We start from the raw sequence: 72089 nt of genomic DNA, 5'->3' as shown, positions 1-72089 counted from the left end.
TTCTTTTTTGATTTTGCCTGGCCATTTTTTGTAGTATTTTGTTTGTAGTCTCAAGTTTTCAATTCCTTCCTTTTTGTAATGTAATTATTTATATTCATTATCTAATAACTTAAATATCTGAAGGCTTTAGGTATACAATCTTCTGTTTTTCCTGCTCTTTTTCATGGTGGCTTGTTTCCTATATGAGTTCAGCAACTTTGCATTTTGAACTCATGACTGGCTAAACTTAATCTGTGGGCATCTGTAAGGAACTCTGATTAGAGCTGCCAGTTTAGGGGGAAAAAACAAGATACCTAGTTAAGTTTGATTTTCAGATAAACAACTAATACTTTTGTGTGTATTTCTCAGATATGTCATGCTGCATACTGAAACATTTTTTCATTGTTTATCTGAAATTCAAATTTAACTTTGTGACATGCATCTTATCTGGCAGCCCTACCTATGCTGAACATAGAAGTCTCCAGAGGAGAGTCGTTCTTCTTTCTGAGAGATTTCCTGGGATACACACAACTGGGACCACTTTAGTTTTTCACTTTGGTATTTTCTGGGCTATGTACAAAGTTAATTTGGAGCTGTAACACACTTATGAGGATAGGGTCATGTTTACCATTTCTCTGATAACCCTTCCCCATCTGTTACTGAAGCTAAAACAAAGAACAATCTTTTGCCAGAGGAGTTTTTTGTTTTCCTAGCCTACACTTTCCCTGAGCTTATAAGTGTCCATTCTTTAAGTGTCCCTGTAAATGTCCTTTCTTTGCAAATGGTTCTCAGTTCATACAACCTACCTTCCAAAAGCTCAAGTCTTTGTCCCCCACATGACCATTAAAATTCAAGAGTCTAGATTTATGCAACCTGTTCATATAATGTAATTCTTTAGACCTCTTGTTGGCCTTTAATTCTGGATAACAACTCTGGACTCCGTCTGTTTTGTGTTTGACTTCCTAGACCCTTCCTTACTTTCTTATGGGATCGGCTATGCACTTTGAAGGATGTTTGTTGAATTTTAGCCTTCATTTTTAGATGTTTGCTAAAAAGAAAGTTTTTCAAATTTTCTTGTAGCCCTTATCACTTCAAAAATGTTTCCTTTTTATTTCCTTTAACAAATGTGAGAAAGATGCCAAAAAATGAAATTGATCTGAGAGTCAGGAAACATGAATTTTAGTCCTGCATTTGCTAATGATGTTTAACAAAGCTTTGCCTTTGTTTTTGAGACAGAGACAGAGCACAAGCAGGGGAGGGGCAGAAATAGAGAGAATGAGACTCAGAATCCAAACCAGGCTCCAGCCTCTGAGCTGTCAGCACAGGCTCTGAGCTGTCAGCACAGAGCCTGATGCAGGACTTGAACTCACAAGCTGTGAGATCATGACCTGAGCCACAGTTGGACGCTTAACTGACTGAGCCACCCAGGCACCACAAGCCTTGCCTTCTTTGGAGCTCAGTTTCCTTAAATGTAAAAGGAAGGTTAGGATTGATTTCCATCAGTGTTTTTCAAATGGTGATTCACATTTCACATCCTATTATTGAGTCATGGTATCAACTTAGTGGGTGGTAACTAGCATATAGGAGGGATATGTATCATTTCATGAAACTTTAGCTTCAGGTGTGTGTGTGTGTGTGTGTGTGTGCACGCGTGTGTGTGCACACACACACACGCATGTGTGAGTTCTAGGCCACGATACTCCATACTGTGGGTTACTCAGGATACCATCATAGGCATTGATTCCCTGTATTGATTAGAATCTCCACTGCAGTGAATACTCTCTAGTGCACATTTATGTGAAGCACAAAGTTTTCTCCTCAGGTCCATCCACCTCCTTTTTAGACCTAGACCTTTTTAGACCTAGACCTTTTTACCTTAGGTATTTCAATCTTGCCTTTTCCAAGCCCTTGACCAGCAAGCTAAGCTATTCACCAATGCCCATAAGGCCTTACTTAACACTATCTATTTCTCCATACAAAGGAGATGACCAAGTGTACTATTCAAAGCTCTGCCCACAGGGTTATTTCCCCTCCTTGTCACGTCAAGGCCAGCCCTGAGCAGGTCTGTATTGCAGCCTAAGTCCATCTTCAGGGCCCTCTGTGGAATGAGGACTGAGGGTTTTTCCTCTGTCATCATCTGGCATAGGGCTTCTTATTAAGTCAATATATAAGTTGAGAGAGCAGTTTTGTTGCAACAGAGGTAAGTGACATAAAGACACAAGTAACCTGTTCATGTTACTTAGACTTGTTTGAGCTCAATCCTGAAGTTTCATCAGAAGATGGAGTGTTTCTGGTCTGCTAAACCATGTGAATTGGTAGGTTATGATAGGCAGTTCTTGTCTCACAGTTACTTGGTGTCCAAGGCTAGGTGCTCACTCTCTACTAGGACTCCATAGCACAGCAGGAATTATTTTACAAATTCTCTGCTGCAAGAGGCAAATTGCTTCAGATCCATAACAGTCTACAATTCTGTTCTGGCTTGACAGAGACTCCCTACAATGTCCATATCTACCGTAGTAACATGAGCACACACAGATACTAGACTGGGGTGGGGAACTTATAGTGGAGAAGTATTAGAATACATACAATCCCCTGAACTCTCATTACTTTAGGCTGGACACAGTAAATAGTATGGTTAGTGTTCCAGGAGAGAGGAGTTCCATGACCATAATTATCTACATTTTTACAGAATGGGGGAAAGCAAGGAACATCTCTGGGATTATGTAACATTGGAAGCTTCATGGGTTGAAAAGTGACCTTGTTTGAAAAGAGGAGTTTTAGGAGTTTAGTAACCCAGTAAAGAGTTAGCTTCTTCCTCATTGAGCTAACTCAGACCTACTAACCCAGGTCTCTGTTGAGCTCCCAAAAACAGGAAGAAAATGAGCCTTCAGGGCCATTCAAAATTGGATCCAGGGCCATTGGATCTATTGGCCATATGACCAAAGTGACAGGTCAGTTTGTACTGCATCTTGAACTCAATGCAATATCTTCCCTTGCTTTGAGCCCCACAATAAACTGAAAACCTTCTGAGGCACTGATAAATGGGTTGGATCATTATTTTCAACTATATTATATGCTGTCTACAAAGTCTAAGGAGGACCCACCAACTGCTGGTGATAGGAGCAGTTATAGGAGGTGTACAGTGCAATAGGTTGTCCCTTCTCTTAGAGTGGATTCCCCAAGGATGTCCAGATCATTGGACCCCTAAAAGCTTTACCAATGTATCAGGCCACTGAATCTTTATCTTTCATACTCTGGAGTGATATGTCTCATCTGGGCATTCAAAGTGCTTTCCACTTCCTATTTCCCAGGTCTGATAAGCAAGATGACATCAATATAGTAGGTTAATGTGATACTTTATTTGTGACAGAGAGCAAGACAATTAACATGGTCTTGGGCCAAGACAGTGGATGTGAGCTACTATACTTCTGGACCTGGAGTCAATGCAAACCAATTTTAATCTTCCTTCTTAGAGTAAATGGCAAAGAAGGCATTTTCCAGATCAATAACTGCATACCATGTGCAATGTAATAACGATGCCACATGAGGCATAACAGCTCAATTGGGGCTGCCAATTGATAAAATGTATGACAGTACATCATTGTCTGCCATGATTCATCTGGATTTCTGCAGAGACCATATCTGTGAACTGAAAGGCACTGATATTGGCAATTCCACCTAGGATGCAGTACTACTTCTGGTTAACTACCGTAGTGGACATTGTGATGTGATGCTCAAATTCCCCCTTCAGGAAGCTCTTTGACTTATTTCCTCGACTCTCAAGTCTCTTTGGGAATTGCTGTGGCTGAACAGAGCCTCTTCACCCAAGGTCATGATTATTTTCCAAAGGAAGCCCACATTGAATGACTGATCAATGCAGGGCATATAAAATTCCAGCTTCCTCACCTGGAAAACTGTGGAAGGTGATCCCAGCTTCAGAGGACCTCATAGGGTTGCTGAAGCCTTCACTGAAATTGTATCACAGCCCAAGTTTTCCTTTATCTGTTCCTGCTTCCTTCCTTCTGCTGGTGTTTATCTTGAATGCACTCCCTAATAAATCTCTTGCATAGTCTCATAGTCTATGTCCTAGGGAGCCCAAACTATGGCAACTTGATCTTGATCTTGATCTTGATCTTGATCAATAGGGGCATTATCAGGTTTTTTTAAAACTATAAATAAAGGTTCCAGAGAATGAATAGAAGGATTCTGCTGGCTATTAAGTATAACCACCTTTGTTTGCACCCTGAAACCAGAAAAATGAATCTATTGGTTGGGGTCCATAAATCTGTTATACCCACTTTGACTCAGACTTGGCCAGGACTATAACAGGGAGGCCATAATGACATTTTGGGTCCCTAGTAACAGTATCATCGCCGATGACTTATCCAACAGGCTTTGAAAGATCTGAGTATTCTTCTTTCCCCCAGAGTATTCACTTTCCCCCTGGTAAGTGAAAAAGGTATTGACACAGGAAGGGATGAAGGACAGGGCCAATAATTCAGTCTGACACAATAAGCATGAGAGTGTATAAAAGAACTAAGGGTAGGAGGGAAATTATTTTATACTGAGTGGGCAGGGAGGTTCCCTCTGAAGAAGTGATGTTTGAAATGAGACCTGGCTAATAAGTAGGAGTTAGCATAGGGAAGACTGGTGTAAAGAATGCTTCAGGCAAAGGACAAGCTTGTGGAAAGGCTCTGGAGGAGAAAAAGAACATAGCCCATTAAAAGAATGAAAAGATCAGTGTGGTCAAGCCTGGTAAACGAAATGGAGACAGCAGTGGAGATATGGGATTTGTGGGCTACACCAGGAATATTCAGAGTTACTGTCAAAAAGTTTGAGTTAAGAAAAGGTTTAGGATATCATAAGCCTTTGAGAAATGTGTATAAAATAAAACATTTGGGCAAATGTCTGTTATCCAATTTAAATAAAGCTCCATTACTTCAACTTAAGAGCTCCCCTATTTAATGACATAATAAAGTATGAATAAGCCTCTCTTAGAGAAGCTACAGCTTCTACAAAACCCTAATATTTCCTTTTGGGTCATCTTCTTACATATCATCCCCTAAATAATGTCCATTTTCATATTCCACCTATCCTGAAAGCAACACATACTTCAGGAAAGTCTCTCTCCTTCCTGGCCTTTAATACATGATACCCGTGCCTCTCTTAGTATACAGAAGACTTCATACTACAAAATGATTTATTCATATACACATAGCACAACCATTCTTTTTTTTTTCCAATATATGAAATTTATTGTCAAATTGGTTTCCATACAACACCCAGTGCTCATCCCAAAAGGTGCCCTCCTCAATACCCATCACCCACCCACCCCTCCCTCCCACCCCCCATCAACCCTCAGTTTGTTCTCAGTTTTTAAGAGTCTCTTATGCTTTGGCTCTCTTCCACTCTAACCTCTTTTTTTTTTTTCCTTCCCCTCTCCCATGGGTTTCTGTTAAGTTTCTCAGGATCCACATAAGAGGGAAAACATATGGTATCTGCCTTTCTCTGTATGGCTTATTTCACTTAGCATCACACTCTCCAGTTCCATCCACGTTGCTACAAAGGGCCATATTTCGTTCTTTCTCATTGCCATGTAGTACTCCATTGTGTATATAAACCACAATTTCTTTATCCATTCATCAGTTGATGGACATTTAGGCTCTTTCCACAATTTGGCTATTGTTGAGAGGTAGCACAACCATTCTTACATGAGATTTAGAACTGTCTACTTATCTCCCATTACAAAAGAAGATTTAAAGTTACCCAGGAGTAAACCCTGAGCACAGCCTGAAGTTCTTTCCAGAAAATATCCCCACCCTCATCCCATCAAATGCCATAGATGTAAAGTAAAGTTTTTCCAGAAAGTACCTTCACCCCCATCCTATCAATGATGAGGGTGGGCATAGATGAGGAAAGACTGAAGCAAAGAAGCTAAGAAGAAAGTATGTTCATCCCTATATTTTGACTCCATTAAAGCAATAAACTGTTCTCAAATATCAGCTACTGTGAGTACTGCTAAATGATAGCTCATGATTTTGTATTTTTTCTCTTTAAAAGATAACTATTTAAACAGAATTAGAAACCATTCTGTCTCTCTCTCTCTCTCCCTCCCTCTCTGGTTTATAACATAAATAAGCAAATTGTATGACAACAATAGAATAGGGGTTAAAGGTGAGGGGAAGAAGTGTACTATTATAAGGATTTTTATACTAAATATGAATTGTTATATTATATAACAGTAGTCTGCCATAAGTTAAAGATGGATACTGTAAGCCAGGGTAGCAAATTTTTCTTTAAAGAACAGATAGTAAATAGTTTAGACTTGTGGGCCATATAGTATTTATCACAAATGCCCCACTTTCACTGTTTTAGCTTGAAAGGAGCCATATGCAATGTAAATGAATGGGTGTGGATGCCTTCCAGTAATAGTTGATTTACAGAAACAGACCCACAGGCCATAGTATGCCAACTCCTACTATAAACATTAATTCAGTCACTAAAATAAAATAAAAAAAAAAAGAGTTCTAGCTAGTGATCAAAGAAAGATAATACAAAGGGATCATAATAAATACTTAATTAACTCAAAAGAAGCATTTTAAAAAGGACAAAGAAAGGAAAAACAAATTGTGCAAATAGAAAACACATAGCAAGGTGCTAGACTTAAACCAATCATACCATTATTCACATTAAATATAAATGGTTTAAATACATCAATTAAAATGTAAATGTGGCCAAATTTGGGTAAAACAATGACACCCAACTATATCCTGTTTACAATTAAGTCACTTCAAATATAAAGACAGAAATTGATTAAAAGTAAAAGAATGGGAAAAGTTATACCATTCTAAAACTAGTCAAAATACAGATAGAGTGGCTATATTACTATTAGAGAAAGTAGATTTTAGAGCAAAAAATTTAGCCAGAGTAAAAGTTATTTCATAATTAAAAAGTGACCAATTAAGAGGGAATAACAGTCATAAACCCTGTGCAGCTAACAACTTTAAGAGACCCAAAACAAAAACTGATAGAATTGCAAGAATAAATAGAAAATTTTAGTCACAGATTGCAATACTCCTGTCTCAATAATTGGTAAAATAAGTAGACAGAAGAAAAATTTCTATATGAAAGGCATTAACTATATGATCAACCGACTTGGTCAGTTGGCCAGTGACAAAATACATTTTCCCCCCAATCACCCCAGAGCATTTGTCAACATAGACTATATCCTGGATCATAAAAATAGTATCAATGGATTTTAAATAATTGAAGTTATACAAAATGTATGTGCTATGACCACAGTGGAATTAAATTAGAAATCAATAACACAATAATATCTGGAAAATAGCCCAATAGAAACCACATAACACATACCTACATAAATCACAAGTCAAAGAAGAAACCAAAAGGAAAAACAGACTGCATTTTGAACTGACTGAAAATGAAACTACAACATATTAAAATTTGGGGAAACATGCTAAAACATTATTTAGGGGAAACCTATAGTACTAAATCTCTATATTAGAGAGTAACAAAAGTCTCAAACCAGTGAACTCAGCTTCCAATTTATAAAATTAGAAAAAAGCAATTGAAAATCCATGTAAGTAAAAACTAGGAAACAATAAATATAATATCAAAAATGAAATAGAAAAATAGTAGAGAAAATCAGTAAACCAAAGCCTGATTCTCTGAGATCAATAAAATTGATATACCTATAGTCAGACTATCAGGAAAAAAGAGAGAGAGACAGATGGCACAAATCACCAACATCTTATGTTAAAAGGACACATGTTAAAAGGAAGATAAAGGTCATACAGATATTTAAAAGATAACATTATGAAAACACTTTATGCCAAGAAATTTGACAACTTAGATGGAAATAGACAAATTCTTTGAAAAATACAAATTACCAAACTGCCAAAACTCACTCAAGAATAAATACATAATCTTAATAGCTCTATATCTATTAAAGAAATGAAATTTGTACTTAAAACCCTTACAACAAAGAAACTGCCAAGTCCAGATGACCCCACTGGTAAATTCTACAGAACATTTATGGAAGAAATAATACCAATTCAATACAAACTCTACTAGAAAGTTGAAAAGGGGGGATTATTTCCCAACTCGTTCTATATGAGGGTCAGCACTACCCTGGTATCAAAATTAGACATTTACAAGAAAAGTTCAGATCAATATCCCTCACCAGCATAGATGTAAAAATCTTAAGCAAGATTTTAGCTAATTGAATCCAACAATATATAAAAAGGAAAATAAACACAGTCAATTGGAGTTTAGCCTAGGAATGCAAAGTTAGTTTAACATTCAAATTCAACCTTTGAAACTACACAACTCTGATTAAAGAAACAAAAGAAATCAAAGAAACATAAAATATATAAAATGGAGAGATATCCCCTGTATGTGGATAGCAAGATTCAATAGTGTCAAAATTTCAGTTCTTCCCAACTTAATCTATAGATTCAACACAATTCAAATCAAAATCCAAGGAAGTTCTTTTGTAAATATTGACAATCTGTTTCTAAAATTTAATTGGAAAGGCAATACACAAAGTTGAAAAATGGAGACTACTGGACTTAAGACTTACTGCAAAGCTACAGTAATCAGCACAGTGTAGTATTGACAGAAGAGTAGACAAATAGACCAATGGAACAGAAATAGATCTGTGCAAATACAGTCAACTGGTATTGAAAAAGGAGCAAACAATTTAATGGAGAAAAGGGAGTCTTTTCAACAAATGTTGCTGGAAACACTGGACATTCAAAAAATACAAAAATATCAAAAATACCAAAAAACTGAATCTAGACACAGACTTTATGCCTCTCACAAAAATTATCTCAAAATGGATCATAAGCATCAATGTAAAATGCAAAATTTTAACATTCCTAGAAGATAAAATATGAGAAATCCTAGGTGACCTTGGGTTCAGTGATTACATTTAAGGTACACCAAAAGCATGATCTGTGAGAAAAAACATTGATTAAAATGGACTTGAGTAAGATTAAAAACTAATGCAAAAGACACTGTTAAGAGAATGAAACAACTCACAGCCTGGGGGAGGGGAAGTAGACATCTTTGCAAAACAAACATCCGATAAAAGACAGATAGCCAGAATATACAAAGAACACTTAAAACTCAACAATAATAGGAGGAGCCAAGATGGCGGAACAGCTTGGAAGTTTTTTGTGTGTCTTCTGTACATTAAATAGAGCCAGACAAACATTAAACCATCCTGCATACCTAGAACACTGATTGGAGGATTACACAACAATCTGCACAACCTGAACCACAGAATTCAGCAGGTACGTGGCGCAGAGAGGTGAACTTGGGGAGAGAGAAGCCGGGGCAGGCAAGGAGCCACTTTTGTGGGCGGAGAGGAGGGAGACCAGGGGAAGAATACAGAAAAAGCACCCCTACCCAAAAGCAGCTGGAGAGAAAGTAGAAAATTCAAAACAGTCGCAGGGACTAAACTAAAAAGGGAGAAAGGAGAAAGAGAGGGTTGAAATTCCATTAAGATTATAAACAAGGGGAGCACAAAGGCTGCAACTACGCAGCTCAAAACCTGGCGGTGCTCTGGTGGGAAGGGTGAATCCCCAGGAACAGAGTGGGGCCTGGGAGGTTCTCGGGCCACACAGGGAAAAGAGGTTCCACTGCTGGAAGGACGTTTGGTAGAGACTGTTGAAGCTACCTGGTCCCAGCAGACCCCAGAGAACATCCAGACTGGTGCTGGAACAAAGTCATTAAGGGTGAAGCCTGGTGTCAGATGTGTGCTGTGATTTCCCATAATCCCTGAAACGCTGCTTCTACACTGTCTCGTGAACTTCTTCTGGGGCAGGCTGGCACCTGGCCACAGTCTCAGGGCACTTGCAGCAGCAGGGTCCTGCAAGCATTCCTGGGTGCAGCCGACACTTGGCCATTGTTCATTAGGCCATTGATCGGTGAGACCCTCCCACAGAGGGGTAGAACAGGTCAAAGCCACAGTCCTTTGGAAGTAAGGGGACAGGGAAAGCAGCCGCATATGAGACAAAACTCGGGAGAGAAGTATTGCCTGGGGCTTGGTCATGGAGAGTGAAAAAGGGGGGAGTGGACAAGAGCTAAAGACAGAGGACAGGTACGCGATTGCTACCCAGAACAGACTGGGTACCTGGATGACGTCATTTTCACCACTCCTGCGCATGCGCATACGCACTTGTGAGCCTCACAACAATACACCCCAGTAGGCTAGCAGTGCCATCTAGTAAAGAACAGAGCCGTTTCACTGAGCCCCGCCCAACTGGGCCAACCTCGCTCTTCATGAAGACAAGTCTCACCGCCTACTTAGTTTATGGATTATAAAGCACTTCATAGTCTGACTTCAAGGGGAAAACGAAGGAATTTCAGTCCTATTTCAATCTGTTAGCAGGTCCATCTATTCGATTTTCTTTTTTTTTTTCTCTTTTTCACTTCTTTTCTTTTTCTTGAATACACAGGAGAAAAAATTCATTTTTATTTTCAATTTTTATTACAAATATTTTTCTTTATTTTTTTACTGTATTTTTTACTTTTGTGTAAATTTTTTCAAATTCTATTTTACATCCATCATTTTATTTTAGTCTACTGCAGTATATTCACTTTTTCAAATTTTCAAACGATTTCCTTTTTTCTTTTTTCTTTTTCTTTTTTTCTCTTTTTAGTTTCTTTTCTTTTTCTTGAATATAGAAAAAGAAAAATTCATTTTTATTTTCAATTTCTATTGAAAATATTTTTCTTTAATTTTTTGATACTATATTCTTTACTTTTGTGTAAATTTTTTCAAATTCTATTTTATTCCCATCATCTCATTTTAGTATACTTCAGTGTACATTGTTTTCAAAGTCTCAAACGATTTCCTTTTTTTTCATTCCCTCCCTTTTTTTCTCTAATCTGTCAAGCCACATTCAACACCCACACCAAAACACACCTAGGATCTAGCATCATTTATTCAATTTGTGTGTGTGCATGTTTAATTTTTTAATTTTAATATTTTTTTATTTTAAATTTTTTTATTTTAATTTTTCTACCTCATTAATTCCTTTTCTCTGTTCAAAATGACAAAACGAAGGAATTCACCCCAAAAGAAAGAGCATGAAGAAACGACAGCCAGAGATTTAACCAACATAGATACAAGCAAGATGTCTGAACCAGAATTTAGAATCACAAGAATAAGACTACTAGCTGGAGACGAAAATAGATTAGAATCCCTTTCTGCAGAGATAAAAGAAGTAAAAAATAGCCAGAATGAAATTAAAAATGCTATAACTGAGATGCAAACACGGATGGATGCTGCGGTGGCAAGGATGGCTGAGGCAGAACAGAGAATCAGCCATAGAGAGGACAAACTTATAGAGAATAACAAAGCAGAAAAAAAGAGGGAGATTAAGGCAAAAGAGCACAATTTAAGAATTAGAGAAATCAGTTCCTCATTAAAAAGGAACAACATCAGAATCATAGGGGTCCCAGAAGAGGAAGAGACAGAAATAGGCGTAGAAGGGTTATGTGAGCAAATCATAGCAGGAAACGTTCCTAACCTGGGGAAAGACACAAACATCAAAATCCAGGAAGCACAGAGGACCACCATTAGATTGAACAAAACAAGGCATATCATAGTCAAATTCACAAAATACTCAGGCAATGAAAGAATCATGAAAGCAACAAGGGAAAAAAAGTTCCTAACCTACAAGGGAAGACAGATCAGGTTTGCAGCAGACCTATCCACAGAAACTTGGCAGGCCAGAAAGGAGTGGCAGGATATATTCGGTGTGCTGAATCAGAAAAATATGCAGCCAAGAATTCTTTATCCAGCAAGGATGTCATTCAAAATAGAAGGAGAGATAAAAAGTTTCCCAGATGAACAAAAATTAAAGGAGTTTGTGACCACTAAACCATCCCTACAAGAAATTTTAAGGGGGACTCTCTGAGGGGAGAAAAGATTGAAAATTATATATATATAAGCAACAAGTATTAGAAAGGACCAGAGAACACCACCAAAAACTCCAACTCTACAAGCATCATAATGGCAATAAGTTCGTACCTTTCAGTACTCACTCTAAACATCAGTGGACTCATTGCTCCACTCAAAAGACATAGGGTAACACAATGGACAAGAAACAAGACCCATCTATATGCTGTTTACAAGACACCCACTTTAGACCTAAAGACATTTTCAGATCAAAAATAAGGGGATGGAAAACCATCTACCATGCTAATGGTCAACAAAAGAAAAACAAAAGAGTAGCCATCCTTATATCAGACAATCTAGATTTTAAAATAATGACTGTATCAAGAGAAGCAGAAAGGCATTATATGATAATCAAGGGGTATAGCCACCAAGAAGACATAACAATTGTAAACATTTATGCACCAAATGTGAAAGCACCCAAATATATAATAAATCAACTAATAACAAACATAAAGAAACTCATCAATATTAATACCATAATAGTAGGAGACTTCAACACCCCACTCACAGCAATGGACAGATCATCTAATCAAAAAATCAACAAGGAAACAATGGCTTGGAATGACACACTGGACCAGATGGACTTACAGATATATTCAGAATATTTCATCCTAAAGCAGCAGAATATACATTCTTCTCCAGTGCACATGGAATGTTCTCCAGAATAGACCATATACTGGGACACAAAACAGCCCTAAGTAAATACAAGAAGATCAAGATTATACCATGCATATTTTCAGACCACAACACTATGAAACTTGAAATCAACTACAAGAAAAAATTCGGAGAGGTAAAAAATACTTGGAGACTAAAGAACATCCTATTAAAGAATGAATGGGGTAACCAAGCAGTTAAAGAGGAAATTAAAAAGTATATGGAAACCAATGAAAATGATAACACAGCCAAAACCTCTGGGACACAGCAAAGGCGGTCATAAGAGGAAAGTATATAGCAATCTAGGCCTTCCTAAAGAAGGAAGAAAGATCTCAGATACACAACCTAACCTTATGCCTTAAAGAGGTAGAAAAAGAACAGCAAATAAAACCCAAACCAGGAGAAGACAGGAAACAATAAAGATTAGAGCAGAAATTAATGCTATTGAAACAAACAAACAAACAAAAATGTAGACCAGATCAATGAAACCAGAAGCTGGTTCTTTGAAAGAATTAACAAAGTTGATAAACCACTAGCCAGTTTGATCAAAAAGAAAAAGCAAAGGACCAAAATAAATAAAATCAAGAATGAAAGAGGAAAGATCACAACCAACACAGCAGAAATAAAAACAATAATAAGAGAATGTTATGAGCAATTATATGCCAGTAAAATGGGCAATCCAGAAGAAATGGAAAAATTCCTAGATACATATACATTACCAAAACTGAAACAGGAAGAAATAGAAAATTTGAACAGACCCATAACCAGTAAGGAAATTGAATTCATAATCAAAAATCTGCCAAAAAACAAGAGTCCAGGGCCAGATGGCTTTCCAGGGGAATTCTACCTAACATTTAAGGAAGAGGTAACACCTATTCTCTTGAAGCTGTTCCAAAAAATAGACATGGAAGGAAAACTTCCAAACTCTTTCTATGATTCCAAAACCAGGCAGAGATCACACTACAAAGGAGAACTATAGACCAATTTCCTTAATGAACATGGATGCAAAAATCCTCAACAAGATATTAGCCAACCAGATCCAACAATACATTAAAAAAATTATTCACCACGACCAAGCAGGATTTATACCTGGGATGCAGGGCTGGTTCAATAGCTGCAAAACAATTAACGTGATTCATCACATCACTAATAGAAAGGACAAGAACCATATGATCCTCTCCAAATATGCAGAGAAAGCATTTGACAAAATACAGCATTGTTTCTTGATAAAAACCCTCAAGAAAGTAGGGGTAGAAGGAGCATACCTCAAGATCGAAAAGCCATATACGAACGACCCAACACTAATATCATCCTCAATGGGGAAAAACTGAGAGCTTTCCCAAGGTCAGGAACAAGACAGGGATGTCTACCCTCACAACTGTTATTCAACATAGTATTGGAAGTTGTAGCTTCTGCAACAAGACAACACAAAGAAATAAAAGGCATCCAAATTGGCCAGGAGGAGGTCAAACTTTCACTCTTCGCAGATGACATGATACTCTAAAGATGCCACCAAAAAACTGCTAGAATTGATTCATGAATTCAGCAAAGTTGCAGGATATAAAATTAAGGCACAGAAATCGGTTGCATTCCTATATACCAACAATGAAGTGACAGAAAGAGAAATCAAGGAATCGATCCCAGTTACAGTTGCACAAAAAAATCATAAAATACCTAGGAATAAGTCTAACCAAAGAGGTGAAAAATCTATACAGTGAAAACTATAGAAAGCTTATGAAAGAAACTGAAGAAGACACAAAAAAATGGAAGAAGATTCCATGCTCCTGGATAGGAAGAACAAATATTGTTAAAATGTTGATACTACCCAAAGCAATCTATGTATTCAATGTCATCTCTATCAAAATAACACCAACATTCTTCACAGAGCTAGAACAAATAATCTTAAAATTGGTATGGAACCAGAAAAGACCCCAAATAACCAAAGCAATCTTGAAAAAGAAAACCAAAGCAGGAGGCATCACAATCCCAGACATCAAGCTATACTACAAAGCTGTAATCATCAAGACAGTATGGTACTGGCACAAGAACAGACACTCAGATCAATGGAACAGAATAGAAAACCCAGAAATGGACCCACAAACGTATGGACAACTAATCTTTGACAAAGCAGGAAAGAATATCCAATGGAATAAAGACAGTCTCTTCAGCAAGTGGTGCTGGGGAAACTGGACAGCAACACGCAGAAGAATGAACCTGGACCATTTTCTTACACCATACACAAAAATAAACTCAAAATGGATGAAAGACCTCAATGTAAGACAGGAAGCCATCAAAATCCTCGAGGAGAAAGCAGGCAAAAACCTCTTTGATCTTGCCCTCAGCAACTTCTTACTCAACACGTCTCCAGAAGCAAGGGAAACAAAAGCAAAAATGAACTACTGGGACCTCACCAAAATAAAAAGCTTCTGCACAGCGAAGGAAACAATCAGCAAAACTAAAAGGCAACTGACAGAATGGGAGAAGATATTTGCAAACGACATATCAGATAACAGGTCTGTATCCAAAATCTATAAAGATCTTATCAAACTCAACACCCAAAAAACAAATAATCCAGTGAAGAAATGGACAAAAGACATGAATAGACACTTCTCCAAGGAAGACATCCAGATGGCCAACCAACACATGAAAAAATGTTCAACATCACTCATCATCAGGGAAATACAAATCAAAACCACCATGAGATACCACCTTACACCTGTCAGAATGGCTAACATTAAGAACTCAAGCAGCAACAGATGTTGGGGAGGATGCGGAGAAAGAGGATCTCTTTTGCATTGTTGGTGGGAATGCAAGGTGGTGCAGCCAGTCTGGAAAACAGTATGGAGGTTCCTCAAAAAACTAAAAATAGAACTACCCTACCACCAGCAATTGCACTCCTAGGCATTTATCCCCGGGATACAGGTGTGCTGTTTTGAAGGGGCACATGCACCCCCATGTTTATAGCAGCACTATCAACAATAGCCAAAGTATGGAAAGAGCCCAAATGTCCATCGATGGATGAATGAATAAAGAAGATGTGATATATATATACAATGGAGTATTACTTGGCAATCAAAAAGAATGAAATCTTGCCATTTGCAACTATGTGGATGGAACTGGAGGGTATTATGCTAAGTGAAATTAGTCAGAGAAAGACAAATATCATCTGACTTCATTCATATGAGGACTTTAAGAGACAAAGCAGATGAACATAAGGGAAGGGAAACAAAAATAGTATAAAAATAGGGAGGGGGCAAAACAGAAGAGACTCATAAATATGGAGAACAAACTGAGGGTTACAGGAGGGGTTGTAGGAGGGGGATGAGCTAAATGGGTAAGGGGCACTAAGGAATCTACTCCTGAAATCATTGTTGCTCTATATGCTAACTAATTTGGATGTAAATTTTAAAAAATTAAAAATAAAATAAAATAAATGTTTTTGCATAATTGAGGTGCCTGGGTGGCTCAATAAGTTGAGCGTCTGACTCTTGATTTCTGCTCAGGTCATAGTCCCAGGATCATGGGATTGAGCCCTGTGTTGGGCTCTGCACTGAGCATGGAGCCTGCTTGCTTAAGATTCTCTCTCTCTCTCTCTCCCTCCCTCCCTCCCTCTCTCTGTCTCTCTCTTTCTATCTCTCTTCCCCTCTCCCCTCCCCACGCATACTCTCTCTCTAAAATAAAAAATAATAAAAAAAATAAAATAAAAACAAAAATTTTAAAAGAATGACTCAGAGACCTTCTTAATGAATATGCCTTGAACCTTACCCCTAGAGCTCCTAATTTTGTAAACCTGAGATAAAGTCCAGGAATCTGCATTTTTACCAGACATCCAGGTTAATTCTAGTGGGTATCTGAAACACTGTCCTAATATATAAGCAGCAAAATTAAGAGTAACCTCATAGATGCAAACCCCAAAGACCTTCCAGGGAAAGCATAATAGCCTGAGAAGACTAGAAACAGAACAGGGAAGTATCTCTCAATGGCATGACAGAGAAGATCTCACAAGTCCCTCCATCTGTAGGATAAAGGGCATCAATAAGTGTGGTGTTTTAGTATTATAAGGGCATTTCAGATTCCTTCTTTTTTATCATTTAATATTTGGTGTGAGTTACATTTTGTTGAACTCCAAAGAGAACTAGCCTATATTATGTTTTTCTCAGCAGCTCTAAGAGATGACACTTTATCAATGTGATGATTTCGTCTGTCAACTTGGGTACCTTATAATACCTAGTTGTTTGATAAAGCACAAGTCTAGATGTTGATGTGGAGGTTTTGGTTTTTTTTAAGATATGATTAACATTGAAATCAGTAGACTTTGAGTAAAACAGATTACCTTACATAATGTGGATGGGACTCATCTAATCAGTTAAGAGAAAATACTTAGGTCCCCTGAGGAGAAAGGAATTATTCCTCCAGACTTTCCTCAGACTCCTGACTGCAGCATCAATCTTTCCCTGGGCCTCCAGTCTTCTGGTCTCCCATACAGAGTTCAGACTTACCAGACCCCATAATTGCATGTGCCAATTTATTCTATTCTATTCTATTCTATTCTATTCTATTCTATTCTATTCTATTCACTTATTTGAGAGAGAGAGAGAGCAGGGGAGAGGGGCAGGGGAGGAGGAAGAGAGGAGAGAGTCAGAGAGAGAGAGAGAGAGAGAGAGACAGAGAGAGACAGAGTGAGATAGAGAGAGAATCTTAAGTAGGCTCCACATGTAGCACAGAGCCTGATGTGGGCTCAATCCCACTACACTGGGATACTGACCTGAGCTATAATCAAGGGATGGGTGCCCAACCAACTGAGCCAAAAAGGTGTCCCCCAATATCTTTCTTTTTTTTTAAATGTTTATTTATTTTTTAGAGAAAGAGAGACAGAGTGTGAGGGGGAAGGGGCAGAGAGAGAGGGAGACACAGAATCTGAAGCAGGCTCCAGGCTCTGTGCTGACAGAGCCTGAAGCGGGGCTTGAACTCACAAGTGGTACCCAGGGCTTGAACTCACATGCCTGCGATCATGACCTGAGCTGAAGCCACATGCTTAACCAACTGAGCCACCCAGGCGCTCTCCCACCACCCAATTTCTTAAATAAAACTCTAGCTTTCTCCCTCCCCTGCCCTACACACAATTTTTTTCTATTTTTCTGGAGAACTCTTAGTAAAATAATAATATCCCATGAAACTAATCACTATGAGACCCTCTAAAATATTCATAAATTTGGATGTGGCCATATGATTGTGACTCATACACATTTGAACACATGAACTTTACATCTTTTACATCCTTATATCTTTCCAGAGCCTGATACACGTTCAGTATTCACAAGGTATCTGAATGAACTAATGTGTTTCTCTTTATGGACTCCAGTGGGACTGCCTGTGGTTGATTGTCTTCTTTGCATCTGCTAATTCTGATCATGTCTATGCCAGGTAGACTTAACCAAGGAAGGACCTAGAAAAGACCCTATTACTCGTCCCTGATTTCACTTTATAGCCCTGATCTTTAAACATTGTCTCACAATTTTCTAAAAACAAATTCTTATACTTTGTATTATAATCTGGCCACACAAGCTATTCTGTTTCCTCTGACTTTCTTGCCTTGAATTTTTGTCCTTTCTCATTTTATGAGTAATGACTTTGGCTACTCAAGAGTGGCCCTTATTCAGTTATCCATGTCTATGGAAAGGGAGGATTTTGCTGATTCCTCCAAGCCACTTCATTATGCTAACTTTTTATTTGGATATATTAAGGGGAGGGAAAGAAAGGTGTGGTCTTTAAGTCCCAAGTCATAATCATCCCACTTTCAACTCCAAACAGGACAAGAAACCCCTGATCATAACTCTACCATAGACCTTCCTTCATAAATGGCCCAGTATATGAAAGCATTTGTACCTCAGATGGGGAGCTCTCTGTGTTGGGGGGGGGTCTATGTAAAGCACTGAGCTGACAGAATTAAAGCTGGTCATTAGCTAGGTTATATTGTGTTCCATAAGAGAAGTAAAAGAAGTTATTTAACAACACAAAATGTTGGGGTGATAAAAAACCTCTTTTTAGTGTTGTATTTGGTCTTTCTTCATTAGATTTGTGATATTTGGGAAAAGTGAATCCATGTCTAACTTCCAGGGTCTAGCATAGAAGCTAACTCATAGTCTATGCTCCATTGATGCTTGTGTAAAGATGGGAGGGAAGAAAGGAGGAGGAGAAGTGAGGGTGGGTCTAAAGCTTAGTGATTTGATTTATCACCAGTAAATATGGTCACAAGCAACATTTGAGAACCCAAACCCAACAGTAAGGGATACTGTGGAACATGAGGCAGGGAGCTTCTCCAGGCTCCTGAGATGGTGTAGGCTTTTCTCTCCTTTTCTGTCTCTTCCTGTATCCATGGAATAAATTGAGCCACAGACACAAACATACCAGGCCTCCCCCTGAAGCCAGATCTTATGCCCCAACTGAAGACACCCACTTGGAAGAGCCTCTGGGTTCCATGGATAGTACAGACCATAGGTGCCCCACTGTCTCCCTGAGAATGAGAGAATGAAGAAGGTACAGTCTGCAAGGAATCAACAGTAGCTCTAGCAAGAGGGCAGGATAAGAGGGTCCTAGTGGCATGGGTTAGGGGCTTCACTCCTGGGCTTTCTCCTGAGAACCTAGAAAGTGGAGGGGCATATGGAGGATGGGGCTGAGGCAGGGGCCAAGTACCTGGCAATTGCCTTTGGTGCCTGGTTCCTTCCAAGCACAAACCATGTTCCTGGAGAGCTGATCTACCCTCTTGCTGCATTCTCTCCAGCTAATCTGCAGCACTCTCATCTTCTGCAGGTACATGTTTAAGTTGTCATGTTGGTCTGGGAAATGAGGAAGCTAGTGTGAGAATGAGTGCCAAATCAACCACTGAAGGTGACAAGCCTATGAATGATCAGGGTTGAAGTCATGGAATGATGCAAACACTTAGCAAATCACAATGTAGGAAGGCCTTAAAGGTGACCTAATGGAATGCTCCACTCAATCCAATAAGTGAATTCTTCATTTATGCTTATATTTATTCCTTTTGGGAAACTCATTTCCTCTGGAACAGCCTACTAACCCCCCTAGCACCAGCTCCTGCCATAAAAACATAGGATGAGTTTTCTCCATGCCCCCCCATCTCCCCACAGCCATTCTTGGTCCTTGTGCAGAGACTCAGAATAGCCCAGTTTCTTAGTGTTGTCCAATGTCTCTGCCAGGCCAGTGGAGGAACCAGGAAAATGACACACCTGTAAGAGCCAACTTGTGGAAGGTAAACAATTCTAGAGGAACTTCTGGTCTTCTCCCCATCCTACTCCCACCCTCCCAGAGTTTCTCCCTGTTTGGTCAGCCTTGTGACCTGGGAAAGGAGTGGAGTCATTGATGACAAAGATTGGTTGGGGAATCACTGGCGCAGTTAGCTCAGGATGATGGTCAACATGGACTTCATCAAATGATAAACATATGGGGAAGTGCACATTGTAAAATAGTCCATGGAGGAAGAATCCAAACTGGCTTTCTAAAGGCCTCTGGGCTCCAAAAAATGATCACTCTCGTGTTTTGAGATTCTTCTATATTCCAGGTTTTCATTAGGGACCTTACAAGTACAATTGCGTCTAATTTAATCCACATAATGGATTTGAGGGTGACATTGCTGTCATTATACAGATGAGAAAAGGTAAAGGTGAGTAAGGTGAAGGAGCTAGCTAGCTCAAGATTGCAAAGTTAGAGTAGTGAGGCCAAAATCTTCCAGAGCAACATGCTTTCTAGCCCAGGGAAGCCTAAATGTAAGCTTTCTATGGACTTTTAAGGGAAGGCGCATACCATATTCATAAGCTGTCACCCACTCTGCCATCCAACATCTGTCCCAGATCCTTTCCTTCTTCTGCAGGCAGATGGGCATTTTGAAGTTAGTGAATTTTACTGGTGTGGCAAGCAGGAGCAGGGAGAGATCACTGTCAAGGTGGGATGGTTTATAATCTTTGTGAATAATTATCTTCTGCACTTGCTTTCTCTCCAAGCGGACGTCGCTGAATATTCTGGTTCCCATGACCACAGTAACATTTCCCAATGCCATTTCTAACCTAAAAAATGAATATAATAACTCCAAACTATAATAATACTTACACTGTATTTCACACGTGTAGACAAATTTATCAACAGTACAATTTACAACTGAATACTGAAAAATCCAAAGCAGTGGATGTGCAGTGGCCTAGCGAGTGGCTAGAGACAAGAGTGGCAGAAGTCAGCAGCCCAGACTCTGAGCTAGTGAATAATCAGCCCAGGGAAATTTCCTGACTCAAGGAAATGGAATGAATCCATCCAAGATAATAGAATGTGAATTCCTTGACAACAAAGAGTTTGACTGTCTTGTTTACCACTATATCACCAGCACTTGGAATAGCACAATGGTAGGTGTTCATGAGTGTGTGTACAATGAACAAATACAGTGTATTGTCTACACATGTGGCAGACAGAAGGGAAGACTTGTACTTATGTTCCATTACTGGGTTCATAGGTACAACTAGAAGTCAACCTTTGGATATGGCTCACTTAGAAGGAGAAAGTGGGTGTAGAGGAGATACTTTCTGGTACAAAGCCAATGGGAACAAACTGGGTTCATAAGCCTTGTGCACTAACCCGTTAAGCTACCCGGCCCAGACAAAAGGTAGAGAAGATTTGATGTAAATTAAGACAACGCTTCAGAAACTTACAGGGTTCTTGGGAAGCAATGTGCGGCTGTCAAAACCCACCACTGATGTATGATTGAGCCTCCACAGAGGTGTTTCCGTGAGATCTGGATACTCACTTGCCATGGGAACTCACCTTCCTGGACTTCAAACAATTCATGGAATCGTAACAATGATGAGTTTGAAAAGGCAGGTCGGTGGCCACATTGAACTTTGTCTGAAAGAGAAATGGAAGAGCCATTTGTACATAATGAGCACCGAGAAATCCTTTCTATCTAATATTCCCAGCATCTTCCTAGCTTAGACTAGTGCTAAAGTTGAGTGAAATAAGTGAGCAGGCACAGAGGGGACAGGTCTCAGAAAACACTAACAAAACACACCTCCAATGTCTGTCCTTCACATTCAAAAAGAGCCGTGAGACCTGGAGAAGTCAGGGTGGAGATTCATTAGAGCTGTTAAGGGGTTGAGGTGACAATATTAAATGGCTAAAGATATGCAGGATCCATTCAGGAAATTGCAACCATGCAGAATTGGAAAAGGAAGAGTTAATATCAAGAATTTAAAACTATAACAGAGGAATAACTACAAAGGGCCAAGAGGACTCCAAGAATACCATAAAGTTAGGGGAGAGTGAAAGGAGTCAACTTGGCAGGGGAGCTCCTCCCCAAGGTTGGGGTTCAGAAATCACTAGAGAATGTGTGTTTGCAGCCCAAGGGAAAATAGAAGTTTTTAAGTCCCTATTGCTATTAAAGCAGGAAACACCCCTCTGAAGTACAGCTGGAGTGAGGCTGGAACGTCCCTTCTAGTAACAAGTAGACAAGAGCAGGTGGGAACTTAGGTGTCAAGAGACTGTTCATCAGCCAGGGGTGTCAATGTCTATGTTGGAATTGCTGCTGTGAGGGGGTGTAGGAGACTGGAAGGATTGGGGGAGCTGATCAAAGAAAAATATATGACCACAAGGTGGCAGTAGCACACACATGCTTTATTTGAACAGGTCTGCATGCAGTAGAAGCCCATTAACAACCTGAGACCATCCAGGAGCTAAGGTATGAGAGCTACCATCCAGAAGGGGAGGAGAACAAGGGAACTCCCAGGTGAAAGAGATCAGAGAAGGAGCTTAACATCTAGGTAATATTGCTCAGCGGCACAAATGGGAGTCTCTGAGTCAGAGAGCAATGAAGGGCAGCAGTGGTGTGGGGTGTTTTTAATCACAGGCTTTATCATATCTATGACTAGCAGATATTGGATGCAGTTTCATAGGGTATGCAAGACAGGCAGGCTCTGAACATCTAAACTGCTTAGTTATGTTGAAAATAAATGGATGTGTAAAAAATTAAGTTTGGGACCAGCAGGCTTTGAGCTAATGGGTATCAGCTTGATATGAAGAGATAAACAATCTATGGTCTAGTAGACAAAAGCCATTTTGGGGGCCATTGATATAACAGCAGATCACTAAACAGGGGACAGGGCTCAAGCTTATAGAGGGACCCATGGCAGGAGCCAAGCACTATTGGATGTCCTCTCCCTCCAACAGTCATATTGTAGGAGCAAGGAAAAGCAAACAGAAGCATGCCAGACAGAAACAGGAAAAATTGCCTTCCTTCTGCAGTATCTTTCTAGTACTTTCTACTGAGGATAATTTTTGTCTTACAGGTTAATTAAGATATAACTGACATATAACAGTGTGTAAGTTTAAGATGAACAGTGTGCTGATTTGATACATTTATATATTGCAAAATGATTACCACCATAGCGTTAACATCTCCACCACGTCCCATTATTACCATTTCTTTTTTGTAGTGAGAACATTTAAGAACTCCCCTCTCAGCAACTTCCAAGTATATAATACAGTATTATTAACTATAATTACCATGTTATACATTATGTCCCCAGAATTTATTCATCTTCTAACTGGAAATATGTATCCTTTGACCAACCTTTCCCCATTTCTCTCACCCTAGGCCACTGGTAACTACAATTCTACTCTGTTTCTATGAGCTTGTTTTTTCCAGATTCCATATATAAGTGAGATCATAAAGTATTTGTCCTCCTCTATCTGAATTATTTCACTCAGCATAATGCCTCAGGGTCCATTCATATTGTTACAAATGGCAGTATTTCTTTATTTCTCGTGGCTGAATAATTATCCATTCATCCATTGAAAGACACTTAAGTTGTTTCCATAATTTAGATATTGTGAATAATGCTGAAATGAACATCAAAATACAAACATCTCTTTGAGATCCTGTTTTCATTTCCTTTGGATATATACCCAGAAGTGGGATTGCTGGATCATACAGCACCTCTATTTGCAATTTTTAAAGAAAACTCCATTCTGTTTTCCATAGTGGCTGCATTAATTTACATTCCTCCCAACAGTGCACAAGGGTTCCCTTTTTTCTACATCCTTGCGAATACTTGTTATCTCTTGTCTTTTTGACAAAAGCTATTCTAGCAGGTGTGAGGTGATATCTAATTGTAGTTTTGATTTGTATTCTCCTGATGATTAGTAATGTCAATGTATCTATTCATGTTTCATGTGTCTAGTTGACCATTTGTATGTCTTCTTTGGGAAAATGTTCAGTCCCTTTCTCCATTTTTTAATCGAAAAAATTTGGCTATTAAATTATATATTTATATTCTTTATATATTTTGGATATTAAGCCCTTACTGGATATTTGATTTGCAAACATTTTCTCCCATTCAGTAGGCTGTCTTTTAGTTTGTTGACTTTTGCTTTTGCTGAAGCATTTTAGTTTGCTGTGTAGTTCCTCTTATTAATGTTTCCTTTTATTGCTTGTGTTTTGGGGGTTACAACCAAAAAATTTTTGTGAAGACCAATGTCACAGAACTTTTCCCCTTTGTTTTCTTATAGGAGTTTTATTGATGTTTAAGTCTTTAATCCATTTCAAGGGAATTCTGGTGTGTGGTATAAGGTATTCATTCATGTAATCATCTAGTTTTCCCAAAACCATTTATTTAAGAGACTGTTTTTCCCCACTGAGTGTTCTTGGCTCCGTGTCAAATATTAGTTGACTATGTATGTGAGAGTTTATTTTTGGGCTGTCAATTTTTTCCCACTGGTCTTTGTGTCTGATTTTATTCACTATAGCTTTGTGTGATGTCTCCAACTTTATTCTTTCTCAGAATTGCTTTAGCTGTTCAGGGTCTTTGGTGATTCCGTACAAATTTTAGGATTTTTCCTATTTCTGAGAAAAATGTTGTTGGAATTTGATAGAGATTACATTGCTTCCATAGATGATTTTGAGTAGTATGGACATTTTAACAATATTAATTCTGATCCATAAAAATGGGCTATTTTTCCATTTGTTTGTGTCTTCAATTTTTTTCATCAAAGCCATAGTTTTCAGTGTAGAGATATTTCACCTTTTTGGTTAAATTTATTCCTATTTTTTGACGCTACTGTGAATGGGATTATTTTATTTCATTCTCAGATATATTGTTGTTTGTCTATGGAAATGCAACTGATTTCTGTGTGTTGATCTTGTATCCTGAAAGTTTACTGAATTCAGTGATTGGTTTTTTGGTGGAATATATGTATTTTCTATATATAAGACTACATCATCTGCAAACAAGACAATTTTACTTTTTCCTTTTTAGTTTGCAAGCCTTTTATTTTATTTTATTTTATTTTGTTGCCTGATTTTTCTGGCTAGAACTTCCAGTGCCTTGTTGAGTAAGTGAGAATGGGTACCTTTGTCTTGTTCCTGGTCTTAAGAGGAAAAGCTTTCAATTTTTCTCCATACTCCATTGAATATAATATTAGCAGTGGGTTTGTCATATATGGCCTTTATCATGTTGAGGAATGTTCCTTCCATACCCAATATGTTGAGCATTTGTATAATGAAATGATCATATGTTTTGTCAAATGCTATTTCTGCATCTATTGAGATTTTTATCTTTCATTCAATTAATGTGGTGCATCACATGTATTGATTTGTGAACCTTCCTTTCATCCCAGGGATAAATACCACTTGATCATGGTGTATCCTTTTAATGTGGTATTGATTTTGGTTTGCTAATATTTTGTTGAAAATTTGTACATCTAAATTCATCAGGGATATTGGTCAGAAGTTTTTTTTTTTCTCTTATATCATCCTTATCTGGCTTTGGTATTAGAGTACGCTGGCCTTGTGAAATCAGTTTGGGAATATAGTGAAATAATACAACTAGAGTTTTAAATAATTTTTTTCAGATGAAATTTAATTGAGGTAAAAATGGCCCTCATAAATTAAATAAAAAGTATTATGTCCCTGTGTCTAAACTTTGTCAGTGTTTCAAGTCTTAAAAAATAGTTTATCTGATTTAGGACAGTTTGGGATCTTGATACGTGAGTTCAGCTGATGTAACTTAAGCAAAGTCATGTCCCATACTTGAGGACCTTGTTGGGTGCTTATTCCCCATTAAGTACCTCTGAAAGTCACTTCTTGTTTTTCATGTTAGTTGTAGAGGCCACCAAATACATGACCTAAATATGTGTGTAAAATTCATACTTAAATTTATAATTTTATGCTAAAACTTTATATTATTAAGATTCTAGATTCTATTGTGTGTTAATAACCACTGGGAATGGATTAAAATTATCTAAAAATTCCTTACAAAGTTGTTGAAGCATCTAAATGTGATTCAATCTAAAATTCAAACTAAAGTATTTTCATCAAAACATGTCAGTATGCTTTATAAGTTCTTATTGAAATCCAGAAAATATTTTAAAAATAGAAACCTATTACTCTCATATTAAAGTTTTTTTTAATTTTATTTTTTATTTCATATGGAAGTTTTAACAGTCAACTGTTTTAAGATGTGTGTTCTGTTAATTCCAAATATTATTTATGTTACGTTTTATGGTATTCTTAATTGGCTTTTAATATTAGCTTACTAAGGGTGCTTGGGTGGCTCAGTTGGTTAAATGTCTGACTCTTGATTTTAACCCAGGTCATGATCCCAGGGTCATGGGATTGAGCCCTACATCAGGCTGTGCACTGAACGTGGAGTCTGCTTAAGATTCTCTCTCTCTCTCTCTCTCTCTCTCTCTCTCTCTCCCTCCTTCGAGAGGGAGACACAGAATCTGAAGCAGTCTCCAAGACCTGAGCTGTCAGCACAGATTCTAACATGGGGCTCAAACTCAGGAGCCACAAGATCATGACCTGAGCCAAAGATCATGACTGAGCCACCCAGGTGCCCTGATACATTGCATTTCCATTTTTATTTGTTTTGAGATTTTAAATTTTCTCTTTCGATTTCTTCTTTAACCCATTGGTTGTTCAGAAATGCACTGTTATTTTCCACATATTTGTAGATTTTCCATCTTTCCTCTTCTTCATTTCTAACTTCATTCCGTTGTGGTCAGAAAAGGTAGTTGATATTATTTCAATGTTCTTAAAACTTCTAAGATTTTTTTTGTGTTTTATCATATAATCTATGCTACAGAAGGTCCCCTGTGCATTCCGGAAAAATATGTGTTCTGTTGATGTTTGATAAAACATTCTATATATGTCTATTAAGTTTATTTGTTCTGGACTATGATTCAATCCAATGTTTTCTTTTGATTTTGTCTGGGTGTCCTATCCATTGTTGACAGTGGGATGTTAAATTCTCCTATTGTTAATTACATGTCTATTTCTCTCTTTATATCCATTATCATTTGTTTAATATATTCCAGTGCTGCAATGGTGGGTGCATATATATTTACTATTGTTATATCTTCTTGATGTATTGACTTTTTATTTTTATTTATTTTTATTTCTTTATTCTTCTTTTTTCCTAATTAAATATAATTTATTGTCAAATTGGTTTCCATACAGCACCCAGTGCTCATCCCAACAAGTGCCCTCCTTAATGCCCATCACACACTTTCCCCTCTCCCCCACTCCCATCAACCCTCAGTTTGTTCTCAGTATTTAAGAGTCTCTTATGGTTTGCCTCCCTCCCTCTCTGTAACTTTTTCCCCCCTTCCCCTCCCCCATGGTCTTCTGTTAAGTTTCTCAAGATTCACATATTAGTGAAGACATATGGTATCTGTCTTTCTCTGCCTGACTTATACTTTTTAATCATTATATAATACCCTTCTTTATCTCTTGTTATCTCTTTTGGCCTAAGGTATATTTTGTCTAATGCAAGTATGGCTACCTTCACTTTCCTTTTGTTTTCCACTTGCATGAAATCTCTTTTTCCATCCCTTTACTTTGAGTCTAGGTGTGTCTTTAAAGATAAAATGAGTTTCCTGTAGGCAGCATATAGTTGAGTCTTCTTTTTTTTTTTAATCCATCCAGACATTATGTGCCTTTCCATTAATTAATTTAATTCATTTCATATTTAGAGTGACTATTGGCATATAAAGACGTACTACTACCATCATATCATTTGCCTTTTTGGTTGTTTTGTATCTCCATTGTATCTTTTCCCCTGTTTCTGTCTATCTTTGTAAAGTGGTGGTTTTCCCTGGGGATTTGGTCAGTCTCCCCTTTTTTTATGTTTTGTGGCTCTACTCTAGGTTTTTAGTTTGTGGTTACTATGTGGCTTACATAAAACACTTCATATAAAAAATGTTGATAGCACTTAATCTTCATTTGGCTATAAAAGTTCTACCCTCTTACCCCTTTAATTTTATATTTTTAATGTCACAATTTACCTTTTCTTATTCTGTGAAATTCATTGAGAAATTATAGTAGCTATAGTTATTTTTAATGCTCTTTTCCTTTAGCCTTTATAATATAATTCACACTGCATTCTAATATAGAGTGCCAGTTTCCTAATTCTGACAGTTTGTTTTTCACCTTTGCTAGAGTATTGTATACTTTCATTTGCTTTTATGTCACTGATTAGCATTTTTGTTTTTTTCATTTCAGCCTGGAGGACTCTTTTCAGCATTTCTTACAAGGCAGATCTAGTGGTGGTGTACTTTCTCAGCTTTTGTTTGTCTGACAAAGGCTTTATTTCTCTTTCATATCTGAGGGATACCTTGATGGATAAAGTATTCCTGGCTGGCAAGTTTTATCTTTCAACACTTTGAACATGTCGTTCCACTCTCTCCTGACCTGTAGATTTTCTGCTGAGAAATCTGAAGATAGATGAATGAGGATTCCTTTGTAGGTTACTTTCTTCTAAAAAAAATCTTGAACTTTACCTTGTTTGTACATAAAATTTGAAACTAAATGGATTGCATATCTAAATGTAAAATATGAATAATAAGTTTCTAGAAAACAACATAAGAAAATATCTTTATCAACTTGGGATGAGGAAAACATTAATTTAAGACAAAATCATATAAATGCTGGAATAATGGCAGCTAACAAATTTTCAGTATTTACAAGGTACCTGGCACTGTTCTCAGAACTTTATGCATATATAATCCTCACAGTAACCTTAATATTACCATTTTACAGATGGAGAAATGAATACAAAGATATTTAATAATACATTCTGAGATGACATAGCAAGTATGTGGAGGAAATGTAATTAGTTGCAGACAATCTAACTTCAGAGCTCACATTATTCTACAGGTCTGATTGTGTTTATAATCTGGGATGAGAAGATCTTTCTAGCACATCAAATAAAAGCCAAGAACCATAAGTAAAAATATTGATGAACTTTTACATAAATTTAAAACTTTTACATTTTGTCCAAAATAGAGTTTGAAGAGTGTTGAAGAATTAGGAGAAAATGTTTTGCAGCACACATAAGAGACAAAGGGCTAATGTCATTAAAATTTTTTTTAAAGTTCTTACAAACCAGTTTACAACACCCATTCAAGTAGGAAAAATGAGAAAACTATAGGAACTGGTAATTCTCAAAAGAATAATTTAAAAATGTTACAAATAAGGAAAACGTTACAAATAGGGGTCTAAAGGGTGGTCTTGTGACCAGATACATTTCAGAAATACCAGATTAAATAAAATTATTCTATTTTCTCTACAGTGAGATTTCTCATAACTTTTACTATGTGAGTATCCACTGTGACTCTACAGAAAAAGTAATGAAGAGAACATTTCTAAATCTTGTTTAACCATAAGCTTCTAATAGGACCAGGGGTCTACAGAACATACTTGAAAATGCTGCATTCATTCACTTGTTCTTATAATAATAGTCCTATAACTTTTCCCACTTTATGAGATTACATAATCTAATACAGGTTGTCTAAATTAATAAGGTCTTTATTCCACTGTGGTCCCAGCACTATGCTGGGCTCAGAAAGGTGCTTAATACATTTACAAAGAGGGAAGTGGAGCCTGGAGAAGCAGAGGCAATTGCTAATGTTACTCCAAGTCTCCTGTATTTCCAGATCCTGGGGGATCATTTTAAATGGCATTATTCACTCAGCCCAAAATATCTACTTTGGTTAATCAGTTGTGATCTCCTCATTTCCTGAGCCATTTGCTCTAACTCAACCTTCCCTCAGAATTCTACATCAACTCTACAGGAACCAGGTAAGAGGTTGCAGGCCTCTCTCCATCCTCTGCTCTGTTAGCCTGGCACAGACCTGACTCTTCTTGGGCATGCCCCTTGAGTGCCATGAGCAGTGGAATTAGAAGCTGGAGCATCTTCTTTTCATTCCAGTCCAGAATTGCTCAACCTATGCCTCTAGCCAAAGCTGATAAAGTGCCAGCTGCAACTGTTTCAGTTGGGGCCATCACAAATACATGGCCAAGCTGGTCCTGGGTGACATCATAGTAAGCCTGGGGTTAGAGAGGAAACAGGGGATGCAGGAAAGCCTGGCTTAATGAATCTGTGTGACCAATCCTTCCCTGTATTCCCTGTGCAGTGGGGGATAAAGAGATACCGTGTTAGGCAAACTTTTATCTGCACACTCCCTTCCCGCTTTTGACTCTGAGCCTCGTGAGGAGCCACATAGTCTACCATTTGCTTTGGCATCAAAACTTCCTTAGATAACTTTTCATATGTTTTATCTCAAAGCCCGCTCTGACTTTTTAGAATATTTAACTGTCTTGTGACATTAATGGGGAGAGTGGTGGAGTGAAAGTATTTCATATAGTCACATATGCATGAAAAGATTACTCTGAGTATAACACAGAGATTATTTTAGAGAGGATGAAACTAGAAAAGAGAATAAAATTTAAGAAGTGGCTCCAGAAATGCAGATGAAAGATGGTGGTGGCCTAAAATAGTAAAGAGCTTGGTTGTATTAGCATGCCAAAGTTACCATAACAAAATATCACATACTGGGTGGCTTAAACAGCAGAAATTTCTCAGTTCTGGAGGCTGGGAATTCCCAGGTCAAGTTTGTCAGCAGGATTGGTTTCCTTCTGAGGGCGATAATGGAAGAATCTGTTCCAGGCATCTCCCCTTGGTGTGCAGATGGCCACCCTCTTGCTGCCTCTTCACATGATCTTCTCTCTGTGGACATGTACTCCTGGTATCTCTCCCTCTTTTTGAAAAAATTTTATTTTAATTCTAGTGTAGTTAACATACAGTGTTATATTAGTTTCAGGTGTACTATATAGCAATTCAACACTTTTAGACATGATCCAGTGCTCATCACAAGTACACTCCTTAATCCCCATCACCTCTTTCAACCATCCCCCACCTATGTCCGCACTGGTAACCGTCTTCCTCTGTTTATAAGAACACAAGTCATATTGGATTAGACCTAATTTTAACTTAATCATCTCTTTAAAAACCTTACCTCCAAATATGGTTACATTCTGAGGTACTGGGGGCTGGGACGTCAACATACAAATTTTAAGAGGGACACAGTTCAGCCTGTAACAGTGGAGCTACCAAGAAACAGATGCAATTGAGAGATACTAAAGAGGTTGAATATAAAAGTAATGTGATTGATGAGCTATACAGGATGAACAGGCAGATACAAGTACAGATTTGAAAATTAGGGGTAGAAGTGTCAGTTGGAAAGTCATCCATCTATTGAAATCACTGGAATGAATGAAATTGTCCACTCAGAAGGTGTGGAGAGAAAAGCAAAGAGGGCCTAGGTCTGAGCCTGGAAGAACTGCCCACATTTACCTCATACAGAGGAAGCAGAGCTGGAAAAGGAGGCTGGCAATTGTCCGAAGTACTATAGGAAAATAAGAAGAGGGTGTTTACTGTGCAAAATAGGACTAGAATGTTCCAAAGAGGAGCAATGCCTCCTGATTAAAGATAACCCCTCCACGTGTCCTCTGAACCTCTCCATCCTCCCACATCCTTAGGAATCTGATATTATCAACTATATACTCCCTTCCTCGTCCTCATGCTCCTTTTCTCTTCCACATCTTTTTCATCCCCATTTAAATGTGTTCAAGTCATCTCCACCTTAAAACCTTCTAAATAAACTACAGTCTCAAAATGCTCTCCCTCTACCTGACTTACTCTATAGCTACCACACTATCTCTTCCCAGGTACAACAGTCTTTGTAAAGAATTTAAAGAATGACTATATGAGAGGTTGAATAAGGAAGTGCCAACTGCCTAAAGTAGCTGTTGTCTACAAGTAAAATAAGAACTCCTATTTTCCTTTATTCTCACATCAGTTCTGATATCAGATGTGTGGGTTTTTCCACATCAAGCACTTCTCCAGTTTTTAGTGGATATTGAATGGGTGTTCTACAGTTGAACTCAATTCTGACAACTAACTACCTGGAGTTAGTGCAGACCCCACAGGTTAAGGGCCAGTCCCACAACACTGCATCCACTTCAGATGCCAATCACAAATCTAGGTTGTCACTTACACTTCTGACTGACCCTCTATATATAAATCAGGAGTTCCTATGACCCCCCCCCCAGTTTCAATAATTTGCTAGAATAGCTCACAGAACTCAGTAAAGTGCTTTACTCACTATTACTAATTTATTATAAAGAATACAACTCAGGAATAACCGAATGGAAAAGATACATAGAACAAGGTATGGGAAGGGACATGGAGTTTTCAGGCCCTCTCTAGTTATGCCCCTGTTCCAGCACCATCATATGTTCACCCACCCAGATGTTCTCTGAGCTCCTTCAGTTAAGGTTTTTATGTCGGCCTCATTATGTAGGCATGATTGACTAAATCACTGGCCACTGGTGATTAATTCAATCTCCAGCTCTGGGACTGTAAGTTCTAACCTTCTAATCAGGAGATCTTCTAATCAGGAGATCAGTTCTCTATCCTAAGGGGTTTTTCAAGTCACCATATTAACATAAACTCGGGTGTGGTTGAAAAAGGCTTGTTATGGATAAAAAAAGAGACACTCCTTTCTTCTTTATCACCTGAGAGCTACTTTAGGGGCCACGAAGAGAACCACATATTAAAACAAAGATGCTTCTATTGTTCTTAGACTTAATAAATTACAAAGATTTTAAGGGTTCTGGCCAGGGACCCAGATGAAGACCACAACATATATTTCTTATTATATTACAAGATTACAACAATATTCCTCAGTTACCTACAAGAATCCCCAGTTACCTACAAGTCTCCCTAGCTACCTAGAAGGCTTTCCAATTATGTACAAGTCTTGCTCCCTCCTTCCTTAAGGTCTCTTCTGTCACCTTGTCAGACCTCCCCAAACACTGTTAAAAACACCTGCTACCTTCCCCAATCTGCACTCCCTATACTCTTTCCCTGCTTTATTTTCCTATAGCACTTATGATCATCTGATAGAGTCTATATCTTCAGGATTTATTTAGTTTCTGTCTCTTCCACTAGACTATAACCTTAGTGAGGGCAAGGGCTTTTCATTTTGTATTTACTCCTACATCCCTAGTTCTTAGAGAATTGCTTTGTACATATTAGACAATAAATAGTTGGAATGAATGAATGAATGCCCTGAGAACAAAGGCTGGCCACCCACTCAAGGTAGTTTGACATGGGAATGGTGTGCTTTTCCCCGATGAGTTGTATTATCTTGAGCAAGTCAAAGTTTTTTTCCTCTCTCCTCATGGGTTTTTCCAGAGGATGAGTCAAAATAATGTGAAAATTAACTATGGTTATATGTCTAAAAGCACAATGTGGAGTAGTAATGGACTTGGAGCTGGGAAGAACTAGGTTTGGATCCTGGCATATTTAGAGTAATTAGTCAGCATTCTTCAGGTAAACAGAACCAATAGGCTATTATATATCAAACATATAATGATTTATTATTATAAGGAATTGGCTCATGCAATTATGTAGGCTAAGAAGTCCCATTATCTGCCATCTGCAAACTGGAGACCCAAGAAAGCCATTGATGTAGTATGAAGCCAGAGAGCCAGAAGGCCAATGGTGTAGTTCTAGTCCAAGTCCAAATGCCTGAGAAACAAGAAAAATGGTGATGTAAGTTCTACTCCAACTCTAAAAGCCTGAGATCCAGAGGGTTAATTGTGTAAGTCAGAGGGCCGAAGGCTGATGTCACAGCTCACATAATCAAGCAGAGAGAAAAATTTCCCCTCTTCCACCTTTTTGTTCTATTCAGGCCTTCAAGTGATTGGAAAATGTCTGCCCACATTGGGAAGGGCCATCTTCTTTGTTCTATGGACAAATTCAAATGCTAATCTCATCTGAAAACACCCTCACAGACACACTCAGAAATAATGTTTAACTAAATATCTGGGCACTCCATGATCCAATCAAGTTAACACATAAAATTAACCCCTAGATCCAGTAACTTGTGATCTGGTCTGGTTCCTTAACTTGTCCTAGGTTGCTTTCTTCGCTGTGAAATGAGGAAAGGAGATAACTTGGTCTAGTTTACACAGTTGTTCTCCAGATTAAATGTGATGGGAAATGCAAAACCTTGATATGCAGGAAGCCATCAGAACAAGCCAGTGCCTTATCCTTCCACAACGCCAGGTACCTCACTCAGAATCCAAGAGGGTTAGATGTAAAGATGACCTCAGAGACTGTATACCTAGGACAATGATCATGATCTTCCCCTGACCAAAAATTCAAAGTTGGTGATTAACTTGTAAACTGTGCTCCAGAACACTACTGCATCATCACAGTAAGCATCTTTGGGATGCATTACAATGCAGTTGTGGACTGCATGTGTGTATTCCCCTCCAAATTCATTTGTTGAGACCTAACTCCAATGTGACAGGATTTGGAGGTGATAATTAGATAATTAGGCCATGAGGGTGGAGTCCTCGTGAATTGGATTAGTGTCCTTATAAGAGACAGGGAGAGATCTCTCACTTGCCATGTGAGGAACCACTGAAAAGGCAGCTGTTTGAAAACCATGAAGAGAGCCCTAAGAACCAAACATACTGGCACCCTGAGTTTGGATTTCCAACTTCCAGAACTATGAGATATAAATATCTGTTGATTAAGTCACTCAGTTTAGGGCACATGTGGGCCTTGAATAACATGGATTTTTAACTGCACAAGTCCACTTACACATATTTTTTCCAATAAATGCTATGGAAAAATTTTTGGAGATTTGCAAAAATTTGGAAAAACAGACAAGTTGCATAGCCTAGAAATATCAAAAAAATTTAAAAATTTGGTGTGCCACAAATGCACAAAATATATGTATATACTAGATTATTTTATCATTTACTGCTATAAAATACACACATATTTCTTACAAAAGGTTAAAAATTTGTCAAAGCATAGGCACACAAAAATTATAGACCATACATGGAACAATTCACAGTCAAATAAGAAATAATAAGTAAACATAAAAATACAGTATTAAATCATAACTGCACAAAATTAACCATACTGTATACTGTACTACTGTAATAATTTCATAACCACCTCCCATTGCTATTGCAGTGAGCTCCAGTGTTGGGAGTATCCACTTAAAATGCTGTGATGCCAAGTATTTCCATGTAAGCTGTTGTCTTTCCAGTAAATTGTATATTGCAGTAAAAAGTGATCTCTCATGGTTCTTGTGTATTTTTCATTATGTTTAGTGCAATACTGTAAACCTTGAGTAACACTATGCACCCATATGAAGTGTTACTAGTGATACTGATAGTGATCCCAAGAAGCAGAAAAAAAGTCATGACATTACAAGAAAAAGTTTCTTTCAAATGTATCATACGCTGACGTGTGCAGCTGTGGTTGCCTGCCATTTCCAAGATAAATGAATCCAGCATAAGGACGTTTGTAACAAAAAGAAAAGGAAATCCGTGAAGACATCACTGCAGCTATGCCAGCAGGTGCAAAAATTTTGAACTTTTTGCAAAGTGCCTTTTTATCTCATATTAAAAATGCAGCTTTCATATGGGTGCAGGATTACTATAAGAAAGGCATGCCTCTAGCCTCTAATATGATTTCAGGAAAAGCAATGTCATTATATAACAACAAAGCAAAAGGAAGGCGAAGGATCTAAAGCTGGTGAATTTAATGCCAACAAAGGATAGTTTGATAATTTTAAAAAGAGGTTTAGATTAAAAAATGTCAAGATAACAGGAGAGCAGCTTCTGCTGACCAAGAAGCAGCAGATGAGTTCCTAGATGGCATTAAGAAAAGGACACCCACCAGAAGGAGCCAAGATGGTGGAACAGCATGGAAGTTTTTTGTGTTTCTTGCGTCCATGTAATACAGCCAAACCAACACTAAACCATCCTGCACACCTAGAACACTGATTGGAGGATTAACACAACAATCTGCACAACCTGAACCACAGAATTCACCAGGTATGCGGCGCTGATAAGTGAACTTGGGGAGTGAGAAGCTGCGGGAAGGGAGGTGCTTTTGTGGGTGGAGAGAGGATTGAGACCAGGGGGAGAACACAGGAAAAGCACCCCTCCCCAAAAGCAGCTGGAGAGAAAGTAATAAATAGGAAATAGCCTCAGGGACTAAACTAAAAAGGGAGAAAGGAGAAAGGAGAGGGTTGGAATTCCATTAAGACTGTAAACAAGGGAAGTGCAAAGGCTGCAACTCCACAGCTAGATACCTGGCAGTGCTCTGGTGGGAAGGGTGAATCCCCAGGAACAGAGTAGGGTCTGGGAGGTTCTCAGGCCACACGGGGAAAAGCGGTTCCACTGCTGGATGGACATTTGGTAGAGACTGTTGAAGCCACCTGGTCCCAGAAGACCCCAGAAAACAGCTACAATTGCTGGTGCTGGAAAAGGGTCATTAAGGGTGAAGCCTGGTGCCAGCTGTGTGCTGTGATTTTCCATAATCCCTGAAATGCTGCTGCTACACAATCTCTTGAACTTTTTCTGGGGCAGGCTGGCACCTGACACAGTCTCGGGGCACCATCAGCAGAAGGCTCCAGCAAGCGTTTGTGGGTACAGCCAATGTTCGGCCATTGCTCGGTGAGACCCTCCCACAGAGGGGCGGAAGGGGTCAAAGCCGCAGTCTTTCAGAAGTAAGGGGCCAGGGAAGGCAGCCGCATCTGAGACAAAACTCGGGAGAGAGGTATTGCCTGGGGCTTGGTCATGGAGAGTGAAAAAGGGGGGAGTGGACGAGAGCTGAAGACAGAGGATGGGTGCGCGATTGCTGATCCAGAACAGACTGGGTACATGGGTGACGTCATTTTCACCACTCCCACGCATGCGCATACGCACCTGCAAGCCTCACAACAATCCACCCCAGTAGGCTAGCATCGCCATCTAGTAAAGAACAGAGCCATTGCACTGAACCCCGCCCAACTGGGCCAACCTCGCTCTTCAAGAACACAAGTCTCACCTCCTACTTAGTTTATGGCCTATAAAGCACTTCATAGTCTGACTTCTAGGGGAAAACGAAGTAATTTCAGTCCTGTTTCAATCCATCAATTCGATTTTCTTTTTTTTTCTCTTTTTCACTTCTTTTCTTTTTCTTGAATACACAAAAAGAAAAAATTCATTTTTATTTTCAATTTTTATTAAAAATATTTTCTTTAATTTTTTTACTATATTTTTTACTTTTGTGTAAATTTTTTCAAATTCTATTTTACTTCCATCATTTTATTTTAGTCTACTACAGTGTATTCACTTTTTCAAATTTTCAAATGATTTTTTTCTTTTTTTTCTCTTTTTTGTCTCTTTTCTTGAATATAGAAAAAGAAAAAATTCATTTTTATTTTCAATTTCTAGTAAAATATTTTTCTTTAATTTTTTTCTACTATATTCTTTACTTTTGTGTAATTTTTTTCAAATTCTATTTTACATCCATCATTTTATTTTAGTCTACTTCAGTGTATTCACCTTTTCAAATTTTCAAAAAATCGCCTTTTTATTTTTTCTTTTTTTTCCTCTTTTTTGTTTCTTTTCCTTTTCTTGAATATAGAAACAAAAAATTCATTTTTATTTTCAATTTCTGATAAAAATATTTTTCTTTAATTTTTTGATACTATATTCTTTACTTTTGTGTAAATTTTTTCAAATTCTAGTTTACTCCCATCATCTCATTTTAGTATACTTCAGTGTATTCACTTTTTCAAAGTCTCAAACAATTTCCTTTTTTTTCATCCCTTCCCTTTTTTTCTCTAATCTGTCAAGCCACTTTCAACACCCACACCAAAACACCTAGGATCTAGCATCATTTATTTGATTTATGTGTGTGTGTGTGTGTTTAATTTTTTAATTTTAATATTTTTTAATTTTAAATTTTTTATTTTAATTTTTCTACCTCATTAATACCTTTTCTCTGCTCAAAATGACAAAACGAAGGAATTCACCCCAAAAGAAAGAGCATGAAGAAACGACAGCCAGGGATTTAACCAACACAGATACAAGCATGATATCTGAACCAGAATTTAGAATTGTGAGAATAAGAATACTAGCTGGAGTTGAAAATAGGTTAGAATCCCTTTCTGCAGAGATAAAAGAAGTGAAAAATAGCCAGAATGAAATTAAAAAATGCTATAAGTGAGCTGCAATCATCGATGGATGCCATGGTGGCAAGGAAGGCTGAAGCAGAACAGAGATTCAATGATGTAGAGAACAAACTTATAGAGAATAATGAAGCAGAAAAAAGAGGGAGATTAAGGCAAAAGAGCACTATTTAAGAATTAGAGAAATCAGTGACTCATTAAAAAGGGACAACATCAGAATCATAGGGGTCCCAGAAGAGGAAGAGACAGAAATAGGCGTAGAAGGCTTATGTGAGCAAATCATAGTGGGAAACTTTCCTAACCTGGGGAAAGACACAAACATTAGAATCCAGGAAGCACAGAGGACCCCCATTAGATTTATCAAAACCCAACCATCAACAAGGCATATCATAGTCAAATTCACAAAATACTCAGACAAGGAGAAGATCGTGAAAGCAACAAGGGAAAAAAGGCCCTAACCTACAAGGGAAGACAGATCAGGTTTGCAGCAGACCTATCCACAGAAACTTGGCAGGCCAGAAAGGAGTGGCAGGATATATTCAGTGTGCTGGATCAGAAAAATATGCAGCCAAGAATTCTTTATCCAGCAAGGCTGTCATTCAAAATAGAAGGAGAGATAAAAAGTTTCCCAGACAAACAAAAATTAAAGGAGTTTGTGACCACTAAACCATCCCTACAAGAAATTTTAAGGAGGACTCTGAGGGGAGAAAAGATTGAAAATTATATATATATATATATATATATATATATATATATATATGCTTATATTTATATAAGCAACAAGGATTAGAAAGGACAAGAGAACACCACCAGAAACTCCAACTCTACAAGCATCATAATGGCAATAAATTCATATCTTTCAGTACTCACTCAAAACGTCAATGGACTCAATGCTCCACTCAAAAGATATAGGGTAACAGAATGGGTAAGAAAACAAGATCAAGGGGTCTATCCACCAAGAAGACCTAACAATTGTAAACATTTATGTGCCAAATGTGAAAACACCCAAATATATAAATAAACTAATCACAAACATAAAGAAACTCATCGATAGTAATACCATAATAGTAGGAGACTTCAACACCCCACTCACAGCAATGGACAGATCATCTAATCAAAAAATAAACAAGGAAACAATGGCTTGGAATGACACACTGGACCAGATGGACTTACAGATATATTCAGAATATTTCATCCTAGAGCAGCAGAATATATATTCTTCTCCAGTGCACCTGGAACGTTCTCCAGAATAGACCATATACTGGGACACAAAACAGCCCTACATAAGTACAAAAAGATCGAGATCACACCGTGCATATTTTCAGACCACAACACTATGAAACTCGAAATCAACCACAAGAAAAATTTTGGAGAGGTAAAAAATACTTGGAGATTGAAGAACATCCTACTAAAGAATGAATGGGGTAACCAAGCAGTTAAAGAGGAAATTAAAAAGTATATGGAAGTCAATGAGAATTATAACATCACAACCCAAAACTTTGGGGACGCAGCAAAGGCGGTCATAAGAGGAAAATATATAGCAATCCAGGCCTTCCTAAAGAAGGAAGAAAATTCCCGGATACACAACCTAACCTCACACCTTAGGGAAGTGGTAAAAGAACCGCAAATAAAACCCCAAACCAGTATAAGACAGGAAATAATGAAGATTAGAGCAGAAATTAATGCTATCGAAACAAAAAAAACAGTAGAAAGATCAATGAAACCAGAAGCTGGTTCTTTGAAAGAATTAACAAAATTGATAAACCACTAGCCAGTTTGATAAAAAGAGAAAGGAAAGGACCAACATAAATAAAATCAAGAATGAAAGAGGAGAGATCACAACCAAAAAGCAGAAATAAAAACAATAATAAGAGAATATTATGAGCGATTATATGCCAATAAAATGGGCAATCCAGAAGAAATGGAAAAATTCCTAGATACATATACACTACCAAAACTGAAACAGGAAGAAATAGAAAATTTGAACAGACCCATAACCAGTAAGGAAATCGAATTGATAATCAAAAATCTGCCAAAAAACAAGAGTCCAGGGCCAGACGGCTTTCCAGGGGAATGCTACCTAACATTTAAGGAAGAGTTAACACCTATTCTCTTGAAGCTGTTCCAAAAATAGAAATGGAAGGAAAACCTCCAAACTCTTTCTATGATTCCAAAACCAGGCAGAGATCACACTACAAAGGAGAACTATAGACCAATTTCCCTGATGAACATGGATGCAAAAATCCTCAACAAGATATTAGCCAACCAGATCCAACAATACATTAAAAAAATTATTCACCACGACCAAGCAGGATTTATACCTGGGATGCAGGGCTGGTTCAATAGCTGCAAAACAATTAACATGATTCATCACATCAATAAAAGAAAGGACAAGAACCATATGATCCTCTCAATAGATGCAGAGAAAGCATTTGACAAAATACAGCATCATTTCTTGATAAAACCCTCAAGAAAGTAGGGGTAGAAGGAGCATACCCCAAGATCAGAAAAGCCATATGTGAACAACCCAATGTTAATATCAGCCTCAATGGGGAAAAACTGAGAGCTTTCCCCCTAAGATCAGGAACAAGACAGGGATGTCCACTCTCACCACTGTTATTCAACATAATATTGGAAATCTTAGATTCTGCAGTCAGACAACACTAAGAAATAAAAAGCATCCAAATTGGCCAGGAGGAGGTCAAACTTTCACTCTTTGCAGATGACATGATACTCTATATGGAAAACCCAAAAGATACCACCAAAAAACTGCTAGAATTGATTCATGAATTCAGCAAAGTTGCAGGATATAAAATCAATGCACAGAAATCGGTTGCATTCCTATACACCAACAATAAAGCAACAGAAAGAAATCAAGGAATCGATCCCAGTTACAGTTGCACAAAAAACCATAAAATACCTACGAATAAATCTAACCAAAGAGGTGAAAAATCTATACAGTGAAAACTATAGAAAGCTTATGAAAGAAACTGAAGAAGACACACAAAAAAAATGGAAAAGGATTCCATGCTCCTGGATAGGAAGAACAAATATTGTTAAAATGTTGATACTACCCAAAGCAATCTACGTATTCAATGTCATCTCTATCAAAATAACACCAGTGTTCTTCACAGAGCTAGAACAAATAATCCTAAAAATTGTATGGAACAAGAAAAGCCCCAAATAGCCAAAGCAATCTTGAAAAAGAAAACCAAAGCAGGAGGCATCACAATCCCAGACATCATGCTATACTACAAAGCTGTAATCATCAAAACAGTATGGTACTGGCACAAGAACAGACACTCAGATCAATGGAACAGAATAGAAAACCCAGAAATGGACCCACAAACGTATGGACAACTAATCTTTGACAAAGCAGGAAAGAATATCCAATGGAATAAAGACAGTCTCTTCAGCGAGTGGTGCTGGGAAAACTGGACAGCGACATGCAGAAGAATGAACCTGGACCACTTTCTTACACCATACACAAAAATAAACTCAAAATGGATGAAACACCTCAATGTAAGACAGGATACCATCAAAATCCTCGAGGAGAAAGCAGGCAAAAACCTCTTTGATCTTGCCCTCAGCAACTTCTTACTCAACATGTCTCTAGAGGCAAGGGAAACAAAAGCAAAAATGAACTACTGGGATCTCATCAAAATAAAAATCTTCTGCACAGCGAAGGAAACAATCAACAAAACTAAAAGGCAACTGACAGAATGGGAGAAGATATTTGCAAACGACATATCAGATAACAGGTCTGTATCCAAAATCTACAAAGAACCTATAAAATTCAACACCCAAAAAACAAATAATCCAGTGAAGAAATGGGCAAAAGACATGAATAGACACTTCTCCAAAGAAGACATCCAGATAGCCAACCAACACATGAAAAAATGTTCAACATCACTCATCATCAGGGAAATACAAATCAAAATCACAATGAGATACCACCTTATACCTTCAGAATGGCTAACGTGAACAACTCAGGCAACAACAGATGTTGGTGAGGATGCGGAGAAAGAGGATCTCTTTTGCATTGTTGGTGGTAATGCAAGCTGGTGCAGCCAGTCTGGAAAACAGTATGGAGTTTCCTCAAAAAACTAAAAATATAACTACCCTAAGACCCAGCAATTGCACTCCTAGGCATTTATCCATGGGATACCGGTGTGCTGTTCTGAAAGGGCACATGCACTCCCGTTTATAGCAGCACTATCAACAATAGCCAAAGTATGGAAAGAGCCCAAGTGTCCATCGATGGATGTATGGATAAAGAAGATGTGGTATATATACATATATATATATATATATATATATATATATATATATATATATATAATAGAGTATTACTTGGCAGTCAAAAAGAATGAAATCTTGCCATTTGCAACTACGTGGATGGAACTGGAGGGTATTATGCTAAGTGAAATTAGTCAGAGAAAGACGAATATCATATGACTTCACTCATATGAGGACTTTAAGAGACAAAACAGATGAACGTAAGGGAAGGGAAACAAAAATAATATAAAAACAGGGAGGGGAACAAAACAGAAGAGACTCATAAATATGGAGAACAAACAGGGTTACGGGAGGGGTTTTGGGAGGAGGGATGGGCTAAATGGGTAAGGGGCATTAAGGAATCTACTCCTGACATCATTGTTGCACTATATGCTAACTAATTTGGATGTAAATTTTAAAAAATAAAACAAAATAAAAAAAAAAGACACCCACCTGAACAGATTTTTTCATGCGGATGAAATTGCCCCATTCGGGGAGTTGGGGGAGCCACAAAGGACATTTATTACTATGGAGGAAGAGCAAGCACCAGTATTTAAGGCAGGGAGGATAGGCTAGCTCTACTGTTTTATGTCAACGTTGGGTTTATAATCAGGACTGCTATTATCTATATAAGTTGCTAACCCTGAGTCTTGCAGGGAAAAGATGAACACCAGCTTCCAGTTTTTTGGTTGTATAACAAGAAGGACTAGACAACAAAAACCTTTTTTCTGGATTGGTTCCATCGATGCTTTGTTCTTGAAGACAGAAAATACCTTGCCAGTAAGGGACTGCCTTTTAAAGTTCTTTTGAGACTGGAAATGCTCATAACTATACAGAGGCCCATGAGCTCAACACCAAAGGCCTAGAAGTGATCTTATCATCAAACACATCTGTATTTTAGCCCCTAGATCAGGAGGTCATAAGGATCTTTAAGGCTTATTACACATGGTACTCTGTGTAAATGATTATCAAAGAAAGAGAATCCTGATAGAACATCATGAAGTTCTGACGGAATTACACCATTGAAGATGCTATCATTGTTATAGGAAAAGCCATGAAATCCATCAAGCCTAAAATAATAAATTCCTGCTGGAGAAAACTGTCCACATGTTGTGCATGACTTTACAGGATTTACAGCACAACCAATCAAGGAAATCATGGAAGAGATTGTGGATATGGAAAAAAAAAAGTGAGGAGTGAAAGGTTTTAAGATATGGATCTTGGAGAAATTCAAGAGCTAATTGACACCACACTAGAAGAATCAACAGAAGACAACTTGATGGAGATGGGTGCTTCTGACCCAGTGCCAGATGATGAGGAAGAAGATGTAGAAGAAGCAGAGCTAGACAATCTGGCAGAAGCATTCTTATTATTGAAGACTGCTTTTGACTCTTTTTCAACATGGACCCCTCCATGACACAGCCACTGAAACTAAAGCAAGTGGTGGAAAAAAAGTATTGGTACAATATAGAAACATTTTTAGGGGGGGAAAAATAGCAAAAAAGTCAGACAGAAATTATGTTGTATTTCCATAAAGTTATACCAAGTGTGCCTGTGTCTCCTGTATCCCTTCCACCTCCTCCACGTCTCCTGCCTCTATCGCCCCCGCGGACAGCAAGACCAAACCCTCCTCCTTTTCCTCCTCAGCCTATTCAATATGAAAAACAATGAGGATGAAGACCTCTATGATGATCCACTTCCACTTAATGAATAGTAAATAATCATCATGCCATATAGTTAATAAACTTTCAGTGGGGTGTGTGTGTGTGTGTGTGTGTGTGAAAATCTAATAATTGTAAGGCAAAATCTGTACAAGATATTTTGTTTTGTTCATCATCATTGCCTAAGTATTTATTGTCTAGAACATTGTGTGCAAGACTTGTATGGAAGTGTATAGCCTCTCCTACATAGGCATGAGGTGAGTGATATTTAATATAGATTAATCATGTGTTAGCTTTGTTACTGTTTTAAAACTTTGCTTCAAAAAATTACATTTCTGTAAAGTATTCCTCTCTCATAATTGGAGAAACTGCATATCATCACAGGTAAGTGGTTTTTAAAAAACTGTAACAATGTTATTAATACTGCATTATGAATATGACTATAATACTACTCGCCATAAAAAATTTAAAACAATTCACTCATTAGTGTATAAGCAAGGCTACCATGATACAATCATATCAATTATACTAGGCTACAAAGCAATCATATTGCTGCTTCAATGCATGGATCATTATACCTATAAAGAAATATGAATTTATTTTTCACCTTATATTTTCATTTTTGATGCCTAGTGTTAGTAATATTTATAATATTTACAATGTTTTATATCATATAAGACAGTGTTGATGTAGGCACTGACAAATAATTCATCTTGTAAACAGATGATGTAAACTTACAATATTAATAAATACAGTACTGCACTGTCAACATATATTCTCTTCCTTATGACTTTCTTAGTAAGATTTTTTCTCTAGCTTACTTTATTATAAGAATACAGTATATAATATACATAACATACAAAATATGTGTTAATCAACTGTTTATGTTATTGTTAAGGCTTTCAGTGGACAGTACATTATTAGTAGTTAAGTTTTTAAAGAGTCAAAGTTATATGGGGATCTTTGGCTGCAAGGCGGGTCTGTGTCCCTAACCCGTATTGTTCAAGGGTCAACTGTATTTGTTATTGCAGCCAGAAGTGACTAAGACACATTGTGACTGTAGCCCGATCCTGTCAAACCTAATAGATAGGTCCTCTTATACCCTGTGTAGAAATAAGGAAAACTCTGAAAGGAGAAAGAACTTGCCCAAGACCCTTTATAGAAGTGGAGGAGGCAGGATTTGAAGCTAATTATGTCTGACTTCTGAAATCACTTTCTTTTTTTTAATATGAAATTTATTGTCAAACTGGTTTCCATACAACACCCAGTGCTCATCCCAACAGGTGCCCTCCTCAATGCCCATCACCCACGTTCCTCTCCCTCCCCCCCCCCATCAACCCTCAGTTTGTTCTCAGTTTTTAAGAGTCTCTTATGTTTTGGCTCTCTCTCTAACCTTTTTTTCTTCCTTCCCCTCCCCATGGTCTTCTGTTAAGTTTCTCAGGATCCATATAAGAGGGAAAACATATGGTATCTGTCTTTCTCTGTATGACTTATTTCACTTAGCATAACACTCTCCAGTTACATCCACGTTGCTACAAAAGGCCATATTTCACTCTTTCTCATTGCCAAGTTGTATTCCATTGTGTATATAAACCACAATTTATTTATCCATTCATCAATTGATGGACTCTTAGGCTCTTTCCATAATTTGGCTATTGTTGAGAGTGCTACTATAAACATTGAGGTACAAGTGCCCCTATGCATCAGCACTCCTGTATCCCTTGTGTAAATTCCTAGCATTGTTATTGCTGGGTCATAGGGTAGATATATTTTTAATTTTTTGAGGAACTTCCACACTCTTTTCCAGAGGGGCTGCACCAGTTTGCATTCCCACCAACAGTGCAAGAGGGTTCCCGTTTCTCTACATCCTCTCCAGCATCTATAGTCTCCTGATTTGTTCATTTTGGCCACTCTGGCTGGCATGAGGTGGTATCTGAGTGTGGTTTTGAGTTGTATTTCCCTGATGAGGAGTGACGTTGAGCATCTTTTCATGTGCCTGTTGGCCATCTGGATACTCTGGTTTCTCTTCAGATCGCATAAATCTTTCGCCTTTTACTGAAATCACTTTCTAGTACAACATGCAGACCACTTCCTGAATTATATAGCACAATATAAATGGAGGCACAATTTTTAGGGGATGCAAGTCCCTGCATGGATATCAGAGAGAAGACCAGATAACATCCTCCAGAGTCTCTAACGATGTCATTACTGGATATTGGTGAGGCTCTTGCAACCATAAAGGTCATACTCCAACAATGACAATGGGTTTTGTCTGATCACCTGGTAACAGCTGCCTAAATGGCCACATTGTGACCAAATCTTGGCTCAGCAGAGAGGAGTTATGATCAACTGGCCATATCTGTCGTAAGAGCTGGGGGCTGTGGGTGGCATTGGGTGAAGCATGGCAGTCATACCAGACATCAGCCTCCTTGACTGAGGTAACTTGCCCATGCTTGTATGGATGAGTATGTTCCCCACAGTCACTGTTCAGCAAACTGGTGTAAATGGAGAAATCATGAAGCTTCAGTCAGACCTTTCCCACCAACTGTAAAGGCAACTGAAGAACACAATGGGTAATGCAACTGTTATGTTTGAACAAGTGCAATGCATGAATTGTGATCAAACCACAGCTTTATTTGTGTCCCCCACCATTTTTAAAACTCCATTCAGCAGGGATGATTTGTTCTTCTCTGATTAAAAAAAAAAAAAAAAAAAAGCTCTAGGTACACATTCTGTTTGTTCAGAGATGATAGTCCTACAGGCACTTGAGTCCCAAACCCAGTTTCAATTTACGCATTAGAATATATAAACCCTTGTCACACTCCAGAGTCTGAATCTGACTGTTAAGTCTCCTTCTCCCAGTCTGGGTCCAGTTAGGGACATGGGCCTTACTCACCTCTGGTTCTGCTCATCTTCCCCCATCTTGAGCTTCTCTTTCACTCCTGGCAGGGATCAAAGTTGGGGAGAGTGTGCAAATAAAGGTGAGCTAGTCCAAACATCAGCTTCCTGACCTCTGGGCCTAGGAGGCATTCCTTGCTGACTCTTAGGGTGGTGTTTTCATGGGCTCTTCCATGGCTCCCTGCTGGCCTCCTTTCTCCTGCAGCCCCTAGGCCTGGTAGCATATCCCAGCCTCTTTCCTTGGGGGTCCCCTTGCCTCCTCCAGGAAAGCCCATGGGTGGGTCCTCTGTGCAATCCATACTGCACAAACTATACACATTCCAGAGCCTAAGTTGTTGGTCAACCACTGTCTCATTTCCAGAACTCCCAGGTGGAGTCAAACTCCAGCCTCAGCTTCCCAGGGACTCCAGGAAGCTCTCTATCCTAGTCTTAACTGACATTTCTCAATGTGGTTCAGGATGATTCACACTGGAATCATCTGGAAGCAACTGTTAAAATGCTTAGCTCTGGCTCCCCACCACTTCCCAATCCACTGGATTAGCATCTGAAGGAAGAAGCATGGAAATCAACATTGGAGTTACCAGATAAAATACAGAACTCCAGAAACATTAGGATTTCAGACAAATGATTTTTTTTTTTTTTAGTGCATGTATGCCCCAAACATTGCATGGGGTACATATACTAGAAATATATTCTTTACCTGGAATTCAAAATTAGGGCACCTAGATGGCTCAGATGGTTAAGCATCTGACTTCAGCTCAGGTCATGAGCCGTGGTTTGTGAGTTCGAGCCCTGCATCGGGCTCTGTGCTGACAGCTCAGAGCTTGGAGAATGCTTCAGATTCTGTGTCTTCCTCTCTCTCTACCCCTCCCCTGCTCATGCTCTGTCTCTCTCTGTCTCTCTCAAAAATAAACAAAAAAAAAATCAAACAAACAAAATTAAGTGGGCATCCGTATTTTTATTTGATGAATCTTACAACCCTAATCTGCACTGAATGAGCAACCCAGGCTGCACATCAAAGTCAGAGATCTATTGGCCAGGACTGGGGTAAATAAAGTTACTATGATAATGCCACCCTGGGAACCTCTGAAGCATCAACCAGGCAGTAGTCCCATAAGTAACCTATGTCACCATGTGCCATCTTTTCTCTTTGGACTTCTATAGATTCCTTATAGAGCACTGAGGTTTCTCTCCACATCTGGGCCCCCATGTTTGCCTAATTCAGGGGGAGGTATTTCAATTGTAGTCTATAGGAATGGTACCCACTGGAGATGTGGCTGTGTACAGTGGCTCTGTCCCCACCTGTTCCTCTCCATCAATTCAGGCATTTTGTAATCTCCTGTTATAGTGAAAAGGCTTGACAAAAGAGAAAAAATGCTGGGCAGTGAATGAGTATTTCACAAGAAACAGGGCCCAAGTCATATTAATAGGAAAGATATAGACCCAGAAGGAAATGGATCTTCCTAGAGGTGAGCTGTGCTTTTGTCCAGATATTTTTGTAGAAAATGAGCAGCAGTTTAGGGGATGTGCCCATCATCCTTGCCTCCCCACAAGTAGAGATTAGCAATAAGGGTCCAGGTTCCTCCCCTCTACATCCACATCGCCAGAACCTGAGCAAAGGGGAAAACCACCAGCATTCAGTAGCGGTGTGAGTAGCAGGGCCAGGGGAGGAAGAAAGGTGAGTCTAAAGAAAGAGCAGAGGGAAAGCAGGAGCTTCCCAGTGAGTAGGGCCCAGTGACCCAGTATGCTTTGGTACCTTTACCCATATGCAAGTAAAAGAAAAAAAAAAGGTTAGCCCTTCATCAGGCCTCCTCTGTTTGAAGAGGCAGATTATCTATCAAAAAGAACAGATGGGGAATGCACCATCCCATGGCCACAAAACAGGCCCTGGCCCCACCCTCAGAAAGGACACCTAGATGCTGAGGAGCAGCTACCTGCAAGGGTAGGACAAGAGGAGGAGTGAGTGACTTGTCCTGGAATTTCTCCCCTCAGGAAGTAGCTGGAGCTACATTCTTGGTATAGTAAAGAGGGGCCACCACCCAAGTCACGTGATCTTATTTTGGGCTTTATAACTTTACTGGTGGACCCTATCATTCCTTTTTTGCAAGTAAGAACACCAAGGGAGCAGGCTAGACAGAGTAGACACCGTGGTCTGGAAAATGACCTGTGGTCACTTTGGGAACTGAAATTAGTGAGATTCACTTCCCAACACTGGGCCTGGCCAGTGACCAGGAAGGCAGTACTGAGGATGGTTAGGTAAAGTCCCAAATAAGTGTGCTGGAAGTTCAGGGAAAAAATAGTAAGGTCTAAATCTCATGACTGAGGTGTTGACATAAGGAGAAGCCATGGACCAGGAATTTACACCTCAGATCTGACTTTTCCATCTTTAGAAATGGACAGGGGCATATCTGGAGATTTGGAGGCCATGCATAATCAACCCAGAAAGTGGTGGGAGCAAGGATTGTGGTGGGCATGAGGGGACGTCAGTCAGAGCCTCTGAACCCAGCATGGGAGGGTCACACCTGCAGCTTCAGATCAGAGGCCTGAGCAGAAAACCTTAAGGGCAAATGTACTGGGTAGAGCATTAGTGCTGGGAGAGGCCTCTTGGCCTCCTGGAACTTCTGCCCAATCTATAGATCCAGCCTGGCAACCCCTTGCTGATGTCTTATACACAGATTCACAGAGAACCCTTTACATGACCAGCTTTGTGGAATAGGCATTTGAGCCTTTAAAAAGGGTGGGAGTGACAGAGACAAAAGCAAGGTGCCTATCAAGGACTCAGTGAGGGACAGGTCCTGCCCAGATCAGCAGGAAGGGAGGCTCAGACAAGAAGGCTTCAAGGATGAGGTCCTTCTGTGCAACCACCTTGAAAACAAAATGGCAGGAGGAGAAGGCTGCATGACCTGACTGAGTTCTCAAACTCACAGCCCATTGTGACATCACCAGCCAGGGACTGGCTATAAGAAGGGAGGATCTGTCAGCATCATTTCCCTCAGCCCTGGCCTCCATCACCTCCTATGCCAACATCAAAGTCAAGGGCCATGCTTCTGTTATCAATTCTGCTGCTCATGTCCCAAGCCAAGGGCGTACATCTCGGTATGTGGACCCCTGTCCCAGTGGTCATAGTAGCTCTCCCAGGTGGGGCTGGGCATGACAATGGCCCTGCTCACATCACTTTCATCCAGTCAATGGTGAGCATTAAGGGCTGAGGTAGAGATCTGGTTAGCAAGTTCATTGATTAGCTAATTGGCCACTAAGAGGTTGGCCCAAAAGAGCAGAACAGCAGTTCCTTCAGGTTTTCCCACAAACCTTTCCTGAAAATACTTCCCTTTCTTCTCTTCCTCAGCCCAAAGTTCAACCTGTCTGACCTTAAGTTTCAGTTTTGAAATCCTAGAATTTATCCCTGAATGAGTAACGGAGTACCTAGAAGCAAATGCCCAGAATGAGCTGAACATCAGACCTCTAAATCAGAGGAAGAAGAGTGTGGGGGTTGGGAGTATGACAGAGCTCCCATGAACTGCAGATGCAGAGCAGAAGCATAGCTAGGCACACTCACATGTGTGCAGGCGGGCAGGAGGCCAGGGTCTTCTGTTATCAGTAGGCAGCTCCCTCATGGGTTTTCTCTCCAAGGGTGGCTGAGGTTGGAAGGAAGGGTTACTTAGCTGCCTTTATGGGTCACGTAATTCTCCATGTTTAATTTACACACCCCCACAGTGGGGTCTCCACTCTCATCCCCATGCATGTGCTAGGAACTCTGAGCCTTACAAAGGTTGAAGATTTGTCCCAAGTCACACAGTGGGGAAGTGAAAGAGCTGGGATTTGCACCCATCTGACTCCAAGGCTTACATTTCCCTCTCTGCACACTACCCCATGAAATGAACACAGCCTATTCACCTGGCCTCCCTCGTTCTAGCCTGGGGTTAACTGAAATATGATTGGGGGATGGTGCATGGTGTTGGAGAGAATCAGCAGAATGCACCCCTCTGCCAGTGTGTTCAGTTGCAGCTGATTCTCACCCATTTCAGCACTGCCTCCATCACAGCTTAGGGGTTTTGTGCTCTGGTATTAATCTACAAGTCCACACGATTCTACACTGGTGATATTGGTTGTTCTCAGGACAAAGATGGAGAATGGAGCCCAGCTGCCAGCCTTGTGGAGACTTTGGTACAAGAAGATAGGAGAAATTCTGACAGCTAATGTGGCTTGAGGATTTACTCTATGCCAATCACTGTGTTGGGCACTTTAACACCCATTATCTCATTTAATCTGTGCATCTGGGTTTTTTTTTTTTTTTAGTTTATTTATTTTGAGAGAGACAGAGACAGTACAAGCAAGGGAGGGGCAGAAAGAGGGAGAGAGAGAAAGAATCCCAAGACTCCACACTGTAAGCACAAAGCCCCACATGGGGCTCAAACTCACAAACTGTGAAGTCATTGCCTGAGCTGAAACTGAGTCAGATGCTTAACCGACTGAGCCACCAGGGACCCCTGTGTATCTGTTTTATAGGGTAGGTCCACTTTAGGAATGAAGAAAGGGAGTATAAGCAATGTTTTTAAGTTTCCTCCAAATCATTCAATCAGTAAACAGAGTCACCATTTGGATCTTGGGCTGTGGGAGCCCAGGGTCTACCTCTTAGCAAATGCCATATTCTGCTTTTCAGAGATGTCACACAATTGGCACCCATAGCAGTCATCCATCATTCAATCAAACCTGAAGTTCATAGTCAGTCTTAGTACTGTGACACATTTCTTCCTACATGCATAAGGCCAGCTTGTTCACATGATTGAAACCATAAGTTTGTATATGATTTTTTTATCCTGACTTTCCCCCGTAACATTGTCTCATGACACATCATTTAAAGCTCTTCATAAGCATAATTTTCATGGCTGAATGGATATGCCCTACTTAGTCATGACCTTGAGGATGTCTTCAATCTCTTGCCATTATAGAGATCACTGTAGTGAACATCTTTATACTTCTGCATTCCAGATTCTTACCTTAGGTTAGGTTCCTAGCAGTGCAGCCACTGAGTTAGAGGATCATTCACCATTGCTGAGTGTCTCCTGCCTGCCGGCTGTGGTTCCACTAGCAACAAGGCCTCCATGTCTCCTTCCCCAGATGCTTCTTATGTTCTGATGTCATAGTCAGGCAAAGAGTGATGAATAATGTCTGACTTAGCACAATGATAAAGCAATGAAGAAACATAATGCAGGGTAGGAGATAAAGAAGGGCCAGGACAGGAGGGGCTGGGAAGACCTGTCCAAATAAGTGATTCTTGAACAAAGGCCTGAACAAAGTGAGCCATGCAACCATAGGAGAGAAGAATACTCCAAAGAGTGGCACTGAGTAGTGCTAAGAGAACCAAGCCTGAAGCCAGACTCTCTAGGTTCAAAACTGGGTATGGCCATGATTAGCTGTGTCACATTGGGCAAATAACTTAAACTCTCTGTCCCTCATCTGTCTCAACCGTAAAATGAGGATGGTAATAATAGTACGTAGGTGAGGTAGCTCATAGTATTGTTATGAAAATTAAGTAAATTGGTCTTTGTAGAGTGTAACTGTGTGTGACATATGGTAAGCACTCTATGTGTGTTTCGAAAATAAAAGAGGAAGTACAGATTCAAAAGTTCCACAAAGAGGGGTGCCTGGGTGGCTCAGTCGGTTGAATGTCTGACTTCAGCTTGGGTCATAATCTCACAGTTTGTGGGTTTGAGTCCTGCATTGGGCTCTGTGCTGACAGCTTGCTCAGAGCCTGGAGACTGCTTTGGATTCTTGTCTCCTTCTCTCTGCCCCTCCCCTACTCACACTCTGTCTCTCTCTCTCAAAAATAAATAAATGTAAAAAAAAATTAAAAAACAAAGTTCTGCAAAGAGTCTTAATAGATTCCTGACAGCTGAAGGTTCTTGACACATATTGCTAAATTTTCACTCTAGCTTTTTTTTAAAAGCAAAGCAAAACAAAACAAAACAAAACTGACCACTACAGGTCACTCCAACCTACACTACAAAATCCTCAAAATGTTCATTGAGTGAAAATTTGGGAAAGTGGCATCGAGAAAGAGACAAGAGGAGGGCTTAGGCTCCTTAGAGTCAAACTCATTCCTTGTTCCAGAACACAAGGTGGAACTTCAAGTCAACAAATATAAATGGAGTATCCCCTCCTCCTGGGGCAAGGAGCTGGACACATATTCTCTCCAGAGGTGAATTCTCTTCTCTGCACAAGCAGTCACAGCCTTTGCTCTCAGCTTGCTGGGGCATGGAGCTGCTTTGCCTGGAACACAAATGTTCTAACCTACCATAGCTCAGGGCTTGCAGTAGGTCCCAGCCCTTTCTGGGCCACCTTTCTGGTTTCCTGCATGTATGTTTCCTGTGGCTGCTGAAACAAACCACCACAAACCTAGTGGTTTAAACAACATGCATGTTTCATCTTACAGTTCTGTAGGATAGAATTCCAGCACAGTTCTCACCAGGTGAAGATCAAGCTGTCACCAGGAATTTGTTCCTAATCTGAGGCTTTAGGGGAGATTTTTGCTTGCTTCAGCTTCTAGACGTCATCTGTATTCCTTGGCTTGTGGACCCTCCATCTTCAAAGCCAACAATGTTGCATCTCTGAATGCTTTTCTTCCACAGTCACATCTCTCTCTTGCTTCCTTCCACCATGTTAAGGACCCTTGTAACTGCATTGGTCCCCCTACCATTATCCATAAATAACCACCCTATTTTAAGGTCAGCAGATTAGCAACTTTAATTCCATCTCCCAAATCCCCTTTGCCCTGGAAGGTAACATAGTCACAAGTTCCAGGGTGTGGTCCATTAAGACATGGACATCAACGGTGGCGGGGAGGGCATTATTCTGCCTACCATTCCAGGGATGGCTCTGGGCCAAGTATTTTACTCTGATTTCTCTTGGACTAGAGCAGAAATAAGCTCAGTGAGTTGACTTGCCTGAGATCACAATGCTGTGAGAGGGGACAGAGCCAACACTTCTGACCCAAGTTCCAGACTCTGTTTAACAAAATAAACCATCTGTTGGCTTACTCGTCTTCCTAGAGATGCTTCACAGGGCCAGCCTCAGTTTCCTCATCTCTAGAATGGGTATAGTGATAGCTACTTATAAGCCTCTATGGAAACTGACCAAATGTTGCATCTTTTCCCTTTTTGTCTCTTTCATTCTACCAGAATGTGGTAAAAGACCCATTTTTGAGGAAGGAACTCAGTATTCCAGAATCATAGGGGGGATGGAGGCTGAGGTGGGTGAGTTCCCATGGCAGGTGAGTATTCAAGCAAGAAACGAACATTTCTGTGGTGGCGCAATCATCAACGAGTGGTGGATTGTCACTGCTGCTCACTGCTTATTTTATGAAGAGCTATCGTGAGTACCAAGAGCCCATTGCTTCTGACAATGTTCACCCCCAGGACACACCCACACTCAACAAGACTCAATTTCTGAAGGAAATCCTAGACCTGGTCAGTCCTGAATCAGACAGGAGTGACTACCACCCATGGAAGATAAGACAGTGAACCTGAGGCTGGCATCTGCTGTGCCCTCCTCATGGTCACCTAGAATTAATAACTATCGTTTCCCTGAGGTCACACACTGTCCTTTTCAGGAAAATTTGTGGTTTGGTGGAATCAAAAGGCTTGGTCCAGGGGCGCCTGGGTGGCGCAGTCGGTTAAGCGTCCGACTTCAGCCAGGTCACGATCTCGCGGTCCGTGAGTTCGAGCCCCGCGTCAGGCTCTGGGCTGATGGCTCGGAGCCTGGAGCCTGTTTCCGATTCTGTGTCTCCCTCTCTCTCTGCCCCTCCCCCATTCATGCTCTGTCTCTCTCTGTCCCCCCCCCAAAAAAAAAAAAAAAAAGGCTTGGTCCATTCACCTCTTCTAGGACATTTAAGTCCTTCTAGGAATAAATCCTCCTAATTCTGGAAGTCTGAGATCCTGGGCTGACACCCTATTTACTTGCGCCTTGTGGAGTTTTCTCTGCACTCCAGGAGACTGGCTGTAAATCTAGTGTAATCATGATTCAGTTACTTGCTAAGAAACTACCTGCATTAACTTATTCATTCAGACACCAACCCTGAAGAAGGTAGATGAATAACCCCATTTTAACTCATTCAGTCTTACAACAGCCCTCTGAGGCAGGTAGAATGAACAACACTATTTTACAGAGAGGGAAACAAATCCAATAAGGCTAAGTGACTCCCCGAAGATACACATAGAGTAAACAGAAATAGGATTTGAATTCTGGCTCCAGAGCTTATGCTTTCTGCTATATCTGCTACTCTACCCCAAGAAAGTTTGAAGATACACAGGAAGATTGACTTTTAAAAGTTAATAAAAAACAGTGGAAAGTTTCACCATGGCATAACCAAGGAAACTTGTTGCATATGCTTCCATAATATACTTAAGGATTGGCTATTGGGAAGTTTCTGGCCATTCTGCTTGGAGGGAAGTCCTAAATTATTATTGAATATTCTTTCTGCTTAATCAATGGTAGGTCTAGATTAAATTCCGTGCTGGGTCTGTTAAGTTGCTGGTAGACAAATCAATGCAATAACACCTTACCTATCTGAAGCATGTTTGATCTATGCCAAGTGGTCTTTTCTGTATCTTTGGAGTCTCCAGAGCCAAGAACTTTGTCTGTAGCATTAGGCAGGAGTATCTCATTCACATCTCTAGGACTGTGCTGGAGCAGCGATGTGGCTGTGGTCTGCCACCCTTGCTGTTTCACTTCCCTCTACCTTTTTCAAATTCTCACATCTTCTGAACAACAGCCCCAAGAGGACAAGTCCTAGTGGCCCCTAGAGCCATATGGGATTAGGTTGTTTGGGCATAGCAAATTCTTTGTACCTTGTGACTTCTCTTCTCCTCCCACCTCCCCCTGTCTCGTTCTGTGCCACCAGTCCAATGGACTTGAGTGTTGTGTTGGGAACAAATGACTTAAGAAGCCCAACCTTGGAAATAAAGAGGGTTACCAGCATAATTCTTCACAAGGACTTTCAAAGAGTCAACATGGACAATGACATCGCCTTGCTGCTGTTGGCCTTGCCCATCACTTTCAGCGGTTTGAAAGAGCCCATCTGCCTGCCCAGGAAGCTCAGCCCCTCCATGTGGCACAAATGCTGGGTGGCAGGATGGGGTCAGACCAACACTGGTACGTGACTGCTCGGCATTTCTTGAGAGTTTCTGGGGGAAAAGCTATATCGTTGGCATCTGAAGATGGGACAGTAAATCAAAAGATATGGGCAGGAGCATGAAAGGAGAGAGGGCCAAAGAAGGAGGGAGGAGAAAAGGACTTGGATTGGAGCAAATCCCTGCATACCTGAGGTTCATAGATGCCAAATATCAGCTCTTCCTAGTGCCAAGGAAGCATCTCCTCAAAGCCCCAAGCTGAGATGTTAGGTCCAAGCCAAACCCTGGGTGTGGTCATATTCAGCCAGCACAGAGCAGCCTTGTTTGTTTGTTTAACTGAATTTAAACTCTCTGGTTTGCCAGGGGCCCTACACTTTTTATTCACTCACATCTCCCTTGATTCACACATTGATGTTTCTTACCTGGTTCCTACGGGCATTTAAGATGCCTGCCCTGGCCCAGACTTTTGATGGTCCTGGAGTGTTGCCCAACCATTCTTAGAAATGAATCTGTTGTTACTTGTTACATTGTTACCTGGCCAAAATAGGAGAAACTGTACCAGGGTAGAAAGGGATTATGAAAGCCTCATTGGATTATCCCCAAAGAAAATAGGTAAGGGAAGGTATGGGAACAGTACAGCATAGTCTCAGGCCTGAACAAGACTCTAGGTCCATAAGGAGCTTTGCAACCAGTTGGGGTCTGGAAGGTGGTAAGTATTTCAGGAGTTTGGTAACTATAGAACAATTAGAGTAGCACTGTTTCTGGGCTCTGGGCACTACTGGAGAGTTAGAAGTGAAGAGGTTGCAGATGAGTACCTTTAAGATTAAAACCAGTCAATAAGGAGAATAATTTGGAAATCTGTGTGGTCTGGGTTAATGAGATAGAAGTCCAGACAAATTCCTGAAAGCTGGCAGTCCAAAGAGGGCCTTGGCAAATCCCCTACAAAGGATCTTAACCAACCTACCCCTCATCTGGAGGACTTGAAAGCGTTTTCACTGGGAGTGCAAACCCACTTTCAGCAGCCCTGTGTTGGGGAAGTGCCATACTCACATATTAAAAAAGTAGCAATAGGTACACATGCTGAAGAGGCAGGATTATGCTAAGAAATGATCAATAGCCAGTTCCAAGAAGTCAAGTCTGTAAGGCTGGTTGGAGTCAAGCAGGAAGCCTGCTTAGAAGCAGGAATATGATGTTGAATAAGAGGGATAATTCAAGTAGATGGAGAATTGTTTAGAAAAGCCTGGGGTGGCAGAGTGAGTGAACTGCATGGGATTACTGGAAGGAAGTGGAGAATGGAGGATGTGGTGGAAGGTGGACAAGTGGCTGGTGGGACACGGGGAGGCACAGGGTGATCTAGTTGCATTATAAGCACTGGGATGCTGTCTAATGACTTTTCTAATGTGCCTTCTCTGTGGGCTAGATGACAAAAACTCTATGAAAACTGATCTGATGAAAGTGCCAATGATCATCATGGATTGGAAGAAATGTTCAAAGGCATTTCCGAGACTTACCAAGAATATGCTGTGTGCTGGATATGAGAATGAGAGCTTTGATGCTTGCCAGGTAATTAGGAGGTAACCCCACCCTCATCCTATAGGGTCCTGTCATCTCAGGACTGCCAATGCAGGGGTATCCTTTCCTCACTGAGAATAGACAATAAGAGTCTGGACAATGTGTAGGAATCAGGGCTCAGCCAGGGCAATGCGGGCATGGACTGTGGAGTACTTTTTGCCAGGTCTTTGGAGTATTAGTGCATGCCCATGATTCAGTACGCAGCAACACTGCATAAATATTTCTGCTCTTCTACAGATATACTACATAAATAGGACTCCAAGATTTTTCCATTTCTTGGACTTCTTAAAAAACAGAATTTGAGATTCATATAAGGAACTATTGTGTTTTCATTAATTTAGCAACTACTGTTGTGCACATTAAGCCCTGGGGAATCTATCCATAAATGAGATATAGTTTCTCACCTAAAGGAACCCATAATCTCCTGGGAAGGAAGTTGAGTAAACGTATAATATTTAGGATGATACATGTGGGTGTCACTGAACTAAAAGCTGATGACTTAGTTTTAATAAAATGAACACAACAACGTAAAAAGAAAAATATTTTTGACTGATGCTAGAAAAAATAGAGAAAAAACTCAGAAATTAGTTTTTTATAGCTCTAAGGATGAATGATGGGTTTTGTCTTTAAAGCTTAAGGATGCTCTCTTTGTCTTGGGAGATGCTTTCTTCATAATCACCTTGATGAGCCCACTTACTCCTACTAATTTGCTAGGCAATGGATCTGGTCACTGGTGTAAAACTATGAATGCAGATGTTAAATATTCTATGGAGTAATGAAAAGCTGTCTCATGGAAGGGGAGAGTATTTATCTACAGAATTATCTATCATTGTTTAACTCTGGTAGGCTCTGAGATAGGGCCTTAGGAGGGAGTTGCTGGGATAGGGTTGAAGAAATCAAGGGAGAAGAGAATGGAGAAGGGGCTCTGAGGTAAAAAGAATGGCCTCCAGCAGCAATGATGCCGAGTTTATTTTTTATTTTTTAAATGATTATTTATTTACTTTGAGAGAGATAGAGAGAGCAAATGGGGGAGGGGCAGACAGAGAGGGAGACAAAATCCCAAGTAGGCTCCACACTGTCAGCACAGAGCCCGATACAGGGCTCAAACTCACGAATGAGATCATGACTGGAGCTGAAATCAGGAGTCAGATGCTTAACTGACTGAACCACTCAGGTGCCCCAATGATGCCGAGTTTAGGAGTCTCCCATGTGGTGAATGCTGTGAGGACCAAAAGGAGAGACAAAATCCATGTCACATTAACCTTGTGTTTTCTTCACATTCTGGACAATTTAAAACATTTTAAAACAAACAAACAAAAAAAGAATTGGAACTTGTGGTTCCAGACAAGATGGAGTAGACACATTTACCCCAATCTCTCCCACTTAGTACAGCTAAAAGTACTGGACATTATATTGTAAAACAAAAATAAAGACTGAAAGGTAGAGATGGACTGACTAGATACCCCAATGCTTAAGGAATGACACAACAGTGTGTTCCTTGGGTTTTCTTTTTGCCTCTTATATATCCCACACTGGATGCTAGACAAACCTGCAACCCAGAATACCAATGATCACAGATGAAACTAACAAAACAAGAAAGACTTCCCTCTCTTTGGACCAGGAGACAAGCAACCTAGCAAGGCAGAAACATTTTTGACAATAAATATTAAACATTGTATTCCAACAAACAACAACAACAACAAAAACAGGAAAAAAACTGATAGCCCCTCTACCCCATCAACCAAGGTCAAGTGGACAACCTCGACTTCCTCCCTTCCCCTGACCTCCACGGTGGTTACAGAGGAAGCTAAGTGGAGCTTAGCTTTAACTATCATCTAGTAGTAACAAACCACCCTCTTCCTCTCTTGATGTCAGTGGAGGCCACCTGAGGAACTTGAGCTTCCACCACACCCAGGTGTGCCACCCAGGTATAACTGGACACTCCTGCTCCTCCCCTGGCTGTGATCGCTGGTCTGCTGGGCTTCCACTCCAATCCAATGGCAAAGAGTTGCTATTTCCTTTCCCCTGCTCCCAATCTCAAAGAGCCCTGTTAAAACTGAATATTTAAATGAGAACCAGAGTGTTATAACCTAATACTCAAGGCAGGATCTGTCATCACTAGAACAGAGAGTTGGATTTAATCTATTGATAAACCTGGGATAAGGAAAATAAAGAAATAAAGAAAAATAAAGCCAAAAGTCTGAGTAAAAAATCTTTTTAAAATTGAGAACCATTAATTCCTAGAATAAGTTCAATTAAAATGTAACTCAAAGTGTATTGTGCACTAAAACTATATATATATATATATATATATATATATATATATAACTATATAAAACTATAGTTTTATAGTAAAAGTATAAAAATTTTTAGAAATATAACACAGGAAATCTTTAAGACATAGAGTGACTTCAAAAACAATTCATAAAAGGAAAAACTGATAAACTGGACCTCATCAAAATTAAATATTTTTTCTCTGTGAAAGACCCTATTAAGAGTTTTACCAAATCCAAGTTCAGCTGCCCTGTCACTTGAAAGGCCATAACTCAAGAGACAAGTTTTTGATTGGGAAGAAATTTGAGCTTTATCCAGCAACCCAGGGGGAAGGTGGACTCTTGAGCAAAAGCCAAGTCTAAGGTTTCTACCTGGCCCAGGGATTTTTAAAGGGTTTGAGGGTAGTTAATCAGCAAAGGGAGTGCAGTGGCTGGCAACGTTTCTTGATTATGTGCAGACTCAGTGATGCCAGCTATAGATGTTATCTCAGTGCTTGGAGGTTGTGCAAGGGGGTCTGATTCTTTTTTTGTGATGTACAGGAGTACTCCATTCTTTCTGCAAAAGAGGACCAGGTCTACAGATGCACAAAGGGAGGTTAGTAAAATCATTTGTGTGACCTTAAAAAAAACAAAAAAGCAATCATTTGTAGGACCTAAAACAACAACAACAAAACAAAAAAATGCTAAAAAACCTATTTGCTAATCAGAAAGCCAAGTAGACTTCAAACAGAATTGCTGGCCTCTGTGGCCTGGGAAAGTTCTAGTCCTTTAACTCCTCAAGATCCATGGTCTGCAAATCTCAAAGAAAGTAAATTATTTCTGCTACACATCAAGGGACTTAGGTCAGCAAGTAAGGAGTATGTTAACTTGAAGCTAGTCAACCTTTATGACTGGTTGGATTGCTCTTACAAGAGGATGGAAACAAAACTACAGATTGGGAGATAATACACAACAAAGGAATTACCTAGAATATATAGAGAACTCTCAAACTCTCAAACAGTAGGGAAAAAAAATGCAATTAGAAAATGGGCAAAAGACATGAACAGACATTTCACTAAACAGGATATATAGGTGGCAAATAAGAACATGAAAAGAGGTTTAATATCATTAGCCACTAAGCAAATGCAAATTAAAACTACAATGAGATATCACTACATACCTCTCAGAATGGCCAAAATAAAAAACAGTGACACCCTCAAATGCTGACAAAAATGCAGAGGAACTGGATCACTCATACAGTGATGGTGGGAATTTAAAATAGTCCAACCACTCTGGAAAACAGTTTGGCAATTTCTTTTAAAAAAAAACCGGATGCACTCCTGCAACACAACACAGCAAATGCCACTCTTAGGCACTTAGTTCAGAGAAATGAAGTCATATATTTACATAAAAATCTGTACAGGAGTGTTTATAACATTCATAATAGCCAAAAATGGAAAACAAATGTCTTTAAAGATGTGGATGGTTAAACTGTGATACACCAATACCATGTAATACCAGTCAGTTATGACAAAAAGAAACTATCGGTACATGTAACAATGTGGATGGATCTCTCGAGACTTATACTGTGTGAAACAAGCCAATCCCTAGAGGTCCCACACTGAATGATTCCATTTACATAACATTGTAGAAATGACAAAATTATAGGAATTGAGAACAGGTTCGTGGTTGCCACGGATTAAGAAAGGGTTGCAGGTTGGAGGGAAGTGGATGTAGCACAAAAAGGGCAACATGAGGGATCCCTGTGTCAATGTCAAAATCCTGGTTGTGCTAATGTACTATACTTTTGCAAGATGTTATTATTGGAGGAAACATGTAAAGATGTTATTTTTGGAGGAAACATGGGATCTCTTTGTATTATTTCTTACAACTGCACATAATTCTACAACTATATCAAAATTAAATAATGAAGAGAAGACAAAGCTTCCCAGTAATAGCAGTTACAGAAAGGTTTTGAAACATAGCCAGGCCACAGACTCAGACAGTAACCATTTCATAGTGAAGCAGGAGGAAAAGGACTCCAATATCAATAGAAAAGGGGAAATAACATTTAATAGATAAGATTGGAAAGGTAGAGCATTTGGAGAGAATGTGGGAAAAATCACAAAGGCTTGAAACAACTCATATGCTCAGGGAATTTCCAATATTTCAGAAGCCAAAAGTCATAAAAGGTAAGTCTGGGGAAGTGGACAGAGCAAGATCACCAAGGGAGGTGTGTGCCAGGCATGAAAGACTTGCTTTTACCCCAGGAGTCCCTCCCACTGCTCACACAAGAATATAAGAATCTAGAGTCTAGGATTTTTGCTTTAATACCTCTCCTATGAACATATACTTTAGTGAAAGCTTCTAAAATTAAGTATCTATTACCTAAGAGTGTTATAAATGAGTGTGCTGTTATCATTTTAGGCCTTGTTTTTAAAATTGTGAAGTGAGAAGCCTTGCTCTCTGTTCAGATAGCTTTCTATTGCTAACAATAAGCTGACAGTGATGCGTCAAGGAAATTTTTCTGAAAGTCTACAATATTATCATCACTTAAATAGATAAACCAGGCAGACCATCCCCTATGGTTTAAAAATAATTGCCTTTAAAAGGAAAATCATACTTTTACATTTAGCAAATTTCTAAAAAAACATGCCATCACATAACTCAGGGAAATGATAATTTTATAATGAAAATATTTAAATCTGTTCAAAATAATAGCAATAGATCATGCTATACTTAAAATACAAATTAAAATCAAATGTTACAGGGGTGCCTGGGTGGCTCAGTAGGTTAAGCTTCTGACTTTGGCTCAGGTCATGATCTCATGGTTCATGAGTTTGAGCCCAGGATCGGCCTCTGTGCTGACAGCTCGGAGCCTGGAGCCTGCTTAGGATTTTGTGTCTCCCTCTCTCTCTGCTCCTCCCTCACTCAGGCTCTGTCTCTCTCTCTCAAAATGAATAAACATTAAAAATTTTTTAATTAAATGTTATAATTAAAAACAACTGAATTTTTTCTTTATTCTTCCCAACACTTTTCCTATTTGTAATACGCTTACAAAGATTATACTATGAAAAATAAAGAGTTTAGTTAAAAAATAATTTTTAGGGGTGCCTTGGTGGGTCAGTTGGTTGAGCATATCACTCTTGATTTCGGCTCAGGTCATGATCCCTGGGTTGTGGGATCAAGCCCCACATCAGGCTCTACATTGAGTGTGGAGCCTGGTTAAGATTCTCAGTCTCTCTTTCTCTCTCCCTCTGCCCCATTCACACTCTCTCTAAAATAGTTAAACTTAAAAAATAAAAGAAAGAAATGCACTGTTTTCTTATATGTCTTGCTCCAACAGAAACATTGTCTTATTCATGTGTAAATTCTCAGTGCCTAGTGCAGTGCTTGGCACGTGAAAAATGCTCAACAAATGTTTGTCAAATAGATGAACTTTCCAAGGAAGCCAGGGACTATGTATCAGTAAGGTAGCACTAGTGGAGGGGACGTCTGAGAGAGGTCCTCAAGGAGACTAAGAGTCTGCAGGTGGAGAGGAGATAAAGAGCTGGCAATCAGCTGGGCTTTGGGAAGTCTGGTCATGGGATTGCCAAACTGACTTGGATTTAGACCTGAGCTGCTTTTTTGTTTTTAACTACTTTATTTTTTTAGAGCAGTTTTAGGTTCACGGCCAAATTGAGAGGGAGGTATAGGGATTTCCCGTTTACCCCCGTCCCCACAATATGCTTAACCTTTGTACTACCCACATCCCCACCAGTACCAGGGTACATTTGTTACAACTGATGGACCTACACTGACATGTCATTATCACCCAAAGTTTGTATTTTAAGGTTCATTTATGGTGCTGTCCATCCTCTAAGTTAGGAGAAAAGCATAATGGCACATATCCATCATTATAGTATCATACAGAGTAGTTTCACTGTCCTGTGTTATCTTGAGCTCATCACCCATGACACTTTCACAGAAGTCTTATTTCACTCCACAGAATCTTTGACTTTTAGAATCACAGACTTTTCAGAGCTGGAAAGGAATATATAGAAATATTTAATCAAGACTCTGTTTCACAGATGACAAAACATGCTTATTTCAATCATCACTATCTGAATGGATCCAAAGCAGTGTAATAACTTCCTAGCTCTTTTACACATATTCAATAATTTCATTTTTTCCATTACCCTGTACCATGGGCTGGGCAGTGCTCACTATCTCTGTTTAACAGATGAGAAAACAGGGATTTAGAATTTAAGTGATTTGCCTGAAGTCCAGGTGGTAATGTGGCCATGCTGGAAGTCAGGTCATCTGGTTCTAACCCAAAACAGACAGGAGTGATCACATGGTGTAATTATCTCACTGTGGTGAACTTGAGAGGCTCCTGTGGTCAGTATGTTTCTTACCAGACAGGTCCCTAGCTATCAGACTTAGTCCTTGGAAGAAAGTCCCCCTTAGTCACTTAACTATTGTTAATAAGATGACAGTGATGCAGCAGCAATCTTTGCTTTTTCTTTCCAATAGAAAGAAAGAAATTAAGTTTATGCATAAAAGGACATGTATTTATAGATGTCCCTCTTGGTCCCAGGAGTCTGTGAAGAGAATCTCTATTTCCTAAATCTACAAGCAATGTTTGTAATACATAAGGGTAAAATAACAATATTAATACACTTCAAGGCACTTACTACATAGCATTTACCCTGTGCCAAGTGATCTATAGATTCTTAAATTTTCATTTGCTAACAATCACGAGAAGTGGTTGGTATTATCTCCATTTGAACAATGTGGAAACTGAGGCTTAAAAGAGTTGCTTGCCCAAGGACTGTTCTCTCCATGTTGTGTAGGAAAATAACAAATAACCAAGGCAACATATTAGTCACAGTTTTTATAAATTCATCCCTTCATAAATGAAGAAAGTTATAAAAACAAAATTTATGGAAGGAGTTATTTGAGTCAAGTCCTGTTGATCTGGTTCTTGCCCAATGACTGAAACAAAACTAGCACAAAGAAAAATACACACCCACAAAAACCAAACAAGTGTTAGAGGTAGTGTTTTGTACTGGAAAGGACAGTTTTGGTTTTGACCCACATTTACTGGGTATCCTTGAACCTTGACCTCTTTGTTAATTCTCTGTATATCCCTCTGCTTGGGGATGTGTTTTTCAGTCAACCCAAACTCCATTTGAACACATTTATTCATTATCTTCCTCTGCACTTTATCTCTGTTATCCACACCCTATGACCTTGGAACTAGTCCTCATCATTTATACCCCCAAAGTCATCCATGGTTCAGATCTTCATCATTTTCATGTCCTCTTAACTAGTCCCTTTACTTCCTGTCTGACTTCCCTCCAGTCATTGCCACACACAGTCTTCTTGTCAAATTCCTATTCATCCTTCAAACTAAGTGCTTTGAAGTCTATCCTGACAGACCTTCCCATAAACAGAATCAATTTCTTCCCCACTTTGTACTGCTTTTATATTGTGTTCACACTTCTGTCCAAAGACAGTTTATCCCATTGGTTTACATTTTTCTCTCTTCCATAGAGCATAAGGTCTTGTATTCTGAAGGCCTGACAATTAGTTTTCCACAGTGAAGATTTGTTAAAAATTGATCACTTTTTGATAAATTCTGACCAATTTTTGAATTATAAAATGGGCATCAAAATACCTACCTCATGTGAGTAGCGGGGTTGATGAGAAACAAAAGTCAAGGGGATAGCTCTATGCCTCACTTATTATGTCTGGGAAACATTAATCTTCCACCTCCACCTGTTAGAGCTTGTTATAAGATTCCATTCATTCTAGTCACCTGTTTATGACATTGGTAAAGGAAGCTATGTCTCCACTGAAGAAAAGCCTCCTGAATGATTGTAGCCACTCAGCAACTTCCATGAAAGGCAAGTAGCAAGGTGGAAAGAAAGTGTGCTTTGGGATCAGGAAGTTCTCGTTCCAACTCTGGTTGGGCTACTCTGTACCCCTGATCAAGCCTTCATTCCCACTTAAGCCTCATTTTCCATGTATCAAAATGGATAAAAGGAAGCCATATATATGTGTGGTACATGTTAGGGACCTGGTATATATTTTCTGTATATATAATCATGTGAGTCATGGACCCATGGGATTCCACACCAGAGGGGTCACACATTCAGAAAAGCTTAGTTCACTTGTGCCCTGAAGACACCCACACCAGAGAATTAAAAAGGAACATCATTCTCCTTCATGGCTCTGGAAGTACATCAAAGGAGACTCAATTCATTTCCACAACTCTAATAATATTTCTTGTATCCTATTTTCATTCCTTTCTTTTACAGCCCTTCATGGAGCTTCTGATTTGATAAGGCCTCACTCTTCTTCATCTGTGTAGCATTCTCTCTGTCTTCCATCCCCTCTCACTGCATTGTGGATGCAATTATTTTTCTCATCAATTCTCTGTCCTCCTCCCTCTTCAGTGTTATCCTCTCCACTGTCTATAATTTACACCTGCAACTCCCAGAGCCAGCTTGACAGCTGCATGCTGCTCCCTTGGACCCAGGAAAGGAGTGGGCATTGGTCAACAATGGCAAGATTTCCTTTGGCATCCAGGAGCAGGGGAGACCAGTGCATTCTCTCAATTCACAAGCTATGCTCTGTATCGAATGAACAGTCAAGAATTGTACTCACTATTAAACTGTGTTCTCTGTCCACAGGGTGACAGTGGGGGACCTCTGGTGTGCACCACAAAATCTGACAAGAACTGGTACCAGGTAGGCATCATCAGCTGGGGCAGGAGCTGTGGACAGAAGAACACTCCAGGAATATACACCTTGTTAGAAAATTACAACCTCTGGATCAAGAATGTGACCGAGATAGAGGGAAGGCCCTTTAATGCTGAGGAAATTCAATCTCCTCCCAATAGGAAACGACTGAGGTCCCACGCTGCAGAATTTCCAGAGACAGGCAGCCCCAGATTCTGGCTCCTGATTTCCCTTCTGTCCTATATGCTATTCTAGGTCATTTTCTACTGATAATAAAGCAGATGCTATTCCTTACAAGGAAAGTGTGTGAAAGTGTGCTACCAGCAGAGGGACTGGCTATGAGATTAGATCTAAGGGCCAGGAATTGAGAGTGATATTAGAAAGTAGGACCAGAAAGACAGGCTGGATCACTGGTTTGGGGAGTGGGCTTTGGGTCCCCCCATTAGTCAGGATTCTTTCCATTGCAGGTGAGTTATCTATCTCAAACCATCTAAGGGCAAAAACAGTTATTTACAGATGTACATAAGAGAAAAATACCTAGAGTGGTGTTTGGCTTCAGGCATGGCTGAAACTAGGGGCTCAACAGATGTTGACAGGGACTATTTACTTATTTATTTATAGCCATCAGAAAGAGCTTCCAAGTGGTGGCCATAATGACAACCAGTATGTCCAGTTTGCATCCTACTAACTTAACATCCCCAGTAGAAAGAGAGAGACTGTTTATCATACTTCCATCAAAAGTCTATGGTCTAATTCTTGTGACTTATAAGCCTATGGTCCATCACTATTCCAGTTACTGTGGCCAACAGTGGCACTCTTCAAGATGAGAGGCTCAAGTCACAAGTCCATTCCAGGAGCCAGCAAAGGGCCAGCCATTCAGAACTATGTTCACTGATAGTGGGTGCAGGTGGCACTCCACACAGAAATAAGGGTGATATTAACAGGAAAGGGGGACTGTGTACTGAACATGTCCTTTGATGGTGGACATTCTGGCTGGCTGGCCTCCAAGGCAACCAAATTCCAGGCTCCCAGGAGCTTGTGAAGAAATTATATGGCCAGAAATTGCTGCTTCGGGACCACTGGAAGAACAGGGTTAGAGTGGGGGAAAATAGAACTAGGAGGTGTTTTGTCTCATAATCTATTTCTAAAGAAGTATCAGCCATGCTGTAGATCATGTAAAAGGTCCAGCCTTCCATTTAAAGCTTTGAATTTCCTAAATTGCCACTGTATCTTTAGTGTGGCCCAGGGAATCCAATGGAGACCAAAGCCAGAGGAAAGAGGCACATAGCAACACTCAGTAATTCAGTCTTAGATTGACAGCTCACAGTGTCAGATGTTGGAAGATTTAGCATAAGGCAGGACCCCATCCTCAAGAAGCTTCTTGGCAAATAGTTACAAGTCCCACACCTGCCCCTCCCAATTGAGTGCTAGAAAGGACCTGGGCAGAGGGGGCATCTTCACAGGCTGGCAGGATCTAGAGGTGTCCTCAGAGAGACTGAAACAGCTTGAGGGAGGAGTGAAGTTTTTCCAAGCATGGAAAGGAGAGCAAATGAAGGAATAGTGTGAGATGAGCATCATTAATTTGACTCAAGAATAAACTGGAAGTGAAAACTGGTAGCAAGCTGAAAGCAAGGGGGAAAGATAGTAGACCCTTCTGTCATGCAAGAGAGCAGTTCCAAGGTAGAAAATAAAAATATGATTTTTAAAAAGAGGGTCCTAAGAAATAATTAAGGTTGCTCAAGAAAGGGATAAAAATGGGGTGCCCAGGTGGCTCAGTTGGCTGTGTCTGACTCTTGATTTCAGCTCAGGTCATGATCTCACTGTTTGTGAGTTTGAGCCCTGCCTCAGGCTCTGTGCTGACGGGGGAAAGCCTGCTTGGGATTCTCCCTCTCTCTCTGCGCATTCCCTGTGCTCGCTCTCTCTCTCTCTCTCTCTCTCAAAATAAATAAATTTAAAAAGAAAGGGGTAAAAATGAGTGTCCTCAAAGTACAGGGGGAACTTTAGTCACTCAACTGGGAAGCCTAACCATAATGAGATTAATTGGGACCTGGGGTGGCAGATACCTAATGGTGGCACTCAACTACCCAAGGCAAAGGAGAGCATGGGTACCATGGGTACCATGTTGACAGCAGAGTCAACACAGTGATCAGAATAGGCCGACATGCACAGACCCATAGTGTTAGCTAGTTGATCATGGTGTACCTAGAAGTGAAATAGATAGGAAGCCTACTAAATTCTTACTTGTTCTGTATAAGCAGAGAAGTTCTAGGTCAAGTGAACAAAGGTCTAACTTGAATCATAAAAACAGACAGTTGTGTCTCCTTAATCAATTCTCAGACTTTAACAAGTTACAGACCCAGAACTTCTTAAATTAAAGGGAAGCTGGGTATCCTTGATGAAGGATCCTAGTATATTACCAAATATTTATACTGTTAATTTTCTCAGCCTTTCCCAAAGGGATAGACAGCTTTTTTACCAGGATAACTGTACACTGGGGAAGAGAAAATAATCAGCCCTTTGGGGGACTACTAGACACTGGCTCTGAACTGACACTGACTCCAGGAGGCCCAAACATCACTGTAGCCCTCCAGTCAGAGTAAGGGCTTATGGAGGTCATATGATCAATGGGGTTTTAGCTCAGGTTCATTTCACAGGAGGCCCAATAGGTCCCAGAATTCACCCTGTGGTTGTTTCCCCAGTTCTGGAATGCATATTTGGAATAGACATACTGAGAAGCCGGCAGAATCTCACATTGTTCCCTGATCTGTGGAGTAAGAGATATTATGATGGAAAAGACGAAGAAGCCACTAGCACTGCCTCTACCTAGGAAAATAGTAAACCAAAAGCAATACTGCATTCCTGGAGGGACTGAAGATATTAGTGCCCCATCAAAGACTTAAAGGATGCAGGAGTGGTGATTCCCACCATATCCTCATTCATCTTTTCTATCTGGCCTGAACAGAACACTGATAGATCTTTGAGAATGACAGAGGATTATTGTAAACTTAACAAAGTGGTGACTCCATTGCAGTGACCCTACCAGATGTGCTTTAATTGTTTGATCAAATTAACACATTGCTTAGTATCTGCTATGCAGCTATTGATCTGAAAAATGCTTTTTTCTCCCTCCTTATCCATAAGGTCCACCAGAAGCCGTTTGCTCTCTACTGGCAAGGCCAGAATTACACCTTCACTGCCCTGCCTCAAGGGCATATAAACTCTTTAGGCCTATGTCATAATTTAATTCATAGGGATATTGGATCATAAGATCCTTTTCTCTTCCACAAGATATCACACTAGTCCATTACATTGATGACATTGTGATAATTGGACCCAGTGAGCAAGAAGTAACAATTATTCTAGACTTACTGGTAAGACTTTTACATGCTAGAGGGTGAGAAAAAAAAAATCTAACCCATTTTAAGTGCCTCCTACCTTGGTGAAATTTCTAGAGATTCAGTGGGTGGGACATGGTGAGATATCCTTTATAAGGTAAAGCATAAATTGCTGCATCTGTCCCCTCTTACAACCAAGAAAGAGGTTTAACCTAGTGGGCCTCATTGGGTTTTGGAGGCAACATATTACTCATTTGGGTGGAATGAGGAATCTGGCCTATTTACCAACTGACCTAAAAAGCTGCTGAATGAAGCCCAAAACAGGATAAGGCTCTGCAACAGATCTAGCCTGCCATAAAACTGCTCTACACTTGGGCTATATGATCCAGCAAGTCCAATGGTGCTTGAAATATCAGTGGCAGATAGGGACACTGTTGAAAGACTGTGGCAGGCCCTTAAAGGTAAATTATAGCACAGGTATTTAGGGTTTTGGAGCAAAGTACTGTCATCCTTTGTAGATAACTACTTTCATTTTGAGAAGAGGTTTTGGCCTGATACCGAGACTTGTAGATACTGAACATTTAACCATGGATCACCAAGTTAACATATGACCTGAGTTGCCTGTCATGAACTGTGTATAATCTGTCACACCAAGTCATAAAATTGGGCATGTACATACGGTAGCACTCCATAATCCAGTGGACATTAGTATATATGAGATTGGACTCAAGTAGCCCTTGAAGACACAAGTTACATCGAGAAGTGCCCCAATGCCCATGGTTCACTCCAACCCAGCCACACTACCTTCTCTCTCCCAGTCTGTACCTATGGCCTCATGAGGAGTTCTCCATGATCAGTTGACCAAAGAAGGGGAAACTCAGGTTTGCCTTACAGGTGGTTCTGCATGGTATGCAGGCACTATCTGAAAGTAGACAGCTGTAGCATTATAGCTCCTTTTTGGGATATATCTCCTTTTTGAAGGAGAGTGATGAAGAGAAATTCTCCCAGAACTTTGAGCAGTGCACCTGGTTCTTCATTTTTCTTAGAAGGATAAATGGCCACATGTGCAATTATATACTGATTCATGGCTGTGGGCAATGGTTTGGCTGGAGAGTCAGGGACTTGGAAGGAACATGATTGAGAAAATTGGTGACAAAGAAGTCTGGAAAAGAGACATGTGGATATACCTTTCTGAATGAGTGAAAAAGTGAGGATACTTATGTTCTATGTCAATGCTCACCAAAAGGAGACCTTGGCAGAGGAGGATTTTAATAATCCAGTGGATAGGATGACCTTTTCTGGGAATACCAATCAGCTTCTTTCCTCAGCCACCCTTATCATCTACCAATGACTTCATGAACAAAGTGGCTGTGTTGGCAGGGATAGAGATTATGCATGGGGTTAGCAACATGGACTCCCAGTCACCAAGGCCAACCTGGCTTTGGTCACTGCTGAGTGCTCAACATGCCAATGACAGAGACCAATAATATTCCCAATATGGCACCAGGGTGATCAGCCAGCTACTTCTCTCAGGTTGATTACATTGGACTACTTCCATCATGGATGGGGCTAGAAATAAAAGGGGCATAACTCACCTGCTAATAAAATTTTTGCTTCCTGTCCCCACAACTTATACCTAGAGGTAGTAGTTATAACTGGAGGAATATTTCCACCATGAGACATAACAATGATTTCATTGAACTGGAAGTTAAGACTGACATCTGGCCATTTTGGACTTCTCAAAATGGATGCCTCTGAATCAACAGACAAATAAGGGTGTTACTGTGCTGGCTAGGGTAATTAATCCAGATTACCAAGAGGAAATTGGACTACTACTCCATAATGGAGGTCAGGATGAGTATGTCTGGAACCCCAGCAATCCATGAAATTAAGGTTAATGGAAAACCAAAACAACCCAATCTAGACAAGACTGCTGATGGCCCTAACCTTTCAGGAATGAAGATTTACCACCAGGAAAGAACCATGGCCAGCTGAAGTTCTTGCTGATGGCAAAGGAACTACAGAATGGATAGTGGAAGAAGGTAGTTATAAATACCAGATATAACCATGTGACCTGTCACAGAAATAAAAACTGTAATTGTATGAGTATTTTTTGTTATGAATGTGTATGTATATATCAAACAAATATCTTTGTTTTCTTCCTTCTTCTCTTCTTATTATGTAACACAAGATGTATTTACTTTATATCATAGTATTTAAGTA

The 72089-nt window shown here is 39.6% G+C and overlaps 1 protein-coding gene across 1 annotated transcript; it reads left to right on the top strand.

Annotated features, from left to right (window-relative positions):
• The first annotated feature begins 49868 nt into the window (after positions 1 to 49868).
• Positions 49869 to 66786, top strand: PRSS55 (serine protease 55). The gene is made up of 5 exons (XM_047090712.1): positions 49869 to 49947; positions 54030 to 54222; positions 55751 to 56001; positions 57400 to 57542; positions 66484 to 66786. The coding sequence occupies exons 1-5, from the start codon at positions 49869 to 49871 to the stop codon at positions 66784 to 66786; spliced, it is 969 nt and encodes a 322-aa protein (XP_046946668.1).
• Positions 66787 to 72089: the final 5303 nt, after the last annotated feature.

Source organism: Lynx rufus, unplaced genomic scaffold (genome assembly GCF_022079265.1).
Source record: "Lynx rufus isolate CCGP_SWC_20201006 ecotype Redwood Valley unplaced genomic scaffold, mLynRuf1.p SCAF_3, whole genome shotgun sequence".
NCBI classification, from domain to species: Eukaryota; Metazoa; Chordata; class Mammalia; order Carnivora; family Felidae; genus Lynx; species Lynx rufus.
Note: the sequence above shows the minus strand (reverse complement) of the source record. Positions and strands in the feature narration are given on the sequence as shown.

Coding starts and splice junctions, on each gene's coding strand:
- PRSS55 (XM_047090712.1), top strand. CDS start 49,869: ATGCCAACATCAAAGTCAAGGGCCATGCTTCTGTTATCAATTCTGCTG. Junction 49,948..54,029: donor AGCCAAGGGCGTACATCTCG/GTATGTGGACCC, acceptor TCATTCTACCAG/AATGTGGTAAAAGACCCATT. Junction 57,543..66,483: donor AGAGCTTTGATGCTTGCCAG/GTAATTAGGAGG, acceptor CTCTGTCCACAG/GGTGACAGTGGGGGACCTCT.